General features: G+C 36.4%; 2 protein-coding genes and 4 long non-coding RNA genes across 7 annotated transcripts in view; 2 read left to right on the top strand and 4 right to left on the bottom strand.

Annotated features, from left to right (window-relative positions):
- The window catches only part of hoatz (HOATZ cilia and flagella associated protein), a 12,717-nt gene extending 3,076 nt beyond the window's left edge, over positions 1–9,641 (bottom strand). For both annotated transcript variants that reach the window (XM_053485917.1, XM_053485918.1), the window contains exons 1-3: positions 9,413–9,641; positions 6,448–6,483; positions 6,300–6,370 (exon numbers count right to left, since the gene is read on the bottom strand). In XM_053485917.1, the coding sequence (XP_053341892.1) occupies positions 6,300–6,370; positions 6,448–6,483; positions 9,413–9,620 (315 nt within the window). In that variant the 5' untranslated portion in view covers positions 9,621–9,641. The remainder of the gene's footprint in view (positions 1–6,299; positions 6,371–6,447; positions 6,484–9,412) is intronic.
- Positions 9,642–23,239: 13,598 nt separating this feature from the next.
- btg4 (B-cell translocation gene 4) lies at positions 23,240–24,924 on the top strand. The gene is made up of 4 exons (XM_053485791.1): positions 23,240–23,528; positions 23,609–23,746; positions 23,912–24,161; positions 24,525–24,924. Exons 1-4 carry the CDS (start codon positions 23,356–23,358, stop codon positions 24,723–24,725), a joined length of 762 nt encoding a protein of 253 aa, XP_053341766.1. The 5' UTR covers positions 23,240–23,355; the 3' UTR covers positions 24,726–24,924.
- A 637-nt stretch (positions 24,925–25,561) lies between these two features.
- Positions 25,562–31,920, top strand: LOC128511794 (uncharacterized). The gene is made up of 2 exons (XR_008356210.1): positions 25,562–26,177; positions 31,306–31,920. It is a non-coding gene; the product is annotated as an uncharacterized LOC128511794 (long non-coding RNA).
- A 15,797-nt stretch (positions 31,921–47,717) lies between these two features.
- LOC128511815 (uncharacterized) lies at positions 47,718–48,361 on the bottom strand. The gene is made up of 2 exons (XR_008356213.1): positions 48,098–48,361; positions 47,718–47,958 (listed from the first exon to the last, which is right to left on the bottom strand). It is a non-coding gene; the product is annotated as an uncharacterized LOC128511815 (long non-coding RNA).
- A 2,994-nt stretch (positions 48,362–51,355) lies between these two features.
- On the bottom strand, positions 51,356–52,111 carry LOC128511816 (uncharacterized). Its single transcript, XR_008356214.1, has 2 exons — positions 51,914–52,111; positions 51,356–51,815 (listed from the first exon to the last, which is right to left on the bottom strand). It is a non-coding gene; the product is annotated as an uncharacterized LOC128511816 (long non-coding RNA).
- An 8,971-nt stretch (positions 52,112–61,082) lies between these two features.
- Positions 61,083–62,042, bottom strand: LOC128512526 (uncharacterized). Its single transcript, XR_008356298.1, has 2 exons — positions 61,638–62,042; positions 61,083–61,522 (listed from the first exon to the last, which is right to left on the bottom strand). It is a non-coding gene; the product is annotated as an uncharacterized LOC128512526 (long non-coding RNA).
- Between the last annotated feature and the right edge of the window lie 10,047 nt (positions 62,043–72,089).

The raw sequence follows: 72,089 nt of genomic DNA, 5'->3' as shown, positions 1-72,089 counted from the left end.
AAGCAGACATCATTCGAGAGCAGGTTAATCAGTTACAGTAATGTAATGGAATATGATTATTATCATTAGCTGTGAACATTAACCAGGCCTGCAAGTACTGCAGAAGCACTCAAAGTGAAATCAAATGCGGCTTCTTTTATAAAATATGCCCATTCATGTGGACAGAATAAATCTTTTTATTTATGTAAAAACTTTAGTTTCAAAGTGAAAAAGGCAAGTACTGTTTGAAATATAATGTTTTTTTCCCCTCATAAAATCAGCCATCTCTCTTCAGTCATCATTTTTTGGTGGAAAAAAAAAACATTTTTCTCAGGAAGAAAAGCCAGTTAATAAATAGCGATTATATGAAAAGGATCTGGGCTCTGGAGGACTATACATCTTAGAACTTTCAGGTCGATTGCTCTCAGTGGGCCTGTGGAGAAATAAGAGGGATATGGAGCCGAGTGGGTTGTAACTGCGCTGGAAAATAGCTTGGTGAATGAGCAATATATTTATTAATTACTTGCGAATAATGGCTAAGAAGTGCATGAGATTATGTAATTTGTTCGGTGGCATTTATTGACTTTTTAGGTTGAACCAAAAATTTGATTAAAGAAAACCATCACTGATAATACAATTTTGTTTAAACTTATGGCAGTGCTTAAATGTGGGCAGACACACAATTTTAAATTTCGATAGCCCCTCAGGGGTATGGATCTCTTTTAATAATAATGAAAGCTTAAACTTGATCTGAGTAAATTGGATATAAGTAGAAAAAAATATGCTTGAAATTCCACTTGACTCAGCCAGAATCTTCTTATGGCCAATGAGATCATTATGACATCACACCAGGTGTTCCCCATGCCCCGGGGTCAAATCAATCTTAGAAACCTATGCTCACTAACTGGTCAATATTAACGCTTACCCATTCGCCCAGGGCAATTAAGCTCTGCGTTCTGTCGAATGTCTCATGCTGTTGTCTGATCAAGCAAGTGAAAAATAAATGGAACGCGTTTATCCATGGTTCCACTTTGCCACTAGCTGATATCGTGCTGAGTCTATCGACCAATCAAAAGCCTGTGTTCCTGACTTGTTGACCACTAGGACTAATAAGCTGTGTGTCTGATTGAGCTCAAGTGATTTTGGCCTAAAATGTTCCTTCATCCACCTAAAATCGGCCAGGTGACAGGCAAAAAACGGGAAATGCAATGAAACAAAAACAAACTGATGATGAATAAATTGTGCCGTTGCAGAACTACAAAGTGAAACGGTAAAGGAAGTCTCCCTTAGAGTTTGTCTGAAAGGTTTTCTTGGATCTACCATGAACAGGAGAAAGATTCATGTTTTTATTCACCTGCAAAGAGTTCCTTTACGATGAAACATAATTAAATAAGAATTAAGTTATTTGGGTGAGTTGAATGATGATGGTGAACACTAGGATATGGTAGCATTATAGTTATAAAACATTTTAGAGCAGAAAAAAAAGTATTTAATCTAATTTTTCTTATATGTCAACTTCATAATTACTGTCTCACATCTTCACATGAAATATGGAGCTGCTCCTCTTCCTCGTCCTTTTTTGACATATCCACACCTTTCTAACTTTGTCGTGTTCATTAAGGTCCCATGTAGTGCTCTGGTACACAGCTTTTTAATCCATTATGTGTGTGCGTTTGTGTTTATTTGTTTAAGTCACCCCTTAATATAAATGTAACCATTGTCATAGCAATGCATGTGGAAAAGTAGTAAGTGATGTCATCTCTGCTGGGTGAACAGGGTACAAGTCCCGGCCAAGTCATGATGTCACTTTGGATGAAAGTGGAAAGCAGAGCATCCCCTATTGCACAATCACACGCCACATTTTCTTACGGAAATGCATCTCTAGTTAATGTCTTGCTGTCTAATAAGCATGGTGCATAATGTTAAAAATAGATATTTCATTAGGTTTAAAATAAGAAGTCCTCTCCATGTAGCTGGCATCTGTAACAGTGGTCTTTACAATGTCTGTAATAAAATAATTATTTGTGATGTTCACAAATGTCACATTCCTCACAATTTATCACTCTTGTCAGCCTAGTTAGTTTCCCCAAACCAAAGCAGTTACATGACATAGTAAAATGATGGAAGCAGATTGTTGAAACCTGAAACTACCTAGACTAACAGTAACAGTAGTAGAACTAACAGTACTGTTAATAATGTTTAAAGTCATACGCATCTGCCCAGGGTGGATCATTTAGTATATACAGTATAACACAGCATGCATTATACTTTTAGCGGGTACGTAAACACCCAAACATACATACATTACACCAAGTGTCTGAGAGGAGGAAGGTGAAGAAACTTCTTAGTATCATGGATGATACATCACATCCCCTACATAAGTCACTGATGTCATACAGAAGCACGTTCAGCCACAGACTAAGACTACCAAAGTCTAAAACTGAACGCCACAGGACATCATTTATACCAGAGGCAATGAAACTCTATATCTCTTCCCCCTTCATTAGGGAGCTGTCAAGACAGAATAATCAATAGAACTTTATCATGCCCTGATACATTTTGCATTATTATTATTACAATAACAATATCACATGCAAACCACTAATTATGCAATATTATGAAAATCATGTGCAATATTTGTATGTCTGGTGTGGTATATCATTACTTCTCTATATGCAATATCAAATATTATGTGCAAAATAAATCACATACATGTACATTACACAAAAAAGACAATTCTGCACCTTTCTGTACAGTCTGTAGTTTTTTCCTCACTCACTCACTCACTCATTTTCTATACGGCTTTATCCTGTATTTAGGGTCACGGGGACCTGGAGCCTATTCCAGGAGACCTAGGGCACGAGGCGGGGTACACCCTGGACAGGGTGCCAATCCATCGCAGGGCACTGTATTTTTTTTGTTTTTTTTAATATATATTTTTTATTCTATTTATATTTCTTTATATTGTATTTTATTTCTCTCTCTCTCTCTCTCTCTCTTATGTTTTTCTTATCCTATTGTATTTGTATCTTTTAAATATGCAGCCACTGGAGAAAACAATTTCCTTCAGGATTAATAAAGGGTTATCTTATCTTATCTTATCCTATTGAGATGTATCTGCTACTTCTACTTCTGCAGCAGAGGTAAGTTTTGGTCTTGCTTTCATAGGAAGGTCTGCAGCTGACTTTTGTGTCTTAAAATAACAACTTACTGTTGTTGTTTTTGTTGTTGCTTAATTACATAATTTCATAGTTTTTAAATCTCCAGTATTGTTCTAGTATGTAAAAAATACATCCAAACCTGTGTCCAAACCTTTGACTGGTACTGTATATATTTCCTGGCATGTCCAACATGTTTATTTTCTTTACCATTCATTTTTTTTGCTTTCTCCCTACTTTTAAGACTTTTAAAATTCAAATTAGTTAAAATGTACAAAATATGACTAAAACACATGGCTAACTACACCCCTGTTCTGTATATGTTCCAACTATATCCAATAACTCTGATTCATATCAGGCTACATGATGCCACCTGGCATTAATGAAATCTACTTAAGGAACTGTGCCATTGTGATTGCCATTGATGAGCCTTTGAAAAACCCAACTTATTCTACTGTGGGCATCAGCTGTTCTTTGAACTTGGGTCAAATGCATACTAAATGTCAGGGATAACAAGGATAACGATCTTCTATTGGCCAAATTGACTTTCAAATTAGGAATAGCTGTGCTGGTAAGAGCTCTTCATCCAAGGAACCTTCTTTCTATAAGCTGCATCTCATGACTCCCACTGAGACTGAATGATATGCACCTCTTTACTTAAGCAGAATACTCTGCAAGAAAAAAAAAAACAGAATCGATGTTCTCTGAAGCCTCTTTCTGATGAATTGATCTGCCACTAGGCTGCACACCGCAAACCATGGGGTCCTGTAATCCGATTAGCAGCCACCCTCAGCGGGCTGCAGCAAGCGCTAGAAGCTCCGCAGATGCATCCATCATGGCAGAAATACAAAGATCTTAAAACAGTTGGTGTAATAAATTGCTGATATTGCTCATTTGTAGCCCATGCCAGGGTCTTGTCACCAAATCTCATATTCCTGTTAGGGATTTCGAACATTGATTGTGTCATTAAAACTGCCACAATTAAGGACCAATCTAGCTGGAGGTGGTGTGGGATTGCAGCACATGCCTGATTCACTTTATGTCTTAAGTGCAACGTTATGCAAGTGGTCGCTTCATTTCCTTAATGTAGCCTGCTGAGGCTTCTTTTTTTTTTTTGCTTAAAGACAGATTCTGGCTGCCAGATCCTCACGCTGCAAAAACTCATCTGGTCTCGATTCATTGCTCATTAAGTCTATGTATACTCTCTCTTACAGACTGGCTCCAGCAAGAGAAGACAATAGAAACAGCACCAATATATCATAGCTATTACTTGCAGTTAAAGATATGGAATAAAATAATCAGAGGTATTTTTGATCATAATTCAACTTAATTCAATTTGATCTGTATGGCATTTTTTAACAATCTTCTTAACATCTTTACAGAATCAAAGAATAGTAATCAAAATTACATCACCCTTTGCAGGTTTAAAATCTTATACTTAATATTTTAATTATAGTAACACCTTAGACCAGCAGATGGCAGTATACTTAAACATTATCTTACCAGGGGAAGTGAGAAGTGCTGTGCAGAAGTCGTCACAGGCGTGCTGATATCCAGCACAACAGCATGACCTCGAGTGTGATATTCGACTGTTGTGTGGAAAACAACAGTTCCACAAACACCATTTATAATAAAAAGATTATGATTTGTAGTTTTACTTGACCGGTTATTTTGCTCCACAAACCCACATCACTTTGTGATTGGATGAACTGACTAACCGCGACTAGCAGAGCTGGCGACTGACAGATGGCGACCAACCAGTACTATGTGGCCAAAATGTGAATAGAATAAGTAATTTTCTCTTTATATTTCCACTGATTTTACTTTAGAATATCAGAGCCGTTCATTTCCGGGTTTACGGGTTAAATCCCAAATAGTGTCAAATGGAAAGATCCTAGTGCGCTAGGGTTTACAATTACTTGTTTAACACACCAAGTAGTGCGTTACAGAGAGATTTAAGATTTAGCCTTGTGTTAGAAGCTTGTTGTGGGTGTAGACAATTTAAAAGGAGTTAGAAGCAATTACTAATATGACAAAGTGTTGTTTAAAATGACATACACATTTACATTCACTCACTCATCGTCTCTAACGCTTTATCTTGTATTCAGAGTCGCGGGGGATTGGAGCTTATCCCAGGAGACTTAGGGCACGAGGCGGGGTACACCCTGGACATGGTGTCACTCCATCGCAAGACACACACACATACATACACACACTTACACACTCATTTACACACTACAGAAACGCCAGTTAGCCTAATCTGCAGGTCTTTGGACTGTGGGAGGAAACCGGAGTACATGAAGGGAAACTAGTTACATTCAGTATATATATATATATATATACTGTATATATATATATATATATATATATATATATATATATTATAATGACATAATGGTGGAGTGTACCAACCTATTTTAACAACTGGGACGTGGTTTGAGACAAAAAAGTCTCTGTACTGTTACTGTACCATCCATTATCACAACTCCTGGAAAACCTCCTGTCTAATCAGGCCGTAACTAACTGTAGTACATTATATCCCTGAGCATCGTTATTGAGGTAAATCACTAGTGAGCAGAAAGACTGTACATCATTCACTCAAGCCTGCATTCCGAGCGAATGACTTAAAGGGATAGGTTGGGTTTTTTCAAGTCTGTCTTAAATTCCGGGGCATATTAAGTAAGTTCGTTACAGTAGGTCCCAAGGTAAGACCTCCTGTAATGTACTTATATGCACGTCAGATTTGATACAAGACATTAAAAAAAAACCTGAACTATCCCTTTAACTGCCTACTAAAAGTTTAGTAAATCACCCGCACCTCCCGGTTTTCCAGGTTTTTTTAATTGTTTCATGTGTCTCATTTCCAGCTGGTTTTCAACACAAGCACCGAGTCTAAAATAGAAAGTACCTAGTACTAGTATAGAAAACGCAGTGCATTTTACACAGCCTGGAAAAGAGCAGCGTCATAGATCACAGAGCACTCGAGAACAGAACCGAGCCGTTCTGAAGAGATGAGCTGTCTTCGCAATCTATAGATACTTAGGAAGCAAAGACTGTGTGGGACATTTCCTCTGGCATTTTCCCCACAGTCTACATTTATACAGTATGCAGGCTTTCATGACAAAAAATTGTGTAGGTATAATGACGGTAACTGTTACTCACCATTTTCAGATATCTCTGCTTTTCATCTTGCATCTGTAGCTGGTAAGCCTTCTGAAGGATCCCGTTGCTGTCTGTAGTAAGATCATGTTGTCAGTTTGGAGGAACTTTGAAGTTAAATTATTATTAAAATGAATGAAAAAGTACTTACTGAACCATGGTGGCTGTTTGGGCAGATTATTGCTGGCTATGAGGACAGATGAAACAAAATTATTAAGACCATTTTTGTTTTATACATACAGTATATAGATAAAAAGTAAAGGCCACGATATTTTATTTCACCTGCTTGTGATCAGGAAAGTTTGTTCTGGATAAAATTTTCATTTATTGACGAATGACACCTTCTAATCCGTTAATGCTTTTGCAGCAACAGTTTCCACAGGTATCGTTCAGGACATTTTAAAATAAGTTAAACTGTTCATGAGCCAAAGTGTTTGTGTGAAGAAACGTTCATTTAGCATTCATTGAAGGAGTCTCCAGTATCAACAGTTTGTAACAGTCAGAGGTGTATCTTTCTACATTAACAAAGTTTTCAGGGTAAATGGATTTGTGATTTCTCTGTAACATTACAAGCTGCATTGCTTTCTTGTACTATTGTAACTAAATAATAAAAAACTTTCTTTTATTAATAAATAAATAAATAAATAAATAAATAAATAAATAAAGCAAATAAAATGTTAGTGTGATGCAGGGGCATTTCTAGAGTCAGACATTTAGATCCGCTAATCATAGGCCTAATGTAACGTATATATTACATTGGTATTGATAGTAATTATTTTTGTAATATTAACATTATTAAAATATTTTATTTCATAAATATTAAACACTAATATTAGTATCACTAGTAAGTAACGAAAACGAAAGCACTCAACCATTTTATTGTTGTTTTATTGCTGAGCATAATAATAATAATAATAATAATTATTATTATTATTATAGTTCAGAATGATCAATCACTCTGTGCTCTAATCACACTCTGCACAACATATCCCACCATCTATTCAGTTTAATTAATTTTTATTAGTGTAGCACTTTTAACAATGGTCATTGTTGCAAAGCAACTTTACAGAATGGAAAGAAAATTATAAAAACGTGTATGAAATGTGAAAGAATATGTATGAATTAAAATGATCGGATTGTCCCTCACGAGCAAGCCAGGGGCGCCAGTGGTCAGGAAAACTTTGTGAGATGGCAAAAGGAATAAAACTTGAGAGTAACCTGACCCAACAGAGAACCCATCCTCATTTGGGTGATAACGGACAGCAGGAATTAATATGGAGTCCAGTTCGTTATTGTAGACTCAGGTACAAAACTGTAGTAAATTCCGTAGGGAAATCCCTGTAGCACATTCCTTACTGTACGTTACTGTTTTTCTGCACTAATCAAACATCTTAACAAACACATTAACATGCTTCTTACCAACCTCCTACCCCTAACTGTACATTATTGTTTTCTGCCTTAATCAAACATCTGGTACTGTATTTCATGTAAAAGCACCAACATGCTTTTTAAAAAAAACTTTCTTAAATCCTAATATCTCAACGAACATCTTAACATGCTTCGTACCAACTTCTTACACCCTACTGTAAATTACTGTTTTTTTGCATTAATCAAACATCTGGCACTGTATATTTATATTTAGGCATTTGGCAGACGCTCTTATCCAGAGCGACTTACATTTCTATCTCATTACACATCTGAGCAGTTGAGGGTTAAGGGCCTTGCTCAAGGGCCCAACAGTGGCAACTTGGTGGTTGTGGGGTTTGAACCTGGGACCTTCCGAACCGTAGTCCAATGCCTTAATCACTGAGCTACCACTTTATTGTGTAAAAGCACCAACATGCTTCTTACTAACTTCTTACATCCCACTGTACAGCATATTACTGTTTTTTTGCACTAATCAAACATCTTAACAAACATGTTAACATGCTTCTTTCCAACTTCTTACACCCTACAGTACTTTATTGTTTTGTTGCATACTTCTACAGTACATGTGATACACTTGCACTACTTTGGGCACTTAGTATATATTTGAAGAATAAAACCCAATTGTGATTCTGATTAAACTTAGCGCCCCCTAAAAGCGTCTAAACAGCATAAGATCTCTCTCACACACACATACTCTTTCTATCTCTCTCTTACACACACACTCTCTCTCTCTCTTACACACACACACTCTCTCTATCTCTCTCTCACACACACACTCTCTCTCTCTCTTACACACACACTCTCTCTCTCTCTTACACACACACACTCTCTCTCTCTCTTACACACACACACTCTCTCTCTCTCACACACACACACACACACACACTCTCTCTCTCTCTCTCTCTCTCTCTCTCTCTCTCTCTCTCACACACACACTCTCTCTCTCTCTCACACACACACACACACACACACTCTCTCTCTCTATCTCTCTCTCTCTCACACTCTCTCTCTCTCTCTCTCTCTCTCTCTCTCACACACACACACACTCTCTCTCTCTCTCTCTCACACACTCTCTTTATCTCTCTCTCTCACACACACACTCTCTCTCTCTCACACTCTCTCTCTCTCTCACACACACACACACACACTCTCTCTCTCTCTCTCTCACACACACACACACACACACACACACACACACACTCTATCTCACTCTCTCTCTCTCTTACACACACACACACACACACACACACACACACACTCTATCTCACTTTCTCTCTCTCTCTCTCTCTCTCACACACACACACACACACACTCTATCTCACTCTCTCTCTCTCTTACACACACACACACACACACTCTATCTCACTTTCTCTCTCTCTCTCTCTCTCTTACACACACACACACACACACTCTATCTCACTCTCTCTCTCTCTCACACACACACACACACACACTCTATCTCACTCTCTCTCTCTCTTACACACACACACACACACACTCTATCTCACTTTCTCTCTCTCACACACACACACACTCCCTATCTCTCTCTCACACTCTCTCTCTCTCTCTCTCTCTCTCTCTCTCACACACACACACACACACACACACACACACACACACACACACACACACACACACACACACACTCTATCTCACTTTCTCTCTCTCACACACACACACACACTCACGCTTGCATTGCGGGTCCTTGGCTACCTTCAGACGCTGAGACACGTCCACGGACACTAAGCTGGACTCGATGGGTGGCTGTAAATACAGGGAGCTCCAGAACACCTTGGCGTGAGCGACATCCTCCTGCGAGGAGCCTTCAAACACCGTGTAACACACATCCACATCTGACGGCGTTTCCACAGAGTCCGTGTCCCGATCCTCGCTCATAGCGACACTTCTGCTGCTGCGCTGTAGCCAAGGCCCGAGTGTGTTTACCGGTTGCCATGGAGATAGGCGCTCTAAGCGCGCGACTAAAAAGAATACTCTCCCCCCCCCACACACACAATTAATTAAAAAAAAAAAATGAAAATGACCTTTAATGAAATAAAGTCTTTTTATTGAAAATTTAAACAAGATACATATACACACATGGTACACTATTATTTTTCTCCCTATATTATTCCCCTCTTCTCTCTTCTCAATAACAGAAAAACAACAGACAGGCAGTAAAAACTAATAAAACATCACACAAAAGAATAATAAAATTTAAATCATACAAATAAAAAAATTATTTTTTAATAATAAAAATATTATAATAATTATATTATAATTATATATTTTTTCCATCAAAGTACATTTATAAAAAATCAGAAATGTTTAATTACAGATCCAAACTATCTATCTACATATTTTCAAAATGGCTCAAGAATGGTTGCCAGACATCATACAATTCCTGAGTAGACCCCTTTATGGAGTAGCTAATCGTTTCTATCGTCGTAGTCATTGTCTATACCGTTTTATATCCTGTGTCCAGGATCGCAGAGGGCCCGGAACCTGTCCCAGGAGACTTGGAGGCGGGATTTACCCTGGTCAGGGTGCCAATCCATCTCAGGGCACACACACATACACACACTCAAACTCATTCACATACTACAGAAAATTTGGAAATGCTAATCAACCTAACCTGCATGTTTTTGGACTGTGGGAGGAAACCCACCAAGCATGGGGAGAACATGCAAACTCCATGCATGCAGACACTGAGGCAGGAATCGAACCCAGAACCTCAAAGGTGGGTAGTAACAAGTTACATTTACTCCGTTACATTTACTTGAGTAACTTAAAAAAAAAAAAAAAAAAACTTTCATGGGTAGTTTTACTGCACCATACTTTTTACTTTTACTTGAGTAGTTTTGTAAAGAAGAAACGCTACTCTTACTCCGCTACATTCGGCTACACTCGGCTACACTCGGCTACACTCGACTTGTTACTTTTCTAACCATTTATTCTACACATGCAGCCGTTAGATCTACCAGATGACTGTGTTTTACCAATTAGATGCAAGAACAATAATCAGATGACTCCGTTTGACCAATCAGCCGCAATAACAATAAAAAAAAAAAACATTACCAGTATGGTAGTCACATGACCACACTCAAACGAGCGGCATAGCCAGAAAGAAATCTTCAGCTGGCATCCCTGTCATCATATAAAAATAATGTTTTGCAAAAGAACAGCTTCATACTGCAGTGTCTTCTCTATCTGCCAGAACAGACACACACACACATAAGCATATAAAAACTCGATTTTAACCCGAGGAAACCTGTCTCGGTAAGTTATTTAATTGAATGTTGCAATGTTGGCATATAAAATTATTATAATTATACTATAATAATATAAGATATATATAGCTAATATAAAAAGTATTAAAAATTAATCAAACATTATGATTGAAACAGTTACTCAGTACTCACTCAGTGAGCAAGAGTGAGTCTTTTCACCGAATACTTTTTTACTTTTACTTGAGTAATATTTTGGATGACTACTTTTTACTTCCACTAGAGTAATATTATTTTGAAGTACAGCTACTCTTACTCAAGTACATTTTTTTGGCTACTCTACCCACCTCTGCAGAACCTGGAGATGCAAGGCGACAGTGCTAACCGCTACGCCACTGTGCCGCCACTAATATTTTCTAGATCAATAAAATACAATCCAATGAGTACCCACTGGTAGAAATGGCTCCATCAATTCATTCTCGCAAAGCAGCTTTACACAAAAAGGTTTTTTTTTTCTACTGAGAAGAGAGCTAAAGGCTATCATATTGGCATAAAAGTCATTTTGGCGAGTGAGTATAGTTTAATAAATTACAAAGCGGCAATATCTTTCTCTACTAATGTGTACATTGCAATTTCTACTGACTGTTTTTCTTTATACATAGCTGATAACTATACATTTAATCAATGTCTTAAACCAGGAAATGTTAGGACCTAACAGTCCTCATATGAGGATGGTACAGGGATATATGTATAGAAACAATGAAGTTGGGAGAAAATGACATGTCCTCATATGAGGATGTTCGGGTCTCAGGAGGCCATACAGGAAAATATGCTCCTGAACTAGCACACTGACCCTAGCTAACCGTTAGACTGCTTCCTACAATGTTATTGGGATGTTTAGTTTTGGTTTTGGAAACATCTGAAACTGGAGATCATGTAGTAACCCGCTAAGATAACCTTCTCTAAACCATCACTACACTGTTAATATAGTGATGTTAAACTAGCTGTTAGTCATGAGGCTCCTGTAACATCTGTATATAAAACAAATAAAACCACTTACCACAAAAACCATAACCACTATCATCATCATCATTATCATTATCATCATACTCCATGTTTCACTCATACTGCTGCTCAGACCTACATGCCACATCTTTTTCCTCTTATACCCATTTTATATATCTCTAGTTGAACTTTTATTTCATTGTAACTGAAAATGTTTTCTATTATTACAGGGAAATCTATCTTTTTACTTTCTTATTCCATCTCATCTTTCCTTTTTAAGATCACGAACAGCTGTTTAAGCATTTCACTGCTTATCATACTGTGTATAGTTGTGTAAATGACAAATACAATTTTAATCATCATCATCTCTTTGGTCTTTATTTTCTTCTTCTTAATGTCAGCTTTAAATTTTTGAAATCTAGAATTTGAAAATCAACTTTAGGATTAAATCCTCAGAATTGTGGATCCAATCAGCATGAATTAATGAGTTGCTATTTGTGAGAAATAGATTGTACATACATTAATAACACAGATCAAACTAATAAATAACAACAATGATATGATGATGATGACGACAGTGATAATTATGACTATTATTATTGCTGCTGCTGCAATCAGCCATTACCATTTGCTTTTTGTCATGTCTTGGCCAATCAGGATTGTAAGAAAAAATGCTTTTAACTTGAGTATGATTTATAACTTTAAATATTAGCTCTTTACCTACTGTAAGGATATGAACGTGTCTAAATAAAAACAAAACTACAAAAATAAAACCACACAGTAGAAGCAGCAAATGTAAAAACACTTAAGAATTAGACTGATGATATAGGGCTAGTTAGACTAATTTGTGAAAACTGATTTGTAAACCTGGAGCATGCAGTAATTGAGTAAAGATTAGGCTAAATGAATGACAATTCCTTTCAGACAGACACTTAGACAGTTAGATTCATTTTCCTTTTTAATATTATTTTTTATGAAGATGTATTACATTGCAAGCATTTTCAAGAACCAAGACAATATAAAGACGTGCTGGTTTTGAGCTGTTGTTCAGCTGGTAGTGAGGTTAGTGATTACTAGGTCCAAATTGTAATCAGCTAACAACACTGCCAAATAACCAAACAGCACTTGTTCCCAAGGAGACTTCCAGAACAACCGTGGCACAAACATATAATAAAGCACGTTTCACAGATGAGTAACATGAAGTAAGAAACTGAGTAACAAACTGACTATTCTGATTCATACACATTCACATTTCATACAAACTTAAATAATTATTTTGATTGTGTAAAGCTGCTTTGCGACAATGACAATTGCTAAAAGCGCTATACAAATAAAATTGAATTGAATATAAAGTATCAGCGGCAACTTCTCCGACCCTCGTTTTGATTGCAAAGCAACTTCCCATATAATATATAACCACATATAATACTTGAAATAAACACACAGTGATATGTGCTTGACTGTAGGCTGTTGTGTTGGCAGTATGGTTAGTGATTGTAATCTGTGTAAAACAATCAGCTAACAACACTGCCTACAAACCAACCCCAACAGGATAACAGGACTGAAGATGGCTGTAATCTTAATGTGAAGTTTTCTTTCACCTCTCAGACAAATATATACAGACAATACATGAAGAGTTTGACAAATAACATTTTAATCGGGGCTGGGTCAAGGAATTAAAAATTAGAAGGAAAAAAATCTAAAGGAAAAGAACAAAAAGTAGCTACATTATCTAAATAAAATTACGATTCACATATACAGTACATCATAATAAATATCATAGATGTTGATACAAGCAATATCATTTATTACAAGAAAAACAAGCCTAAATGAATAAAGTATCAACACTCACCTGTAGAGGACTTGTTTAAAACACAACCTTGCTTAGTTCTGTTCAGTCCTGTCTGAAGGAATGCTACTTCTCTTCTATCAGATCTATCTCTTCTTTTCTGTGTACGGTAGCCTGTACCTGTTGTTGCCATGCATCTTATGACATCAGACCTGTTGGGTCAGAAGTTGATGTATCAGTTGCTCAGGTGCATTTGATTTGTTGTTTGTAGAAAAAAAGCAGCCACATACAGTACAGTAATTGCACTAGATTCATGACACTTCTGTAGATTCTGACACACAAAGAATTTAATAAAAAAAAATTAATCATCATGAAATTCTACACGAATTACTGATACACTGTTAGGGATTTCATATAATTTATTAGACCTGTTTGTTAATTATTCTGGTTGCACTGCCATTTCCTCGAACATTTAGGCCTACTTTAAATGGCCAAAACATGGTATCGGTGCTAAAAAGTGTCTCACCTAGGTGAAAAAGTGAATTTTTAGATAGGATTATATAACACTATTTTTTATAATACTTAATGCCTTTTATCTCCCAATCCACGCTTAATTTTTTTTTTTGTAAATATGCATACACAATTAAATCTTTAGATTGAATAAAAGGAAACACTTTTGCTAAATACAATTTCATGCCCTTTCATATAGTGTCTCTCTCAACTTCTATATGGCTTTAACCTTTATATACAGGGTCGCAGGGGGCATGGAATGTATCCCAGGGGACCTAGGTCAAAAAGCGAGGTATGCTCTGGACAAGGTGCAAGTCTTTGGATGCGGGAGGAAACCTACCAAGCATGGGGAGAACATAAAACTCCATGCACACAGAGGCAGGAAATAAACCAGGCACCTGCCTGGGAATTGAACCTGGACCCTGCAGGTGCAAGGCGACAGTGCTACTCACTAAGCCACCATGCCCATTTTATGTAGTGTCTGTAGCTTGAATACAAATCTTTTAATGATCTTAATTGTCATTCAGATGAAACCAGCCAATTTAGATTTCACATAAAAAGACATAAACCTAAAAAAGTGTAGTATTCTAAAAGTTCTCCAAAGTTAATAGGGCATTGCAACATAAATTTGACATTTGACACGGTTAAAAACACCACAGATGTTTTGTCTATTATACACAATGCTTTCTCAGTTTTTACAAAGTTTGAGCTATTCTAAACAAATAAAAAAATGTGTGATTAATAAAGTGGAATTTGGTGTCCCTCAAAATGACAAGACTACTTACCTGAGGAAAGTTTCACCTGAAGAATTCGGTTAAGTGTTTCTCAGTGGCTCTGAGCTCTCACACTCTCTCTCACACTCTCGCAGGCTTTATAATAAGAGCCACCGCGGCGCGTTTAAACCGAGCGGCGCGAGAGGCGCGAGCGGCTCGGAGCGGGAAATGAGGGCGCTAAAGAGCGCGCGCTGGCCTGACGTCACCTCACAGCTGCAGCGCGTGAAGGAGCAAAGAAGGCACACGCGCGCATAAAGGCATTTGAATTGTTGACGTCATCATTAAAAATGCAGTAAATACTTTAAAAATGTCTTTGTTTTACACGAACTTGTTGTTCTAAAAACTGCATGTTGTACATTTTTTTTAGCAAAATCTCAATTTGTCCTATGGTGTGACTTTCCCCAATTAGAGTTAAATAAATTTTAAAACCAAAACCACAAATGTTGGGTTTAAATAAATACCCCAGGCATCATTTTAGAAGGGTCTATTTTAGTAAATTACATTCATATAATCATTTTAGTAGAGTTTGCTATTGATGGTCTGCACAAAAAGACTATGCGCTTGCACTTGGTCAAGGACAGACACAGTTGTTCATCACCTTTTTCGGTCGTGGAGATGACGGCCTCGTCCACTATGAAAACTGTTGCTTTATCTCAGGGTCGTACCCATACACCCAAGTTTCGTCACTATAATGATGCTCGTCATTTATGACACGCTGACAGAGTTCTATGCGATGGCAGCCTTCTATGCGATGTTCTGTCTGCTCCTGTGTCAGCATCCTTGGGACAAATTTGGTAGTAACACGGCACATGTTCCAATCACACGTGAGGATTGCCTGGACTGTTCCCTCTGATACACTGACAATGACAGCAAGGTTGTGGATTATTCTCTGACTATTATCCTGTACAAGCTGCCAAATGGTTTTGACATTTTCAGGGGTTTAGCTTGTTGAAGGTCTTCCTGATCTTATGTTGTCTTCCAGTGATGTTCCTCCACTCCTGAAAGATGACTCATTGCAGCATCGCTGTAAACTTGCAGAATCCTGTCAAACATCTCTGTGACAGATTTCCCCAGTTTCATGCAGAATTTTATGTTCTAACATGCTGTTCATGATGCAATAGCAATGGTAAGGCATATGGTCAGTATAGCACCAAATTCACAGCTCTCCATATAAGAGGATGATGTCTTTTGGCACACTGACTAATGAAGGTTGGTGGTCCCTGTGACTGTGCATGCAGCCACCTGTTGCTGTGTTTAAAACCAGTTAAAAAAATGATTTATACCACCTTGTACTTCTAAAAAGCAGAAACTTAATAAAATTTACTGAAAATCATGTCCTCAGGTTTGACATTACACTGTGTTCCAAATTATTATGCAAATTGGATGTAAGTGTCATAAACGTTAAATGTTTAGTTTTTAAATTAAACTCATGGATGATGTTGTGTCTCTGGGCTCTTTGGATCACTGAAATGAATCTCAGACACGTGTGATAATTAGTTTGCCAGATAAACCCAATCAAAGGAAAAGTACTGAAGAAGGTTGTTCCACATTATTAAGCAGGCCACAGGTTTCAAGCAATATGGAAAAGAAAAAGGATCTCTCTGCTGCCGAAAAGCGTCAAATAGTGCAATACCTTGGACAGAAAACATTATATATTTTAAAGAAAACTTAAGCGTGATCATCATACTGTGAAGACATTTGTGGCTGATTCAGTGTACAGACAGGTTCGTGCAGATAAAGGCAGAATGAGGAAGGTTTCTGCCAGAAAAATTCATCGGATTAAGAGAGCAGCTGCTAAAATGCCATTACAAAGCATTAAACAGGTATTTGAAGCTACTGGTGCCTCTGGAGTCCCACGAAACTCAAGGTGTAGGATCCTTCAGAAGCTTGCAGTTGTGCATAAACCTATTCAGCCATCCCTAACCAATGCTCACAAGCAGAAACAGTTGCAGTGGGCCCAGGCATACATGAAGACTAATTTTTAAACAGTCTTGATGAGTGTCGTGCAACCCTGTATGGTCCAGATGGATGGAGTAGTGGATGGTTGATGGCCGGCCACCATGTCCCAACAAGGCTGCGACTTCAGCAAGGAGGTGCCAGAGTCATGTTTTGGGCCGGAATCATGGGGAGAGAGCTGGTAGGCCCCTGTAGGGTCCCTGAAGGTGTGAAAATGACCTCTGCAAAGTGTATTGACTGACCACTTTCTTCCATGGTAATAAAAGAAGAACCGTGCCTTCCGTAACAAAATCATCTTCATGCACGACAATGCACCATCTAATGCTGCTGCTATGGGCATAAAAGATCATGGTGTGGCCACCATCCTCCCCTGACCTCAAACCCAAAACCTTTGGAGCATCCTCAAGCAAAAGATCTATGAGGGTGGGAGGCAGTTTGCATCTAAACAGCAGCTCTGGGAGGCTATTCTGACATCCTGCAAAGAAATTCAAGCAGAAACTGTGCAAAAACTCACAAGTTCAATGGATGCAAGAATTGTGAAGGTGATATTAAAGAAGGGGTCCTATGTCAAGATGCAACATATTCTGTTAGGATGTTTTTGATTAAAATAGCTTTTAATTTCAGTAAATATGACCCCCTAAAGCTGCAAATTCAACAAAAGCCCATTTTCAGTTCTGTACAGCCTATAAAATGTTTTAACTCTGTTGTGCATAATAATTTGGAACAGTGCATTTTCATTTCAGCTTTTTATTTTTAAAATAAATATTGTTATTAATAGGACGTTTGTTCAATAAAATTCAAATTATACACTTATGGTTGATAACTAGAAAATTATACTGACTGTCATTTGCATTGACTAATTATGAAAATCAGAGAAAGATATAATTTGGGTAATAATTTGGAACGTAGTGTATGTCATTCCTTAAAATCACAAAAAATCCATGGGCAACATTATTTAGTTAAAGGATCCGATTCAAGGCTGTTGCTGCATATGAAGCACAGGGCATGTACACATTGTAAATGATAGTGAAATAAAAAATAAAAAACATTTTTTAGACCAATTAATATGTCAAGTATTGTTAATCATTGGTGTAACACCCCTCATTTATTTATTTTTTAATAAAAAATTGTATGCTAAATTATATAATTCTGGAAAATTATGTAAATGTGTTTTGCTATCTGCTAAAGGTAAGCTAATTGGCACAAAAGGCTGAAACATCCATTGCCTACCTGTACTGTCATACCAGAAGAAAAAGACGTCACCCAAATAGACAAGCTTCTTCTTAAGAAGCATTTTAAATAAAAATATTTGCTTTTTTTTTTGCTATTTGTATTAAATGCAATTATTTCTTAAATTGCAATATTGTTTTTTTCTTCAATATTGTAAAGTTTCAGGAGAATAAATATAAAATGTAAAATTATTTTTTTTCGAAAGACAAATAATGGAGGGACAGAAATGAGTTAAAGAGCAAAGACACAAAGGTATTGGGAGAAAATTAACACTGAATGGATGAGAACTGAAACGTATAGAGATTAAATGGGGGCCAGGGGTAGCTCAGTGGTTAAGGCATAGGACTATGGTTCGGAAGATCCCAGGTTCAAACCCCACAGCCACCAAGTGGCCACTGTTGGGCCCTTGAGCAAGGCCCTTAACCCTCAACTGCTCAGATGTATAATGAGATAAAAATGTAAGTTGCTCTGGATAAAAGCGTCTGCCAAATGCCTAAATCTAAATAAAATATTTAAATTGAATGTCATGAAAACTGACACACTAACATGTTTTTTGAATACTTATACACAATTCAATTTCAAATGATTGAAACTGTGAAAGTATTTGCACTGTTAATCAAAAGAATTTTGTCTGTAAAAAAAAAAAACAATTATAATGTAATTGTTAATTAAATTAAATGTTTTTTTAAAAACATTTTTGAAGTTTTAAGATGTTAAACAAAGAAAAAAGGGCACATATTTGCAGAAAGACATTTAAGAATGACAGTGCATTTTAAAAGATTTAAAAATAATTAGATTTGTTTTGTTATTTTTAGACAATTATATATTACATTTAATGTAATTTAATGCTCTGAATTTCTGTTTTAAACATTATAAAAAATATATGTTATCCATATAATCAAAAACCCTAGAAAAAAGGTTTATCTCTAACTTAATAAAACTAACTTGATTAACCATTTGAACCCAGAAGACTAAGATCTAAGGCTAATTAATTTCTAGTGCTTCTAAACATCTTATCATAACCATATTACTGTTAATGTTGGTGGTAATGGTTATGATATTATCAGTTGCTACAGTCATGTAACCAAAGCAAGATTACATTTCATGAACCTGGAAGTTACTTCAAATCTATGGAATCAGAGGTTGCAATTATGGCTTTAATTGTATAAAATATAGAAAGTAACTTGAGAAAGGTGTCTGTCAGATTAAAATAGTTACTGGGGACAGGATCATGGGCACCCAAGACACACCCATGCCTGTGGGGACCAAATGTGCACCTTGATAGGAAGGCAGCAGAACACTCAGAGCACCACAGCCCAACTGCACACGTGGCCAAACAGGCAAAGAGTCCAAGGTCGCTGACCCGGACTCTAAAATCCCCACATCTTAATCTGACCAAACATTCAAGGGATGCACCACTGTGTGCAAAAAATCCACCGCTATCAAAGATCCAGATACCACAGCATAACCTGAAAGGCTCTGTGAAGCCACACCTAGAGGGGCCAGAGCTGCCCTGGAGGCAAACGAGGAACCCAAAACCTAGATGGTTTTACTGGTATGATCTGTGTATATATACAGTTAAAGTTGTAAGTTTACATACATTTAGGTTGAGGTCATTAAAACTGATTATTTTAACCACTCCACAGATTTCATGTTAAAAAACTGTAGCTTTACCAAATAATTTGGAACATCTACTTCATGCATGACACAAGTAAATGTTTATGGATGGTTTATTTTACTTATAAAATAATATATTAGTTTTACTTATGTTGAAAAGTACCAGGAAATTATGTCATGGTTATGTTATGTCTTTTGATGGACATCATTTGAGTCAATTGCAGGTGTACAGTACATGTGAATATATTTTAAGGCCTATCTTCGAACCCAGTGCCCCTTTGTTTTACATCATAAAAATAAATCAGCCAAGACCTCAGAGTCTTGTTCATCGTGGCAACAATTTCCAAATGCCTAAAGGTACCATGTTCAAGGACATTGTGAAGGCACTGAAGGAAACAGGTGCAAAAGCATCTATTTCCACAGTAATTAAGTAATTGTATTGACAAAGCCTGACATGCTGCTTAGTAAGGAAAAAGCTCCTGCTCCAAAACTTAAAAAAAAAAAAAAAAAAAGTCAGACTATGGTGTGCAGCTGCACATGGGGACAGAAATATTTTTGTTAAAAAATGTAAACTTTGTTTGGCCATAATGACCATTGGTGGCCAGGAAAAAATGAGATGCTTGCAAGCTGAAACCAAACTCATCCCAACCATAAAGCACAGTGGTGGCAGCATTATCCATTATGGGATACCTAAAAATTCAAGTAAGGTTATTTGGATTTATTGAGGCAACATCATATTGTGACATCATCTAGGAAATTAAATATTAGTCTCAAATGGTTTTACCAAATGTACAATGAGCCCAAACATACTTTCGATTGTAGAAGAATGGTTTAGGACAATAAAGTTGAGGAATTAGACTGGCCCTGACCTCAGTCCAATAGAAAATACAGTATGTGGGAAGATCTGAAAAAGAATGTGATAAAAAAAGGTCTACAAACTTAACTTAGTTCTTGTAAAAAGCTTGTGGAAGGCTACTTGAAATGTTCAACCCAAGTTAAGTAATTTAAAGGTGGTATTACCAAATTTCTGACTTCTGACCCACCGGGAATTTTTTTTTTAAAACTAAAATAAATCTTTCTCTCTAGAATTATTCTGACATTTAACATTAAAAAAATATATATAAAGTGGTGATCCTAACTGACATGGGGCAGGGAATGTTTATTAGAATAAAATGGTAGGAATTGTGAAAAAACTGAGTTTAAATGTATTTGGCTAAGGTATATGTAAATTTCCATCTTCAACTGCGCGCACACACATACACACACACACACACATTATTTTTTTCTGTGAATTTTTGTATTCAAAAGCTGTTTAGCATTACTATGCAATTTCGATTCCATGCTCTAGTTACCTTGTGACTCTGATGGTGTATTAAATTGTCCCCTTACCTGCGACACACAGACGCCCTATGCTTGGAGGATCAAAGTAACCGCCGTTTACATGACAGCTATTAAACGCAGCCCACTGCTGTAGTTCTAAGGTGAGAAACAAAAACAAAAAGGTGATTGACTCCTTAGCTACAAATCAACCCATGCACTAATGTTTCACTGAGTTGGGATTGTTTTCCAGTTGGTAGGGGAAGCGTTATAACCCACGCATTGTGATAATAGTGGACAATAGCTACTCGGGGTTACCACAGAAACTATTTAGTGAACATTTCCTTTCTTGCCCAAAAACAGGTCCAGGCTTGTCTCTAGGGGTAAAACATCTAAAATCCAATTCGCTGCTGGTTGCTCTGTAAACATAACAGCTAAACTGACACGAAAAATCTAGTTTTTCACCACGTAATATACATATTTTAAAACCTTGTTTCATTTGCAAAAAAATCAAAGTGTATTTAAAAAGCCATAAGTTCTTCATAATTAAAAAAAAAATTAAATAACTACAAACAATCGCTTTAAAATTAAATCATTTATTAGCACTCATTAAACAAAAACTAATTTTAAGAAAACGTCTGCATAGTCTAATCATTGTCATCCATGACACACAATATTTGGAATCTGGTATTTCATCTGGATTTTTTCCCCCGAGATGAATAAAGTATATAGAGTACAGTATCTATCTATCTATCTATCTATCTATCTATCTATCTATCTATCTATCTATCTATCTATCTGGTTTTAATATTTTTATTTGATTTTCTTCATATTTCTACTGTGAACTGAATGGAGTATCTATTGCACATGTCCTGAATGATATCCAGGTCATATACAGTACCACCAAACTGCATGCTGAAATTGTGTCTTTATTGAACTGAGAGTAGGACCCACAAAAACTTGGAGGAAAGGAACACTGATATGCATGTGGATTGATACTTCCTGAACTCCTCTTAGTTTCCAAAAACATGACCGCAGATGGACTGGCTATTCTCTTGTCCCATGTGTGTAAACCTACAGTATATGTGATGACTTTCTCTCAAACAAAATGAAGAAAACAGATTTAAAGAGTTAAAATGACTTCATCAAAAAAATTACACTGTAAACATTCCCTGATTTATCTCACTTTAATACTCTACTGTATGTATGCATTATTTTATTTATAATTGGAAATGTGTGTACAGCACTGAAGCAGTAAATAGGCTAAAAAAAACAACACACACACAAACACGTGAATGCCAATTAGTCTAACCTGCATATCTTTGGACTGTGGAAGGAGACCGGAAAAACCCACACGGGAAGAACATGCAACCTCCATGCACACAGACAGGATTCAAGCCTGGCCAGGAATCGAACCCAGACCCTAGAGGTGCAAGGTGACAGTGCTAACCACTACGCCACCATGCTGCCTTGACCTGAAGGTAATCTTTGTGGTATTGTAAAGAGGAAGATGAGGAACTCCTTACCCAACAATACAGTTGAGCTAAAGGCTGTTATCGAAACAGCCTGTTCTTCATTAACGCCTCAGCAGTGCCAAAGGTTGACGACCTCCATTCCATGCCACATTGATGCAGTAATTTGTGCCAATGGAGCACTGAAAAAGCATTTAGTGCATAAATTAACCTATGGTTTCAGAATTTCTATATCGTAAATCATTTTACTTGAGATTAGAAAACATTCTAATATATTGAGATACTAGATTTTTGATTTTCATGAGCTGTAAGCCTTAATACTCGGATTGAAATATTTCACTTTACATGTAGTTAATCCAGAAAATATAGGCATTTCACAATATGCTTTAAATTCAACATTTCAACCAAAATGACTTTTGTGTTAACAGACAGAGTCAAATATATGCACAAGCCCTGAAAACCTGTAATGCCACCTAGTGGTCACCATCAGCAAGAACACATGATAGTCAATTGGAATAGTCAATTCCCTAATATGAAACACCTGTTAAGACATCTAATTGGGCACTAATGTGACCTTTAAAAAGCATCAATTCCTCCCATCTTGCTGTGATTGAAATTCTCAGTAAGTGCTTGCCTTTTTTTGTTTTTAACAGCAGCAATTTGGGTGCTCGTTTGGCTTGGTTTTAGAACAATTTTAATTAAGAATTTTAACTCAAAAGAGACTTGTGTCTAAAGAAAATGAAGGAGGAGATTGCTGCAACAGTTTTCTTTATAGCAAGACTGGCAAAGAAACATGGCAAGCTGGATCGCTCATTCCGGGAGAGGTTTGCGGTGACTCTTACGTCTGTCCTTTTTGAGACCTATAAAAGTCACTGGTACCCAGAGAAGCCATGCAAAGGACAGGCTTTCCGGTGAGGGCCTTGTGGTGTAAGAGCATGAAAGGGGGGAAATCATTGCTGACACTGATTTATGCAATGAGTTTGCTTTTCAGGTGTCTGAGGATGAACAAGGCCCAGCCGAGGGACCCTATAATCGAGTGTGCTTGCAAACAGAGTGACATTGACTATGAAGACCTGGGTTTGCCTAAAGAGATCACCATTTGGGTAGACCCTGGAGAGGTGTCATGCCGGTAAAGATCTTAAGATGCTATCTTTTACTATTTCCAGTAGTATGGCTTCTAGCAGATTGATTTGATTGAAGTTAATTGCACAAATGTATGCTGGTAATGTTGGTCCAGAAAATTCTGGCATTAAGTATTGGCACACCTGAATTGGCAGTTGTTAATCTTTTGCAGGTATGGTGAGAAAAACACACCATTTTGTGTGACCCTTTTGGAGGGGCAAAAAGGAGACAGTGAGTTCTCGCGCAGAATTAACAATGCTGTGGAGCGAGCGTCTTCAGACTACCACTCGGGTACCTCTTCAGATGAAGAAAGCTCCAACAGTAGCATGAGCAGTAGTAGCATGAGCAGTAGCAGCAGTGCACGTTCTGCTCCAGAGCCCAAGTGCATTCCCACTGTGTCCAATCCCAACAGTGTTTATCAGGTATTTTATAAAACAAGTTCCCAACTTTGGTGTTTCCTTCATTGTCTTGGGTGTGTTGCACACGAGTTCCATTATGTGGTTGCAGAAACTGTGTCTTGAGGTTGATGGTATTCATTAACCCAGGGGTCCCTAATCTTAGTGTGGCTGAAGATTTTTCATTCCAACCAAGGGCCTTCATTTTAGTTAGCCTCCCAATTGGAAAGTGACTCCAGGTTATTAAAGCCTGCTTGTGGAGAAGTTATTACCCCATTGGATCTTGAGCAGTCAAGCCAACCCTTTAAAGTTATAAGTTACCATTCCATGTATGTGGTCCTGAATTTGGTTTATTCTTGTCAATAACTCATTTTTTTATTTCTTTTGCAGTTCAGTGAATTTGGCCCACCACCATCCATGCAGACCTGGTCTGCTTATCCCAAAAGGAAGCCCTATGCTGGTGAAGGCTACCAGCAGCATGCAAATGGTCAATACCCTACACACAATGGCTTCAAAAACTACAGACCATCTTATGCCTTCTCTGGTCCGCGGGTAGACAAATACCATTGGGTTAGCAAGATGCGCTCTTAAGAACTGGGCTTGTGTGCAGTTCTAGTGTCTTGCTGTTTTGAGTTGTGCAGCCTTGATGGCTGATTTAAATGTTAATACTTGAAAGTAATTATTTATGGGAATTTAATGCTAATTGCCATTAATGGCAGGTTTTAAATTCTGTTTTAATAAATTATGTTGTGCACTAAGTCGAGAAAATAAAATCTTATTTTTAATCCTGGCTTTTGTCTGACTATGAAATTGTACTAACTTGCACTAGATGGCAGCATGAGCCTTGTCTACAATCCTCCCTCAGAATGGGTGTTGCAACCAGACAATTTATCAGACTCATGTCTTAATATGGTCTTGGGTGTAGAAAGCAGCTTAATAAATTGCATGCAAAGGATAAACGTTTACTTCTGAGTGTGCATACTGCGAAACCGTCTTGCACATTTAAAGGCGGAGTACTTGCATTTCTTCCACTAGGGATTAGAAGAGTTAAGGTGGCTTTAAATAACCACTGCTATGGCTCAACCCATGGGTGTTTTTGTACAAAGCTGAACAGTGCCTTGAGTGAGTACTGCATTTGGATCTATTGAACACAAAAGTACTCTACACAACCTCTTTCCAAAATTACTTGGCTGTTCCTGTCCTGCTCAAGAAACCTATATAAAATCAACCCATACCATGGTTTAAGAAAAGCTGTGCACTTAGTAAGCTGGCATGAAAATTCAATGTAATGAAATTGTTTATGCCCCACCCCCAAGCAAAAAATATTGTTGTGGACAGAAAAGAGACAAGTACTTGTCCTTCTAAGGACGGGTTTGTTTTTAGCTCAAGCTGAAGGCGTTACTTTGTGCTGGAGCACCTTTTGGTTTGACGACTTTAACTTTGCTAACCTCTTACCTGGCAGAAATGTAGTTGTATTTCCTGAATGTCAGTGTTGTGCTTTAGTAGTTACTTGTTTTCTACAAGGTGGCTGAAAGTATGCATTAAAAATGGGTGAAAGTCCATATTTCTAATACGTTTACTGAAACAAATTGTACATGTACTTTACATAAGAAAATGAAATCAAGTCTTTATATTTCAACATGGGCACCAGTAGCGTCAACCAATTTCCTCAAATGGGCAGGATTGGAATGCAGGAAGTTGTTTAGGATAATGTTCAACCTCCTGAAGCCATGCCTCCAAGTCCTCAAGTGTGTCCTTCAGCATTTTCCTAAGATGTTGGCAGGGACAATGCAGACCTCATGAAAGCTTTGCACATCTTGTACAGGTTGCAGGAAGCTTAGAGCATGAACTTGGGCATGGGCATACACCCAGAATGGGGTGCCAATCTATTGCAGGATGCAAACAAACACACCAACACACAATATGACAATTTGGAAATACCAATTAGCCTAATCTACGTACATGACTTTGGATTGTGGAGAACACTGGAAGACCCTAAGGAGACCTAACCATCACGGGGAAAACACATGCACACCAGAGGTGGTTAGTAATGAGTTACATTTACTCCTTACATTTACTTTTTGGACAAAAAAAAAAAATCTATAAGTAGTTTTGATGCAGCATACTTTTTACTTTTACTTGAGTAGATTTACGAAGAAGAAACGCTACTCTTACTTCGCTACATTTGGCTAGACTCAACTCGTTACTTTTCTAACCATTTATTTTACACATTAGATATTCTTTCTTTTTTATATTTGCCAGAGGAATGCAGCCGGTGGATCTACTGTACCACATGACTCTGTTATGTTGTGAAAAAAGTAAGATTAGGAAATTTGTATGTCTTGTTCCTTAATTTGCAATTTTGTAAAGATTATTATTATTATTATTATTATTATTATTATTATTTCATTATATGTACTTTTTATCATTTTGTCTGGCTGCTTACATAATTTCTAAAATAAATTTATCGGACATTACAATGAAACCGTTACTCAGTACTTGAGTAGTCTTTTCAACGAAAATACTTTTCTACTCTTACTTGAGTAATATTTTGGATGACTAATTTTTACTTCTACTTGATTAGTATAGCTACTCTTACTTGAGTACAATTTTTGGATACTTAACCCATCCATAATGTACACAGACCCGAAGGCAAGAGTTGCCTCTTCAACCCAGGAGGTGCAAGACTACAGTATTAACCACTATGCCACCATGCTGCCGTGTAATTGTAAGTTTCCAGAAAACAAGGAAAAATTTCCAGCATTTTCCAAAAGTATTGGAAAGATTTTAATTAAATATTGGCTCTGCATGTACTTTTTGCAACTTACAATATAAAAAAACATTGATTGTGATTATTCCAATGCTTTTTGGAAAGATATCCAAATCTTTATAAATTTTAAAACTGGTATAAATTTAATTGATGCATGTTGTGTTTAACTGGTTTAATTAATGTGTGCCAGTGATGTGAAATGCCACTATGAGATCAAACGAATTGTTGGAAAAACATATCCGCAGCAGTCTGAGGTGAGGGCGCGTAAAATACCGGAACTGAGAGTGTTATGTGGTCAAATCAAAATGTTGAGTAAAAATTATGTTATGAACGGTTATGTGCCAGATGTAATAATCTACTTTAAACATGGGAGTGTATTTGGCTGACAACAAAAGAAGAACAACTTAGCACAAACAAGGTGTAAAATACTCAACCTTACAACCTTTAACCTTTTACGGGTACTAACGCTATTGTGCTGTATAATTTAACACCTTGGTAAGTTCCACTAATCAGAATGGTCTACTGTAGCTCTAAACCCTGTTTTCATCCATCTGCTGTCAATTTGAAACAATGTGGCATCTTAAATGAATGTTATTATTTTTGTAAAAAAAACAAAAAACAAAAACACTTTAAAAATTCGTTTAAAAGTAAAAAAAAAAAGCAGATTTTATTTAAACCATTTGTGTTCATTTGGGCTCTAAAAGTGGACGAATGAATGAAGGCCTATAGCATATATACATGTATACATATATCTATGTATACTCTTTTTTTTTGTAAATAAAGAAAATAAAGGTATTTACTCACAAGACAAAACGAATTGGCCTACACACAAAAATAAAATTGTCGAGATCAAAATATAGTCTGCAAAATTACAAGTAGTTTACAAATCTCTTAAATGAAATCTATTATGTATTCACAGAAAGTCAGGGCACCATTTTCATTCTCCATGAGTTTAAGCTGCAAAGTGGAAAAACAAAATAGATGCTCCCATGTTTGTTTACTGGGCCTGAGTAATTAAGCTCAATACAGCTGGATTCATTTGAGAACCTTTTAGTTTAGCATTTACACACACACACACACACACACACACACACACACAGAGTCAAATTAGTATTTATGAAAATGCTGTGATTTCCAGAAAACATTCTCAATCTGGTGGCATGGTGGCTTAGTGGTTGGCACTGTCACTTCATGCCTCCAAGATTGAGGATTCAAGGTGGTTTCCTCCAGTTTCCTCCCACAGTCTAAAGGCATGTGTTGTAGGCTGACTGATGTTACCCAATACCTAGTAGTGCTTGATTACCCACTGTGTATCATGCCTTGTCCATGCACACAGACCCGAAGGCGGAACATGATCCCACGATCCTTGATGTCTGATGCCACAGTGCTGACCTCAATAATTGGTAGTGTGGGGTAAAAAAAAAAGGGGTCAAGTATGTTTTCATTTTTTAGACGCTGTAGCACTTTCCTTGCAATGTAAACTTCGTTACTGTGTAAAGTCGTTACTGTGTGTGCATTTGTGAAATCTTGCTTCCGATAGTGCTGGAAGAAAAAAAAAAGGGGGGAATTTTATCTACTAAAGAAAATACAAGCTTATTAATAAATTTCAAGTGAGTTTATTTGCCTAATTTAAATGTTACATAAAAATATCCCACATGAGGAATTCAGGAACAAATCACAGTGTATGTCATAATATACGCATGTAATAATAGCTGATCTAGTTTATATAAAAAAAAAGAGAGAGAATACACGAAACTATTATAGAGTTCTCACTTCCTTTCTGGACTTTTGTAAGACATTTTCAGTGATGATTGAGCTGCTACACTATGAGAGACTGGTTATTGCACAATACTCTAATATTTCCTCCCCATACTTTGAAAATGTGTCACCTTCTACATCTGTCCTTCGCGTTTCATACATGTATTTACCCTGACTGCTGGTATGTTCTATTCTTCTCCTGGGCCCCTGAAATCTGACTCAACAGATGTGCATGGCTATGGCTATAGACCGCCCCATAGTAAAAAAAAAAAACTTCACAGTGGAAAAAGACTATTCTTAACAATTATGGCATCAATTATAAAATGAGAGAGGGTTCTTTCAAGATTTTATCTCAGATTTACACTCTTAAGGCAAATAACATTGTTGCGCCTAGGCTTCCCTAACTAAAGCAACCTCGGATCATAACACTACCTCCGGAAGCTTGTTCAGTGGCCTCCATGCATGATGGATCTTCACTTCCCCTTCTTACCCTGAGGCCCCAACGCTCTGGAATAGAGCCAATCTGGGCTCATTTAACCACATGACCATTTTTCATTGCTCAACAGTCCAATATTCATTCTCTCTAGCAAACTGGGCTTTAAAAAAACAAAAAAACAAAAAAAAATTCTTTAACAAGTCTTATGGCCACACAGCTGTTTAGTACCAATCTTGTAAGTTCTCATCTCATTGTGCAGTGATACAGGCCAGGAATGTGATACTTTTGAAACAGAAGAAACGGCGTACATCTCTTAACACGGTTGTTGTAGAAGCTAAACATATACTGACAAGTTTAAATGCCTTGTGTATTTTTAGTTACACACAAATCTAATGAAACTTTTATAAAGCATAATAGTTTCATATTAATGATATTAGTTGAATTATTTTTAAAGCCCAGTTTGCTAGAGAGAATGAATATTGGACTGTTGAGCAATGAAAAATGGTCATGTGGTTGAATCGTCATGTGGTTAAATGAGCCCAGATTGGCTCTATTCCAGAGCGTTGGGGCCTCAGGGTAAGAAGGGGAAGTGAAGATCCATCATGCATGGAGGCCACTGAACAAGCTCCCAGAGGTAGTGTTATGATCTGAGGTTCCTTTAGTTAGGGAAGCCTAGGCACAACAATGTTATGTGCCTTAAGAGTGTAAATCTGAGATAAAATCTTCAAAGAACCCTCTCTCATTTTATAATTGATGCAGTAACTGTTAAGAATAGTCTTTTTCCACTGTGAAGTTTTTTTTTTACTATGGGGCGGTCTATAGCCATAGCCATGCACATCTGTTGAGTCAGATTTCAGGGGCCCAGGAGAAGAATAGAACATACCAGCAGTCAGGGTAAATAAATGTATGAAAAGCAAAGAACAGATGCAGAAGGTGACACATTTGTGTGTTAGATGGCAGGCACTTCAGCTATAACAGTTGAAACTCATAGTGCCTGTCCCAATTCAAAGGAAATGGCCATGTTTTTTTTTTTTTTTTTTTTTTTAGCCGGGGTCATCACATTTATCATGAGTTAGCTGGAGCTTGGAGAAAGTTTATAAGTGTGATTGCCCTTGTGTAATAGGGGTCCCACTCTGGTTATCTGTTTCCTTTTCCCCTGTATCCTGTATCTAGTACTGTATTACTCAGAGGAACAGCCTGTGGTTGGGTGTGGTACAGGCAGTGTCAGGCTCTAGGTTACATTCTTCTCATGGCTGGAATGCGCCTGTCCTATGTAAAAGCTCATGTTTCCTATTTAAGCGTCAATGGCACAAAAAACACTAACGTATGGAGCACCATGAACAGAATGCCATGTGTTTGCCCTTGAGACCCCTCCTTCAGCTCTTAGCTTGTCCTTCAAAAGTTAGGTGCTCTATTAAAATGTTCTGCCTGTCATTCACCACAAAGCATATTAAACAGTCAGAAAGGATACATAGTGCAAATATAAATATTGTGTTTAAGTTCAATTTTGGAGCACTGACTATACTTTTCCCCTTAAGGAAATGCAGCACTTTTATATAGATTTTAAATACAACTGACATGTATTAATAATTTTCTTTTTAAACAAGATATGATAGAAAAACTAGTTTATGCTTTTATCACCTCTAGGTTGGACTATTGTAATGCCTTACTATTTATTATTACTAAAACTACAGCTGCGGCAGAGCTTTTTCTTACAAAATTATGGAATAGTCTTCCAAATAATGTTCGAGACTCAGACACAATCTCAGTGTTTAAGTCCAGGCTAAAAACCTATTTATTTAATCAAGCATCTTTATACATAGATTAGCCTTAGGTAAAGGAGCAGATCTGGGGGACTCATGGACGTAGAGTATTATGGTGAACTGGTATGTTTGGATGCTGTCTTCCTCACTCTCATTGATCACTCAGGTTTGTTGACGGTGAGGTGATTGGTTGCTTTACATCTCAGGAAGCCCTCATGTTTGTGTTTCCCTCTGGCTCTCCCTTTTAGTTATGCTGTTATAGTTAGTCCTGCCGGAGTCTCTGCTTGCACTCTGCACTATATATACACATTCACCTTATACATTATGTGACTGCGACCATACCTAACTGTTATCTCTCCTCTTTTGCTCTCCCCTCTTCTGTTTTTTCTCCCCCTCTCTCTCTCCCCCTATCTCCCCTTCTGTTTCTTCCCTTTCTCTGTCAAGCTACACATGTCGTTCCTGAGCTGCCAGTGATCCAGACTCCCTCTGCCCTCAGGACCTATCTGACCCATCTTGGTACCCCGTTTCTAGTTGGAGATCTCGTCACATGGATGCCCTGTGTGTTTCTCTGGGATGCGTCTGGTGTCTGGGGACGGTTTCACTCTACCATAAAGACAGTTCTGGCCTCAACTGGTGTTGACAGCTGTTTCTCTGAGGACTTGACTTGGCTGTGGTTGCTCAATAGTTCAAGATTGCAATTGTCTCCAATAACTACCTGGACTCCATATTTACATCAATTAACATCAACTATTATAGCTGAACTGGCTGCCATCTAACACACTGTATAAATGCAGATCAATTTCTTCTCTCTGTTCACCTAAATGAGGATGGGTTCCCTGTTGAGTCTGGTTCCTCTCAAGGTTTCTTCCTATTACCATCTCGGAGTTTTTCCTTGCCACTGTCGCCCTCGGCTTGCTCACCAGGGACGATCTGATAATTTTGATTCATACACACTTACATTCCATACAGACTTAAATAATAATTTTGATTGTGTTAAGCTGCATTGCTACAATGACAATTGTTAAAAGCAATATACAAATAAAATTTTATTAAATTGAATATGCACATTTGGTAGAGTTTTTTGCAGTGTGCAATGTTGTGGAGGAGATACCTTTGGGAGTCGTCTTTTTGTATATGATGAAAAACATATTACAATAAGAATATGATGGAAACAGCATTTGAGCTTATGTTTATGATAATTTTTTTTTTACTACAAAATGAACATATTACTGTATTACACTTAGTGGCAAATAATAACACAGAAAATAGTCTTTAACGTAAAAGATGTGAAACCAACCTTTAGGCAACATGACTTTACAAGTTAAATTCTTTTGTCAAAAGAGTCTTTTAAGTGAACATGGGCCTGTGCATGTATCTACCACTGCGCTGCTGAATTCTCAATTCAGGCAGCAATGGATTACACTGTACACATGAAGACCAAAGGTACAGTAACACCACAGTTTTTGTACCTTCAGCCCTAGACTTAGTATGTCATGAAGCATGCCCTCTATAGTCTCCGAAACAAAAATACAGTTTTGTATTAATGAAGGTACAAACCATTGTCACTGGGGCAGTACCTTACAAGGGCACAGAACTGTACCTTAATATAGAGAAACAAATTTGTACCAATTCTGTTTGTACCATCAAGAACATTATTTGTACCATGGGCAACCAAAATGTACCTTTTGATTTATAAACTTGCTGGTACAGAGGTGTACTTTAATTAAGGGTACAAATCTTGTCTTTGAAGGTACCACCCCAGTGACAAGCCCTTTTGTACCTTAATGGTGTCTAATGTGTTTTTTTTGGAACTATGAAAAAGTAAAAAGTAATTTTCTTATTGAAGAAAAATTACAATTAATTTATTATGAGCAAATATGAATTATGTTTAAACACTGCCTTAGATGACAGTATAAAAATTCTGTAAAAATACATTTTTCTGGTTTACAATAAACAAATATTTCAACTAAATAAAACACTTCTCTCAGCTGAAAAAAACCCTTCAAAAAATACAATCATTTAAAAATGGTACAGTCTAAAAAATACAACATTCTGTCTACAATATAACTTTTTACAAATGGTTCACAGTACAATTGCAACTTTAAAATGAATTTTTACCCACTTTTCACAAAATAAAGTCGCATTTACCCAACATTCTTTTAGAGCAGAAAAATCTGGAAACCTCTTAAACAACCACAGCAACTTCTTCAAATCACTTCCTTAAATCACAGCTGTTGCTATCTCCGGCTGTAGTGGATAGTAACCGCTACATGCACAATTAGAGGTGGGTAGAGTGGACAAAAATGTACTCAAGTAAGTGTAGCTGTACTTCAAAAAAATATTACTTAAGTAAAAAGTAGTCATCCGACATATTATTTAGAAATAAGTATTCAGTGAAAAGATACTCCAGTACTAAGTAACTGTTTTATCATAATATCTGATTTATTTTTATTATTATTATTTTTTTAGAAATTATGTAAGCAGCCAGACAAAATTATGAAATAATGTACAAATTCTGACATTTCAAAATCAAAAAATAAATATATTTTTTTAATAATAATAATTAAAACGGTATTATTAATTGAAATAAATACAATTAAATAACTGAATAAAAACAAATATCTTTACAAAATAGCAAATTAAGAAACAAGAAACACAAATGTCCTAATCTCACTTTTTCACAACACAAAGCTTTTGAAACAAACACCTACTGTAGGTAACATATGTACTGTATGTATGAACAGTGTAAACTATTTCCAGCGTGAGATATACTGTATATTCAGTTTCCCTCCAAATGGCTCAGCAGATAGAAAATAACATTAGAACATGAGTACAAGAGTCTCACTTTACCATAAACACATTTTTTATCCTTTAGGTTATTTGCTAATTATATACTGTATGCTATATAATAACATTGCAACATTAAATAAAACAGCAAAACTAACTGCGACATGTTTCCGCAGGTTAGAAGTTGAGATTTAATATGCTGTAGTGTGTGTCTGTTCTGGCAGACAGAGAAGACACAGCAGTATGAAGCTGTTCAGTTGTACTGTCTGTAAGCCAAACATGCTTTGTATATGAAGCCGGGGTGTTCATCCTCTTCTGTTGTACTGTAGCATTGGAGACATATGGCTTCGTCGAGGCATTTATGTTTACCCCCTGTCTACCACGGTGGAATTTTCCTGCTATGCAGCCACATGTGGGTACATTCGGATGACTACATAATTAAAAAAAAAAAATAATAAAAATAAATCAGATATTATGATAGAACAGTTACTTAGTACTGGAGTATCTTTTCACTGAATACTTATTTCTAAATAATATGTCGGATGACTACTTTTTACTTAAGTAATATTTTTTTGAAGTACAGCTACACTTACTTAAATACATTTTTGTCCACTCTACCCACCTCTAATTGTGCATGTAGTGGCTGGTTGGTCAAACAGAGTCATGTGATTATTGTTGCTATGTTTGATTGGTGAAACACAATCAACTGGTAGATCCACCTGCTGCATTTCTCTGGCAAAAAGAAAGAATATCTAATGTGTAGAATAAATGGGTAAAAAAGTGAAGAGTTGAGTGTAGCCGAATGTAGCGGAGTAAGAGTAACGTTTCTTCTTCGCAAATCTACTCAAGTAAAAGTAAAAAGTATGGTGCAGTAAAACGACTCATAGAAGTAAGTTTTTAGAAAAAGGTTAAATGTAATGGAGTAAATGTAACTTGTTACTTTCCACCTCTGTGCACAATATACTTAATATTATAATCATTAATTGCAAGACAAAGACAAAGACCCAGCCTCTGCCTCCTTAAGATACCGACGGGAGTGAAAGAGATAAAGAGAAAGCGTCATGCATCCGTGTAGCGTGCGCTCTCAGGTTAAGTATAAAGTTACACAAAAAACCCCACAAATTTTCTCCTATAACACCTCGGTATGGGCATAGGCCCCGAGAGGATACAAGTTTTATTTTTAGTTACCAGAGCTCTGTCCGGTCTTGCACTGATGGTGGAGCTCTGTATATTTTTTTTCACTTTCCTTTCATTTTAAGTTTCTTATTAATAATTCCATGTTATCTCCAAACGGAAAGGTCTTGCGTATCACAAGCATTCTCTCAAACCTCTTTTTCTCCCCTGATTTTCTCCCTAATTTAGTCGTGGCCAATTTCTCCCCGTCACTAGGGGGCTCCCACATTAACACTACTACTACCATTCAGCCGGGAGGGCCGAAGACTATCACGTGTTTCCTCCGAACCACGTGACTCCAGTCGACCGCATCTTTTCAAACTGCTTGCTCATGCACCGTTAGGGGTGGAGTAACACACTCACAGACGCCCCTGATTGGCTGTAAAGCCGTGATTAATGTGGGAGCACTGAGTACCTCTCATCCCTCCACTCTGAGAGAGCTTGGCCAATCAGCTCTCTCTAGACCTCCGGCTGTGAGAGGCAACAGCATCACCCGGGGATTAAACCAGCATTCTCCGGATGAAAGGGCGAGCACCTGCACCACTCGGAGGCCAACCTCTATTTCATTGACCCCCTAAAGATCTGCGTTAGGGCTTTTATAATATCGAAACATCTCATGGTACGGCTCTCTATACTGCATAATGTAACAGAAACACCATATGTGAGAAGATGTGATCATGAATAATGCTGTAATTCACACCAGAAAAGACAAAGACCCACACAATAAGCTACATAATGAGCGTTTTAGTCACCTAATTTAGTCAAGCTCACTCTTACACCCTAGACATATACAATACGAATTTTTCAGTCCCGCTCCCACAAGATTCTGTCCCGCTCCCGCAAAAAAAGATATTATTTTCTCCCGCTCCTGCCCACAGTATTAAAGTTTTGTCCCGCTCCCGCCCGCAAAATCCCGCAGGTAAACATATAAGTAGTTTTATTTTTACTGCTTCTTCCCGCCACTCTGTCATATGTTTTAATTGCTTCCCTTTTGAGTATATATATAAAAAGAAACGGAAAATAAATGTTTAGTTTTATTTGAGTTTGATTAAATGGAATGATTAACATGGACACGAACAAGGAGCTTTTCAGAACATAGAAATACACTCAGAACTGTTAGAAATAGGCTAATAATTTTTGCAATGTAACAAAATAATATTAAGCGTTGATTTCTTAAGTGGTCAAACAGAAAAGCATTTGGCTTACTACCCCTTAAGAACGTTAGGCATTTTTGCCTTCAGCAATGTCCAAACATTGAACAGAAGTTATCCTTATTTCTCAATTCATAAAAATAGGCCAATTTTCAATATTTAGCTAAATAAATAACAAATAAACTGAATTTACAAAAAAAATGTAGGCCTACTTAATGTGTCCATGCAGGAATAGCATGTCATTCACTGATGAGGGCTTCAGATGAATGCGTCTCTGCTCAAGTATGCCACCGCTAACACTGAAAGATCTCTCTGATGGTGCACTGGAAGCTGGAATACAAAGTACATGGCGTGTTAATTTGCTCAATCTCAGAAATTCTTGACATCGTCTTTTTTTCACCACTGGAAGACATCCTTGGGCCCGTGTGCTTCTGATCCATCCAACTTGACCTTTAAATATCCCGCTATTTCGGAATCGATCGACACGTCGCTGTCCATGGTATCATCTGCATCCTTCCATTCCGCAAAATCATGAAAAGCTGACTTTTTAGCTGGTGGTGGTAGGTTTTCTTCTCTGTTTTCATCAAACCCCAACTCACCAACTGGCGCTTAGATTGCATAAATCACAGCTTGTCTTTCATTATCATCCATCATCTTTAACTGACGCAGTTTGGGCATGAGGAATGTCGCTATTTTGTAAAGTATGTGAATTCCATTTGGTGCCAAACTTTTCGGCGACATTAGTTCGTCCAGACGTTGCACACAAGGTGATGCAATTTCAGCGAGAATGCAGTCAGTCATTGCTTCCTCGCAGTGGTTTCTTAGTTTTACGGACCACGGCAAAACTAGACTCCAAGTTGTCTGACTCCAAGTCATTGTTTGCGTCTTTGAATGGCTTCAAAAACGTCACCAGGGTTTTAAGATTATTTTTTCTGATGCACGCTACTTTGTCAAATTGTTTATTTTCCAACAGGATTGTTGCAATGTCATCATACTGTTGAAACACGGAATCTAACATTTCGAAATATGAATTCCATCTTGTTTCCACTGACTGCTTTAGAGACTTACTTAGCTTCACCTGCAGGCCAGAATGTTTAAAGTAGGTGACCACACTCAAAAAAATTAACATGGCTACCTATTACATGTACTAAAATGTAATATGTGTTTTGTACATAATTTCATGTTTCCAAGATGAACATAAATAAATTATGTTGTATTTACATGAAATTCAACAACTTAACATGTATTAGATTTAATTATGTTGAGATAAACCAAAGAGATCTTGTCACTATGAAAACCGGAAATATCGCGAGAAGAGAACACAGCGTGCTGAGAAGACAAACGTTTGGCGGGCGTGTGGAAAAGGTAAGCAGGAATTAATTCCCGTCTTTCTAAATAGAAACCAAATACTAAACATAAATGTCACCTGCTGTTTAGCGATGTTTAGTCACGTTATTTTGGTTTAAGGTATTTCTTGTATTTTTAATCACACTTAAAATACCGACGGTTATATGCGCGTGATTAATCTGCGGTTCGGTTCTGGTTTCGGTCTGTTCTCATGAGCGAGAGGAAGAAAGTATAAATATTGTTCATTTGATAAATTAAGTATCATGAATTTTAATTGAATCTATTTCTGTATTTTTTCACAGGAGTTTGTGAGTGGAAAGTGTCCTGTCTGCATCTGACTTCAGGAGTTTCCTGACCAACCGTCTCTAACGGTCATATTTAAAAGTCATAACGAACAGTTATAAAGTACAAAACTTTCTGTTGGTGTTAAATTTTTTTCTATGATTAATACTTATTTGTGGTGTTTTATATTTTGTACATCTTTTCAAATTGAGACTTCATTTGTAAGTTGCTGCTGGTGTAAAATAAAAATCTCCGTTTTATCCCGTTTGTCTTATGCTTCTTTCCTTCACAGAATTCTGTTGACCAGGGCTTGAAATTTAAATTTACTTGAGTTAGATCAACTTAATTTACAACTGAAAAATGTGTTGTACCAACGCTATTCATTTATGTTAACAGTATTAAATTATGTTGGACACAGCTAGTAAATAAGTTAAATGAACCTAATAAAATTTATTTGACTGAACCTAAGAACATTAAGTTGGGCCAACAAAATTGCTTAACGCTGAAAGAAAGCCATTAAATCAGGTGGAAATTCTTTCCATAATTTAATTACGTTCATTCAACAAGTTATTTTTTTGAGTGCAGTTTTTTCACGTCTTTTAGAAGGTGGCCAACTTCGGGTGTTTTGTCCATCACAGCGGACAAGAATGCATGTGAAAAAATGGTGTTGAGTATGTGAGCGCTACAGTTCAGTCTAGTGAAACCGCTTAGAGCTGCGATCATGTTCACTCCTCTGTCAGTGACAAAGTCAAGTTTCTTTGCTTGTGAGCTATCTATTCCAAATACTCTGAGATTTTGAAATAGTAAAGCTTGAATGTTTTCGCTGGTTTTTGAAATGCCCGCATCGAATAGTGCTGCAAAAAGCACCTTTGACACCAAGTCGTAATTTGCATCTATGTAATGTATTGTGGCTGATAGGAAAGAGGTTTTTTGATAGTTTTCAGTCCAGATGTCAGTTGTCACTGCGCAACCGTATTTCACAATTGTATCGGTCATGTCAGTGACTACAGCTCTTCTTAGTGTTAGTCCCCTTTCACTCACATTTTGTGACAATGTCGTTAAGATGTGGCAAAATTTCCTTTACATTGAATTTTCCAATCTTGGCTGCTGTGACAACGAGGTGCTGCGCTACTTTAAAGAAACCCCGGCCAGAGACGGTGTCATAAGGTCTTAGGTCGGCACAAACAAAGTCAACGCATTTTTCTGTTGTTTCATCTTTTAGTGCACTTGACACTTTCGACTTACTTGCTGTAAACGACAGGGAAGTTTGGCCTTTCAAAACTGTGCATACATGACGCTTCAGACCTGAAGTTCCAGACTTGTGCCCGCTGTATGTCAGTATTTTGCTGCATTTGTCGCAGCTTGCAAAAGGAAGGTTCTTTCCATCCCTGTTGCATACTATCGAAAAATATCAGATTTTCCTTTGTTTGGCTTTTGTATGTGGCTTTCTTTAATAATGAACTAATATCTGTAACACTAAGTGTTCCACCTGCATCATGCTCTTCAGACATTTTGCCTTGATGTGGACCTATAGCCTATAGTACTGCACATGAACCACGCGAGAATTGCGCCTGTAATTTGTTTTTATTTTAATTTAGTCGTTCTTGTTGCTTTTGTGCAGTAGATAAATAATATAGTATTTGTTTTCAATAAATTAAATTTAAGATAATTCCATTTTGCGGGAGTCCCGTGATTAATTTTATTCTCCGGCAACCTACACATACATGGACCTTACCGCCCGCACCCGCATTCACCCATCAAATCTTGTCCCGCGCCACACTCCGTGCCCTGGGACCCGCGGGAGTGCAGGTCTCTACCCTACAGTACTCACTCAAAATGAAAATGTCCAGGATTGAGGGGAGAGGGACACAGATGATCTTTTACACAAAAGGCACATTAATGGCATAAATATAGCCATACAAAAACACATTCAGGGTAAAACACAGTGAAAAACAGAAACAGTGCACGATGAAAAATGGGTGTTAGGTTTGTAAAGCCCACTCTTACACCCTGTACAGTCAATGTGCAGACACAGGTGCAGACACATACTCATTGTGTGTCCATCCACTTTTGAAATACGAGAGATCTACCCCGAATCCAGACCCCAGTTGTGGTCCAGGTTCCCATGTGGACAGGAATAACAGAGTGACATCATACTTGCCTGCTTGGGTTTTTCATTAAACAGTGATGGGCTGTCTGCATCTTGCCTGCTTGTTTGCATTTGCACTGTTACAACTGTTTAGAAAAAAAGAAAAAAAATTAGCATGATAACACAATTAAATATAATCATCATTACATTTTCATTTCATTTAGCAGACACTCTTATCCAGAGCGACTTACATTTTTTTTTTAAATCTCATTATACATCTGAGCAGATGAGGGTTAAGGGCCTTGCTCAAGGGACCAACAGTGGCAACTTGGTGGTTGAACCTGGGATCTTCCGAACTGTAGGCCAATGCCTTAACTACTGAGCTACCCCTGGCCATTAATCTCTAATGACCATGCCTAAATACAACATAAGCTTTTGTAATGCCATACAACGACTTATACTAAAAAAATAAAAAAATCTTTGAGCTACGGTACACAAAGCAGTATTTTAGCCATGTGGAGCTAGTATAGATAGCAGTATCATAAGCTAACCAAAAACCGAAACAAAAAGCTACCGTAAACTACAGCTATCCAAAAGTGAGAAATGCATTAAAACATTCACACCACAGCTGATGTTCATGGACATCTGTTATCTACATAAGGCATCAGCTTAGCCACCATGAGCTAACATGTTTTTGCTAAGCTACACAAGGCAGCACATTAGCATGATTAGCATGATGTGGATGTTTCAAATTGCAATATTTTATTCAGAATACAACAAACAAATGTTTAAACTGAGAAAATGTATCATTTTAAGGGAAAAATAAGTTGATATTAAATTTCATGTTTTCAACACATCTCAAAAAAGTTTACCACTTTAAGGCCATCAAGGCCATGTTTACCACTGTGTGGAATCCCCTTTTCTTTTTTATAACAGTCTGCAAACATCTGGGGACTGAGGAGATAAGTTGCTCAAGTTATAAATAGGAATGTTGTCCCATTCATGTCTAATACAGGCTTCTAGTTGTTCAACTGTCTTAGGTCTTTTTTGTCGCATCTTCCTCTTTATGATGCGCCAAATGTTCTCTATGGGTGAAAGATCTGGACTGCAGGCTGGCCATTTCAGTATCCGGACCCTTCTCCTACGCAGCCATGATGTTGTAATTGATGCAGTATGTGGTCTGGCATTGTCATGTTGGAAATGTCTTCCCTGAAAGAGACGATGCCTGGATGGGAGCATATGTTGTTCTAGAACTTGGATATCCCTTTCAGCATTGATGGTGCTTTTTCAGATGTGTAAGATGCCCATCCCACACGCACCCATACCATCAGAGATGCAGACTTGTGAACTGAGCACTAATAACAACTTGAGCTGTCCTTGTCCTCTTTAGTCCAGATGACATGGTGTCCCAGTTTCCCAAAATGAACTTGATTCGTCTGACCACAGAACAGTTTTCCACTTTGCCACAGTCCATTTTAAATGGCCCAGAGAAAACGCCTGAGCTTCTGGATCATGTTTAGATATGGCTTCTTTTTTGACCTATGTAGAGTTTTAGCTGGCAACGGCGAATGGCACTGTAGATTGTGTTCACCGACAATGTTTTCTGGAAGTATTCCTGAGCCCATGTTGTGATTTCCATTACAGTAGCATTCCTGTATGTGATGCAGTGCCGCCTAAGGACCAGCAGATCATGGGCATCCAGTATTAGAGGCACAGAGATTGTTCCAGATTCTCTGAATCTTTGAATTATATTATGCACTGTAGATGATGATAACTTCAAACTCTTAGCAATCTTTCTCTGAGAAACTCCTTTCTGATATTGCGCCAATATTTTTCGCCGCAGCATTGGGGGAATTGATGATCCTCTGCCCATCTTGACTTCTGAGAGACACTCCCACTCTGAGAGGCTCTTTTTATACCCAATCATGGTGCCAATTGACCTAATAAGTTGCAAGTTGCAATAAAAGAAAATAACATCCGTTATAAAATCCGTCATAAAAGACTCAATAACTCACCCATGTAACTGCTAGTTCTGAGGAAAAGCTCCTTCCACATGTTTTGGTACGTCTAAAACATCCTGTACCCTTTGTGCATTAAAAAAAAAAAATACAATAAAAGATTGTATCATCAGAGGTCTGCAGGGTTTACACATTTTGAAAGAGTACAAGCAGGGTTCCTGGGAAATTTAAACCAAAAAAAAAGAAAAGAAAAATGCATTCATGACATTGTGTGGATCAATTAATCTTGTTGGTGGCAGGGTGTGTAGGGATGGTCTCTTATTCAGAAGTACAAAATGGAGAAGGAGGTGATGAGGTGGATATCAGGTCAGGTCTCCCCATTGGAACCCTGACTGCAGGGGAGGGCACGGTAAATCAACGCAATTAGCGAAATCGCTTACCCTATATGAGATGCTACTAAATAAACCACAAATCATTCATAATACTTTGAATATATACTCTACTTTTGAAGGCATATTTAATACTTGGGATGCCTTTGGCACTCAGGGGTTGCACTTGCCTATATCTGCATCATACCCATGCTGATATTCAGTACAACATCACTATCTTTAGTATGATATTGCTTAAACTAACCCCCAATATGAAATGGTTTAATTTGTCATGATTTTGGGGTGTGTATTGTTCTTTCAAGTTTAGAAAGAAAGAGGAAAGAAAAGGACAAATGTGCAATAAGAAATGTATGCAGCTATATCTGCATCCTTTTGTGTGTCATATACACTTACTGTATGTATATTAACGTGTTGCTACTGTATGCTGCTAGTTTATATAACATTGGGATCTTTTATATAATTATAAACATTATGGTTGTGTATTTGTGTTGTTCCAAATGTCTGTAGAGTAAGATTAAGGCAAAGTAAAGGGTTTAAGTTTATTATTATTATTATTATTATTATTATTATTATTATTATTTTTTTTTTTTTTTTGGGTTGCTTAATTTTAGTTAACTTGGAGTGCTGGAATTGACTCTGTTTTTAAGATGACACACCCTAAAACCTTTGTTAAATGGCTTTTTCCCCTCCTTTGATAATAGCTTTCTTCTTGCTTTTCTATTAAAAACCACTTTGTGGAGAGTTTAGGTATGATGATCTTGTAAACAACTTCCAGCATCTGAGCTGTGAATCTCTGCAGTCCTTTTAAAGTTATCCTTCACTTTATGGTTGTGTCTCAGCCTGATGTTGCTGTTATTTAGTCACTGACTTTGTAAAAGGAGTCATGGCTGTACGTATTTAAATTCCAATTAAATTGTATTCGTCACATAAACAGTCATACACAGTACGATATGCAGTAAATACTTATACGACCGCTCGTGGCCTTTAAAATCTAAATTATCAATAGAAGTAGGAAATTTAAATAAAGAATAAAATAATGAAATATATAGACCTTCTTTCTAAAATATAGAAAAGCTGCAGATAAGAAGAACGGAATATAAAATATAAAATATGGAATACAGAAGAAATATATATAAAAAAAACTAGCTATACAAAGTCTACACAGTAATGACTGTACAAATATGCATAATAAAAAATGAAGTGTGCAGAATGAAATTCTATTAATAATTATATAATTATTTAATGGTGTAATATTTTGGATATTATTTTTATTTGGTTCTTTTAATAACCAAACTCTGATGGATATTTTTTGGAGCTTTGTGCCAAAGTTGGTTTGATGTCTCATTTGGTTCTTCATGATGTTTCAATGTGTATTTACCAACATCTGGGGCATTCCAGGAACAGATGTATTTATATTGAGATCAGAGTACACGTTAATTGCATACAGATGGGCTTCATTTTACATGTGATGGCTAGGGGTTGGACCAGAGTTTCAGGTTTCAGAAAGTATTTCAGTGAATACTTACAATCACAACTAAATAAGTTTTCTGAACCCCCTCCCCCCGTTAAAACAACAACAACTATGGGCTCTTTTAAAAATATGTAGGAAATAATCCTGATGTACATTTCAGTTCCATATTGTAATGAAACAACTACGGAATATGTCATAGGGTTAAACCTTTGTAAACATCTGTTACCCATTACTATGCTTGTGGCTACAATGAAGCAGATAATGCCAGTGGTGCCAGTTGTGTTGATGTGTAGATGCCAAGAACTGTTTCTAACAAAGTCATACTGTTGGAAAACAATGTCTTAAACAGAGTCCTTTCGGTATTGAAAACAGTACAGATACAGATACAGTACAGTTGAGTGCAAAAGTTTTAACCCATGCATTTTGAATAGTGGGGTACAAGGAGTGAAATCCTCATGTATATGGAAAAGCCATTATAAAGGCGATCATGAGAACCATTATAAGAAAACATTTATGCATCCCATCGAAGGAGAATCACATGCCTTTTTTTTTTCTATTTACAAACTAAACTCTGTGTGCAGAGAAAAAGACATATTAGCTTTCACATCATGATTTTTTAAACCAAAAAACTAGGCAAGCATGGATTTTTGAATACAACAACAGTGCATGAATGTAAAACAAAATGGGGCTTGCACTAACTAACGCAGCAACACAAAGTGATCCTTTCCTAAAACTTTTTTCATCTTTTTGTTGTAACTTTATTCAAACTTTTGGTCTTCACAAAATGGATTACTTACTGTAGATTACACCAAAATAATTGACATGGCTCAGTTGAACATTGCAAACAGTGCAACACTTAAACATACAGTACTGCATTCTTGTGTGCGAGTGTTTCCTCACTCGCTTTGGCTCGCTTAAAAACAATGCTTCTGATTGGCTGTGGGTAAATGGGTGGATTCTATGGGATACTTGGGGCACCTTGCTTCAGTTAATAAAACTTGAAACAGGCTCCATCTGGAAGAGATTGTTATTTTCTTTCCAGAGCAGCAAAAAGAAAGAAAAAAAAAGAACCACCAAAGCCTGGGAGAAACTTTGAGAAGAAATTCCACTGTCCACTTGACTCCCTTTCTTCCTTTTTCAGGCACAACAATAAACAAAGGAAGAGCCTTGTTTACAGAATAGAGTCAAGACTTACAGAAAAACACTTAGATAATTAATTTATTCATTGTTTTTTTTCACATTAACCAGATTAAAACATAAAAGAAGGTTTTTATGGTTTTTTATGCCGTCTAGAGCATTGTTGCTTCTGGTAAATGATCGACCTTCTAAAATCATCAAATAAATGTGTTGTTATATAACAAAGATATGGAATCGTTGATATGGTGTTTTCTGTAAAAGTTTAACATTTATGGAAGGAGTCTCCAATGTCAGCAGTTTCTTTCAGCCTGTTTTAGTGGTAATTGCTTCCTATTTCGTCTTATTATCTACAAAAAGAAAGGCTGGTAAAGAAAAGCCATATTTGTACCTGCTTTAGCATAAATATACTACGGAACTAATTGTTTCACAGATGTTCCAACATTTGAACTATCTAACTACAGTTTAACAATTAATCAATTAGCAGAATAATTGGGCCATTTTTGCCACTTTTAATAATCGGCTGATGCCTGAGCATATTATTGTGCCGATCAACAGGCAGACGCATTTAGCTGTTGTTATTTATATTTAATGAACATTAATCTAAAAGTGAAAGGGAATTCTTCACATCACATAATATCACAATACTTTTGTTAAAGTTGTTTAGTTTGTTTGTTTTTCTTGTAACATAAAACTGTATGATTTTGATTGCGCTAGCCTGTTTGGGATTTGTCTTATGTTAGCGCTGTCCAAATTTCTACCAATTATGCGCAAACCATTTGCTTATGTTACAGGTATGTGCTAGTAAATGTTAAATCACCTCTTAGCTTATATTTTTCAGTTGCAACAGATTTTTTATGTTGCTTAGGACCGTACTTATTTCAATAAAAATAGGAAAAATCAGAAACAGAAACAAGAATAGTATTAGATTGTAATCTATGGAATAATTAAATTATGGAATAAATAATGCAAAAAAAATTTCAAATAAATAAATGTTGATTTAAGTTTAAGAATTTTGTGCATCATTTGCTATTATTAAACTGTTGCATTTTATAATTGGAGGAAAAAAAATACCGGCCAAACATATAAGTGAAAAATACTGGCATAGTATATTGACCATTGGCTGCCCTAATTTCTAAAGATCGGCCTTGGCATCGGTCGTAGAAAAACCCATATCAGTCAATCTATATATCTAACTGTTTAAAATGACAATAATTACATGAATAAAAAAATAAATATAAGCAGACTAGAACCCATTTGGTACTGTATTATTATAAGACAATAATTAAGGATGGTAGGAGTAGCATCGTAGTGGTTAGCACTGTCGCCTTGCACCTACAAGGTCCGGGTTCGATTCCCTGCCAGGCATGATTCCCGTCTCTGTGTGCATGTTCTCCCCGTGCTTGGTGGGTTTCCTCCGGGTATTCCGGAGATACGCAGGTTAGGCTTATTAGCGTTCCCAAATTGCCCGTAGTGTGTGAATGGGTGTGTGGGTGTGTATTTGTGTGTGCCCTGCGATGGAATGGTACCCTGTCCAGGGTGTACCCTGCCCCGTGCTCTAAGCCTGCTGGGATATGCTCCAGGTCGCGGGGATATACAGTATACAGGATAAAGCGGTATAGAAGATGAGTGAGTGAGTCAGGAGTAGCATCACACCATACAGCCTGACTTACTTTCCTTACACATTCCTCTACACCCTATACTGTATCTTTGGAAGCCATAAGAAACTTAATTGAACAGTTTTTTTTATTTTGGCTTTATTTTTGTTGAATAAATAGTGGTATGGAAGGTTTTTGTTCGACAGCTAAAGCTTAGTTGAAATTGGGCCATGCAACAGGAAAATCATCTGAAGTCTACCTCAGAATGGCAGAAAAACTAAATAAAAGAGGGGCCCTCTTCTGCGCACATTTTTTCAGTCGGTAATTTGTAACAGATTTCTTAGTGGAAAAAAAAAACTGTTCATAATGGAAGATCTAAAGTTTTGCATCTTGACTTTTCCCTTTAACTGTCAGTAGATTTAAAAGTTTATCTGGCATTTTTCTGCTCAACTGTGTCATTGTACTTGTGCGTAGTGGGGTTGAGGTCAGTGCTCTGTTCAGGACACTGGAGTTCTTTTACTCCACACTTGGCAAACCATAGAGCTTGTTTTGTGCAGAGGGAAATTGTAATGCTGGGACAGGTTTGGGTTGATGAAGGGAATTTGTAATGCTGCAGCACGTCATGTTTAATTGCACTTACTGTACAACCTTGTTTGAACAGTTTGGAGATAACACACTTGTGCCTGTAATGGTCAGTTTATTTTTTGTCTATATTGTTTACATAGAGTTCGGCTGACTGATAATTGCAATCAATTTAATTTTACAATTTGCAATTTGCTTATTCTTGGAATTAAAGGTGTAAACCTGGCTGGTTCTTACACAAAAAAGTGTTTTCTTAATTAGCACATAGGAAAGCAAAAGCCTAAAACAGTTTTTTTCTATTGTCTATAGGATGTTCGATGTGATGTTCCAAAACAACACTATTCTTATATCCAGAAAAAAAAAAAAAGGATTTAGGAGCCTCTGGAAAGTCCAGAGTTGCATCCCCACCCTTTAACATTGTTTATACAAAACCCCAACAATGCATGAAGACACACCCCCAGTCATGCACATACATGCACGCACGCACTAACACACATTTACACGCACTCACACACAAAGAACCAATCAATCAACATACTTTTCTGTACTAATATAGTTACTACAAGGTCCATTTTACCCCTTTTTCCATAGTCAGTGGAGGGAGAAAAGGAAAAAAAGAGGAAAAAGAAAGAAGGACAAAGAACTATGAAGTCTTACAGATTTTATTTGGATTTCATACATTCATGTTTAAAATTAAAAATGATAAAAAAAAAGTGAATAACAAAATATTTGTGTATAAAAAATAATGTAGTGTTGGTTAAGACACAGTTAAGCCACAGACAAACTCACAGATTGTTTGGTCACAAAAGGATTAGAAGAATATTATACACTTTTGTAAATACAATACATAATACATTGTATCTTATGTCTGTATCAAGAATTGAATTTCTTTAAAAAAAAAAAAAAAAAACAAAGATACAGAGTGTTTTCCTTATGTAACCATAATGAAAGGGTGTGAGTCAGCTCCACTGCCTTGCACTGTGCTGTTACTAATGTCCTTGTGATATCACACCAATGATGATAAAAATTATGAGAAAAACGATTCCAATGACCAGTGCGGCAATATTCAGTTTCTTGGCCATCCTGGAATGCGCATTAGCTCTCGTGGTATCACCAACAACATTGGCTGTGTCCGTCTATAATAAAAAATAAATAAATAAATAAATGAATAATAACAATGATAATAATATATATAGTATATATTTTTTTATTATTTTCATTTTTACAATAATTATCAAAAGAGATAAAGAAAAAAAATTTAGTTTAGTTACTTACCTTGCAGGAGAAAACAATTGCAACAATTCCAATGGGAGTACAGCAGCACAGTGTGTTAATAATGGACCAGGCCAAGTATGTGGGTACATTGGATCCACGAGTTGACACAGTGGCTTTTCCTTCCATTTTTCAGTTGTTTTCTCTGAGTCTTCTTTTGTGCGTGCACTGGATGTGTGAGGAAAGCTACAGCAGGAATGTGGCATGGGTGGTAGCAACACTTTTAGATATTCAGTGGGATGTGGCTTGATGGAGTGGGATGGCTAGCTAAGGAGAAAAGGGTCTAATTTCAACCTATAGTCCTATGACTCAAAACAGAAACAAAATGAACACATTTTTCACCTTGGAAACATTACTAAAACTTTGGAAATGACTAAAATGACACACATCCACACTAATGAATAACATAATCCCACCACCCTCAAGTAGAAACACTTATGATTAAATAATTGAATACATTATACCAAATATAATGTGCAATATAAATTGTATAAAAAAGTAAAAAATAAAAAAGTGTGTGGGGCGAACAAGATAAAGTATTGCACTGTGCTAAAGTAAGATGTAAAGAGAGCAGGAGGAAACTGGGAATGAAATTCAACCCCGGGCTTACACACTGTCCGGGCCCCAGACAAGTCAATTATTTCAATGTGTACAGTATGTGTGTGTGCATGGGGATATACTGTTTCAATGAAAAAATGTATACACTGCAACTCTGTCCTGCACAAAAAAGGGAATGTTTATCAGATGTTATCTTGTGTTTGCATTATAGTACAACGTTTAGTTCCAAACGAGCGATCTGATTGGACGAAGGCTTCCTGCGAGTAGTTATAATAGATGGTAACAGATGGAATCTTTAACTATACAGTATGTATACCTCAATAACAGCTGTGAGTCTCAGTATCGGTGAAAGTAGGTCAGTATGGTAGGGTGCAGTACTGCCTGCTAAAACCCACATTCAAAACCAGTCACAGGAGCACCTTCTGCAAGAAAATACACCCCAGGGGGGTTTTGCCATCTTAAAGGAACACATTGTCTGATTAATTATTGCTTCCAAGTAATTGCTTCTGTATTGTCTCAGGACTATTTGCATTGTTTTATTTTATGCTCTAAGTGAGCTACTAAGCTAACAAGACAAGGCCTAAACAAGGCAGTAGCTCTCTGGTTTCTCTCTGTCTAACCCTTAATCACTTGCACGACTCATTGTGTGGAACAAGTGATCATACACCTTAGTGCACTAGCTCTCCTTTTTAGCCCTGTTAATGAAACGGAGTGTCGGCACCTAACTGTCAGTCATGGAAGGATGCAGTGTTGGCAGTGCGAATTAACTGGATAAAAAAAGAAACCAATAATAATCCTTTGATAATGATGGTGTTTGTGGTATATACAGTAGTGTTGTATAAAAGCGATATTACACTCAAGGTTCTGGATATCAGCATGGCTCTGATGCCTTCCGTCACATCCTTGTGTCAAGGACTACATATCTACCACAACAGCACTTCCTCTTGTGTGATATTGCTTAAGTAACACATCTGTCCAGCAGTGCAGTTGTTTTGTAACCATTATGATGTTCTCCTTGAAAACATTGCTGACCACTTTAAGGATGTTGATTGCACAAGCAATAGTTTTTATTCATTTATTTTATGTTTAATTTGGAAGTCTGTGCTTGTTATGCCTGCTTCTGTTCTTCCCCTTTGGTTTTTCAATCTTCCTTTATTTTTTATTCTTCATTTATTTCTCCATTAACCATCTCTCTGCAGCACACTAATGTACATTTAGCCTTGATTACTCAAGAATGTCAATAAAATAAACATTAACACATATTAGTGTGTGAGTGTCCACTGTCCCCTTTACCAGAACACACACTCAAGATGCTCTTCTTTGCAGCTGGCGTGACGAGCTGGTAATGACGTTAGGGATTTAAAAAAAATTTATTGAGATGATTTTGCCTTTGATCTATTAGTACACCACTTAAACAAGTAATGAGAGAAAGGTTGAGAGTAAACACTCCAAGAGTGGTTTATAAAAAAAGGCAAACACTTTTCAAAAACAAAGGTTTGTTTTGTCCAGCTTGTATTTTATGCTATTTTTCTTGTATTGTTTGGACAGGTTTTCTTTTTTTTCGTTTTGTTTTATTTATTTTTGTTTGGTCTTACACGGCTTATATATTTCGTATATATTTCGTTTTGTGTTTTGTTCGTTTTCTTTGTCAACATTCTTAATATTGAGAATCTAATATGAGTTTTAGTGTACATTTATAGTACATAAAGTATTTTATACTTTATTATAATATGAACTATAATATTATATTATCAAAATATAAAGACATGCACATAAAAAATTGCTTTGACTTTGATTTGTATAATATTAGCATAATTTTTTTTTCTTTTAACGGCTGAATCTCAAATGACATTTCTAGTAGCCGAATAGTACTATAGTTATATCATAACCTGTAAAGTGGGAAAGATGAGGAGGAAATCAAAAAAATTTTGGTATTGACAACTTAGGACCTTTGCCACTAGGTTCTGTCACTTTTTAGACCCGATTAGTTATTTTGATTAAAATGACATAAAAAACAACATTTCATATTTGGCAAATCAGGTGCCATTGACTGTCCAGCATTTGAGAATTCTCCAGGTGCAATCACAGCTGCTGTTTATGTAAGCTGAAAAAGCAGGCTCGGTCAGTGCATCACTAGTCCTATTGTATTGGATCTACTTAACCAACACAAATTTTGTCTGCAATCTTGATAAAAATGAAAAATATACATTTCAATAATAAATATTTCAAATTATTACAGCTCTAATCTGAGGTGCTGTTTGTTAGTTGGTGGTTTCTGAGGCTGGTGACTCTAAATGAACTTCTCCTCTGCAGCAGAGGTAAGTTTTGGTTTTGCTTTCCTGGGAAGGTCTTCATGAGAGCCAGTTTCATTATGGTGCTTGATGGGTTTCGCCAATGCACTTGACAATACTGTTCTTGCACGAAATATTCAAGAAAGCTGACTGTTGCTGGCTGCTGCAGAAAATAAACCCAAACTTATACTGTATTGTTTTGTGACCAAATAGCAGATAAATTATTATCTGATTTAATAATCTGAAATTGCTATTATGTCCATATTTTGTAAGTTATTACACATATTTTAATAAAATATTTCAAAACTAAGTGCAACCCAAGTAATCTGTAAACTAGACCTAGACTTCAGACTATTAGCTAAAAAATAGCTTTAAAAGAAAACACACATCAAAATTACGACAAACTCACATATTTTGACTTAATTTTAGACATTTTATTGCATTGGGGGAAAAAAAGGAGGCCAAGAAAAAGAAAGTAGCATAAATTCGGACAATTTTATTTAGATATTTCTAAGATGCCTCCATACATCATAAACAAAGGATACATTCATATATGAAAAATAACAATAACGGTGCAAGTGGTTTATACAATGTAATACAATACAAGAGAAATTAAAAAGCAGACGTTTAAGCCAAATGCAAATACTTTCAATTACTTTCAATGTTGTATGCAGAAAACAGGATGTGATGTGGTTTGACTCTTCTACATTGTATTTTGCATTTTAGATTCTTTGAAGCAGGATTGCGTAAACAACAGCACAGATGATGAGAACAATGACTCCAGTCAACAGTGCGGCAACATTCAGTTTCTTGGCCAGCCTGGAATGTGCATTAGCTCTTGTAGCATCACCAATCATATTAGCTGTATCAGTCTATATATGAAAAAAAAAAATATATATATACATATGTTCATATCCATCTTCATTTTTTATTACCAATAAAAAATAAACTATGATGTTAAATTACTAACCCGTAAGGAGAGCACAAGTGCGACGATTCCAATAGGAGTACAGCAGCATATGGTGTTGAAGATGGACCAACCCAGGTATGTGTCTGCTTTGGGTCCCTCATCAAAAACTGTGCCTTTTTCTTCCATCTTTCAATTGTTTTCTCACTCTGTATGCACTGGGTGCGGCGAGAAAGGCTTCGGGATGAATGTGGTGTGGGTGTTTACAGCAGTTTTAGATTTTTAAAGTGGGATGTGGCCCATGGCGGGGGGGAGGGGTGGGGGTGCTGGGGGGGGGGGGGGGGTGGGATGACTCTAAAGCTTTGGATCTAAGAATTTCTGCGCTGCACATAGGTCTCCAATGTTTTGACTTGACCCCCACATTTCACATAAATGCCGTTCTTGGGAAATACTTTTGCAAATAGTTTTGTATCTTTTTAAAGACTTAATTTGCTTTCTGGGGAAGAAATTCGCTTGATTATTTATATTTCCAAAACAACTTTTTTTTGTTCTCCAAGCCTCAAAATATATTTTGTAAAGGGATATGAGCTTTGTTACCTTACAACTTCAAGGTTGGAATTTCAAATCTCACTTCTGTATTTTGTTCATGGAGTTCGCATGTTCCCCCTTCCTTTCCTCCAGGTACTCCAGTTCCCCCTCTTAAATATTAAGCACTGGTTAATCAACACTATTATGTTGAATATGTTTGATGGGTCAGACAGAAAACCAAGAAAGGAAACGAGCTTTTCTTACAACCATATGCATATGTACTGTAGGAGCATGTGTTCAGGGAAGCTGAAACCAAAGGTGACTTTGCTAACCTGGAAGAGTACACAACATCATCGACTAGCTACTGTACATCAGCAAGTGCATTGATGACTTCACTGTCTCCAAGACCATTACAACTTGCTCTAAATATAAACCTTGGCTGACAGCAGAATTTTTTACCCTACCAAAGACTAGGCCTTCAAAAGAACTTGACAGGCAGTCCTGAAAACGATAAGGGCCAACATGTTCTGCGCCACATACACAGGAAATCCACAGCTACTTCCAGGGTATGACTGCATGTGGCAGGGCATCCAGGTCATCACCAACATCAGTCTGTGATAGTGATGGCTACCTTCCATATCTGCTGAACAACCTCCTGTTGGCTCCTTCCTCCCACTGACCAGGTACTGTATCTTACCATGCCTAAAACTCATGAAACTGGATTCTAAGCTTCCTGACTAGAAGACCACAGTCCTGGATAGGAAACAACATTTCCAAGACCACCTGAATGAGCAGTGGAGCGCCAAGACTGTGTGCCCAGTCCACTGTTGTTCACTTTGCTAATTCATGACTGTGCAGCAATGATGAGCAAGCTGAGGGGACAGTGGCAAGGAAAAACTCCCTGAAATGAAAATAGGAAGAAACCTTGAGAGGAACCAGACTTAACAGGAAACCCATCCTCATTTGGGTGAAACAGATAGCAGGGATTTACTTGTGGTCATACTGATGTGTTTAAGTTAATATGGAGTCCAATTTCATTATTGGAGGCTCGGGTTTGTGTAAATGTCAGTGCTAAACTATTACGTGACTGCAGTCACAAGCCATCACAGGACACCTGCTTACATCAATTGGGACCAAGACCATCATATTAACAAGTGGAACTATCCCAATTTATCACATGTATCCCAAGCAGACTTCTACATCCTTCCTAAAAGTTGGGACAGGGCACATTTAAGACTAACAACAATCTGTCAAGTAGACATACTGTAACAACATGTTGAGAAACAAGTGCTGTTTAAAAGACGAACCAATTAAAGATGAACTATATAGTATACAACAAGTTTAAAAAAATAGGCCTAGTCCATCTAGCTTGAGGATGGGGTGAGGCTTATTGATTCTATCCAATACTTTTAGGATAACACTCATATAGGACAAGTTTAGTACACAATATCATAAAAAAAAATTAGAAAAACCAATCAAATCTCAATGTGTAAAGAACAAAACTGGAGAGTGAGTGATCTCCGATCTCTCAGATAGAGCCCAGAGAAGTCTTTGATGCCTCTGCAAAGTATCAATGTATGGCTTTTTTATGCCTTACTGTACAGTAAGTGAATTGTTTTCGAGCTCACTCCATGATACTCATACAGTACATTGATACTTTGCAAAGGCATCAAAGGCTTCTCTGGGCTCTATCTTACAGTACATGAGATGGACAGTGGCACACTGAAAACATGTTTTGTGGTCCAATGAGTCAACTTTTCAAATATTTATTTTTGGAAACACCAGCTGGGTTATCAGTGTCAGGTCCAAAGCCATCATCAGGTTCAGTTGAGCATAAGTGGTTTTGCCAGAGCCTGTGACATGGTTAAATTGCATATCTATATTTTTTTTATCAGAGATATCGCTGTATTTTTTCAGCAAAACAGGACCAAATCCCATTCATCTCAGATTATACATGCATGGCTGCTTAACACAGTAAGCGAGGTGTGACATCGCAGAACCTGTACTATCCATACTTTCCATACTGTCCCAACATGAAATTGAGGTTGTAGAAATTTACACTACATACTGACTGCAAAGACACTGGCATTTTGGATAAACTCACAAACCCTTTACACAAACCAAACCTTCCAACTTCCTGTTTCGCAATATGTAAACTATGGACTGACATCACCAAAACATACACACACACACACACACACACCTACACACACACACACACACTCATGATCAACTGCTGCTATGTTTGCACACATTTGTACGTTGTAGTCCTCTTTTGTAGTTCATTCTAGTTATGTGTATTATGTGTATCCTTGTGTAGTTTTAGGTTGTTTTATACTGTAGAGCACCATGATCCTTTGGGAATGTTACTGTATTTCATTGAATAGACCTGGGGCAGCTCAGGAAGAAAAGGAAATTTAATTTTGGACTGCAGACTACAGATAAAAATACATGCAAGACACACACACACACACACACACACACACACACACACACACACACACAGATCTAAACAGTAAAATATTCTTGTTTTAATGTTGAGTTTTTTTTAATTCGTAAAATATTTTAAAAAATTCAAATAAAAAAGTATACTACAATTAAGCAGGTTACTGTATAAGTTGTTACTGCTCAATCCTAAACAAACATCTTTAACATTCTGAACACAGTGGGTACAAAACCCAGGCTATTAAAAATAAATGACTTACAGGGCTACTGTTTCCAAAATTCTTGAATACTTTTCATTTAAACAACACATAAAAATACCCCAGCATATTTTACAGATATTTATCTCTTGTTTTTACAACTTTTAAACACAACATTGAGCAGTGATGGCTCAAACGGTCAAGGCTGTAGGTTACTGGGTTTCTGATCGGAGTTGAACATCTGAGTTCAAGCCCCAGCACTGTCAAGTTGCCACAGTTGAGTGCTTCAGCAAGACTATTTGCTATTTGCCCCAGGGGGCACTGTATCCTGACTGTCCCTGTGATCTGATCCTAGCTTCCTAACTGGGATATGTGAATTTTCATTTTGGATAAATAAAAATACTCATTATCTTTATTACAGTGATTTGATGCACTGAAATAACTGCACTATATTAAATATCGGAAAAAAATCAACCTCAGTGCAAGATAAAAGTTATATGGTATGGATTTTCTTTCATCCTGACAACAGCAAAACCCTTGAAAAAGACAGCAAACAAAGCCACAAGAAACCTGAGCCGTGTTAGTGCACTTTTACTTATTGCCTGAGGAATGCAGTCTAATGGAGGATTACCTAGGGGATATAACACTATCCAATTTTATATACCAGAAATCTAAATGTCCAATTTCTGACAATGTAAAAGCGAGATTAAAAACATGAACACATTCGATGTGCGATGCATTGAAGACTTTTTATGCTTTATCAGCCAAGTTGATTTATAATTTCTGCTGTACTGTATGTCACGACATGTCTTTTTTAGCGCAAAGAAGTTATGGAATGTGCACTGTGAACTTGTTTACTTAAAACAAGTGGAACTTTAATGACAAAAGCATCAACAGGGAAGACAAGAAGTGTAGTCCTTCTCGTAGTCCTAGAGTAGGACATAAAATGTGCTTACGCTTGATACCCCTAACGAGTTAAAACATCTAGTGCTCTCATACATTTAGGTGGAGTTAGTGATTTCCTATTTTAAGAATGTTGATAAATAGCCCTTTCTCCTACTTTTAAACATAGGACCAACATTGCATCCCTCTGAGAATTTTTGGCCACTTCCAGTAGGAACATTTTCCTACTTTGAGACTCAAAGTAAATATGGACCAAGCCTCCTGTGACCCTGTACACATGATAAGTAGTATAGAAGATGAATGAATGTAATAAAAGTTTTTATGTACTATTTAATGTAATATTTTATGTACACAGTGTTATTATCACAAACAGCAACAGATAAGGATTTGGCTGAGGTTACTTGCAAAGTGTTGCGTTAAAGTATTGTACCAGATTTTATTCGTACTGATTAATATTATGCTACTAATTAACATTATGATATATTAGTCTTATTTTTCATTTTGTACATACATACTTATTCTTTGGTCTTTTTTTTTATTTGTTCAGTCTGGAGTTTGTTGCAACTGCATTTCACTACTGTACTTGTATAACCAAATAAAATTCTTGAATCTTAAATCTTATAAGCTACTACTATATATAGTTCATCTCAAAATGTTTCTATATTGTGGAAAAGTGTTGTTTTTGCCCTTTTAGAATTTACTTTGAAAACTGAAATTCTCATATATTTAAATTTAAACTTCATTTATTACATATACAATCATACCATACGTAGGGTTGCTTTGGGGAAGCAAACAAGTAAAAGTCTGATGGAACGAGATCAGGACTATAGGGAGGATGCCTAAACATCTCAAATTGTGTGAAAAGAAGTGTGCGGACATGCATCGTCATGCAAGATTGCAATGCCCTTGGCTACCAGTCCTCTGCGTTTAACCCGAAGTTTGTGCAAATAACAAGTGGGGCATCTATTTTTGCACACACCGCAGTTACAAATAAACTGACAGTGACTGGGGAGCCCTGATAAAACCATTGGTTCCATTGTCCAAAGCCCTGATAAAACATTAGTACACGCAACCACAATCATGGAGAAGACTGCCAAGTTGACAATCATCAACATCCTCCATGAGACATAAAAGGTCAACACTGAAAGGGATGACTGTTTGCAGAGTTCTGTATCAAAGAATTTGCAGAAAAAGCTGACTGGAAGGGAAAAATATGGTAGAAAAAAGTGCACAAGTGACGAGGATGACAGCAACCTTAGTGAGATTGTCGATCAAAGCCAAAGAGTGGAGTGAGGCTGGAGTCAGTGCATCAAGAGTCACCTCTTTGGGAAATGGGCTATGATGGTTGCACTCCTAGTATTAAGTACTATTCCTGAATCTGAGACAACCTAAGAAGCATCTTACCTGGGCTAGTGAGAAAAAGACCAGGACAGTTACCCAGTGGTCCAAAATCCTCTTTTCAAATGAAAGTATATTTTACATTTCAACTGGGAAATCAAAGCCATACTGTAGAGTCCAGAACAAAAGAGATGCACAGAATCCAATCTGCTTAAAGTCCATGTGAAGTTTCCATAGTTGGTGATGATTTAGGATCCCATGTCATCTGCTGGTGTTGGCAGTGTGTTTTATCAAGTCCACAATTGAGGATGAGACCATTTCACTTGCATAGGAAGGAGGAACTGAGAGGAAATAATTTAAGCTAAATTCTGCCCTACCCTTACGTCTAGATAGATGTGTGGTTGCATAAATTTTGAGAGTAGAAATTTAGTCACTTTGTTTTTTGTTTGTTTGACTAAGTAAGTGATTGATTGTTTAAGCATTACATTAAGTAATTAAGTGTACTATGCACCAGTCTTAGAATTGGTAAGTCTCATTATGACCTACTTTACTCTTGGCAAAGATCACTAATTTTATACTGTAAAATTGAATAAAAGTTGAAAAAAAGAATTAACACAAAAGTGGTTTATAAAAGTCAATAAGATTTGATGGTTGATGGATGTATAACACATACTGATTTTAGTAAATGAAGGATGAAGTAAATATTGCATAACACAAATTATAATCTCAGTCTTTCCAGGTAAAAACTGTGTTCATACAGTATGTTTGTGAAGTTTTTTATCTGCAGTGTCAATTTAAGTTATTTGCACAAACATGTTAGCTCACTGTGGCTAAGCTACTGCTTTATGTACATAGGTTATAGATGTTCGTCAGTATCAGCTGTGGTGTAAATGTTTTTTATGTATTTTGAAAGTATCTTGCCCAGTTTAGCATGGCTTAAATTTATAGTATCTAACATATTGGTTATTTTATGAGACTGCTATCTGTATTTTTGCATAACTGTTATTTTCTCCAAAATACAAACTTTTACATGCATGCATAGATATTACTGTAGGTAAGTTTGTGTTAAATACATTGTAATTTGACTTTAGTCATTCTTTAACACTAGAAGCGTCCATGTTCTTGGTGTCATGCCACTTCCCTAGCTCCTGGTTTGTGTTGTTCTTGGTTTAGTTTTGTTTATGTACTGTCATGTTTTGTTCCTAGTTTATGTTATCTCCTAGCCTGTGCTTAGCCTAGCCGGTGCTTAGCCTAGCCTGTGCTTAGCCTAGCCTGTGTTGTGTCTTAGTTTTGTTTATCCCCTAGCCTTGTGTAGTGTTTAGCTTGATTAGCCCTTGTTTAGATTAGCTTGATTAGCCCTTGGTTATGTCTTAGTGTAACCCCTTGGTTTAGTGTAACCCCTTGGCTTAGTGTCGCTTAGGTTTAGCCTAGCTCTTTGAGTTTTGTTATTGTATCGTTTAGATCCTGTTTCGCTTAGCCTTTGATTTCTCCTATGCCCTGTGTTGCTGTTTCTTAGTTCCCTTATGTAGATGTCGGTTTATGTTCGGTTTCCTTTATTAAAAGACTTTCCCCCATGATCACCTCTGCTTATACACCTTCCTTAAAACCCACACACAGCACCAGTTACACATTGATTGATATTATTGATATTTTATAAGGAGATTTAGGGATTTAGCTCTACTAAATTTTATAACGTTTTGGGAAAATTCATTAGTTCGTTTATTCTATTTAAAGCTTCTGAACTGTCGGATGTTTTTTTTTAGTGTGACAGTGCTTTAGATGGAGCAGATTTATGCTAAAACAATGTAATGACCCCTCCTGAGGAAATAAATCTTTGTTATTGGGTTTGAATAAATCAGATTTACCAGAGCAGATAATAAACTATGCTATGTCATAACCGAAGCAAACACCACGATTATGCCTCGTTTCGCTCGGTGTTGCTAGGCAACGGACAACACACCTATTCGGGAATGTGGAAATGTGGAAGTGATGTGTGGCCACTCAATGAGAACTAAACCAAAAATTTCGGTAATTACACTGGGCGTAACATCTGCATAGTGACACTAAACAGCTTAACAACTTCACTTTTCCGTTTACCTCTGAGAAAAAAAAGCTGTATTTTGTTTTTTTTTATAACAGTACAAGAGGATAACAGTTTGGTCTGTGCAGTTAGTGCCCTTGTAGAGAATAAATAAATGAATAACACATTCCAATCCCCTTTAAATTGGCTAAAATTAATTATTATGATATATATATATATATGCATGTTTGTGTGTCTTAATAGTCGGAGTATTGTTAGGCCAACCTGTTTTTATAGAAAAACACTCACTTTAACATACTACATTGATGGGAGACAACATACCTTTTTGAATGGATGAAAAGCTGGACCAAGCTAACTCTAAAGAAATATATTTAATTGAGCCAACAAACAATACTACTTGAGCTGACTTAAATATTTGAGTTACAAGTTGAGTTACCCTAATATTTTGTACTGGGTACATGTGTTAACTAAACAGCAATGTGAAATATTTAATTTGGCCAACAAATTTCTCAAAAGAAAATGAGTAAACTTAATAAAGCTGTGCAACTTGTTACTAAACATTTTTATATTGAGTCGGCCTGTTTTTTTTTTGTTTTTTTACTACAGTGTGTGGTGTAAATGTTCAGAATGTATTTCTCCCAGTTTAGCACACTGTAGCTTAAGCTTATGGTAGCTAACATATTGGTTGTCTTATGACACTGCTATCTATATTGTATTGTACTGTTTTTGCATTATTTTGCCACAAATGCACCTTCTGTATCACATTTACATTTACATTTAGGCATTTGGCAGATGCTCTTATCCAGAGCGACTTACAAAAAGTGCTTTAATGTTTACGTCATTGGATACATACTTACACTGGGTTACCACCACATGTTTCATGTGTAAATTCCTAAACAGGTCATGTTCGTCCCTCTCCCCTTAATCCTGAAACTTTTTCTGCACTATGTGAGCAAGTAGTTTATGTATACGTAGGTTGTAACGGTGAGCTTTTCTGAATGTGGTTTTGGCTTATTCCAGTTACCTATTTTTTTCAAAACCATGCATAACTGTTATTTTCTGCCAAAATACAAACTTGTACATGCATGCTGCTCAGATATTACTGTAGCCTAGTTTGTGTTGAATACAGTGTAATAACTCTTTAGTCATTCATATTTTTATAAATAACTATAAATAACTAAAAAATGTATAAACAGAAGTATAACTAAGCATGCTACTGCTGCAATAAGAATATATTAATAGTATATTCTTAGTGTATTTGTGACACAATATCTAAACTTTCTAAAATTATAAATATAAAACTTTTTAAAATTTATATACTTAAATTTCACTTAAATTTCACACTACATATACATCCATATACTTTAAGCGTACAAAGTATACTTGAAGTTTTTTAACTTCAGCAAATAAAAGTACACTTAATACACTTAGAATTCTACTTTTGTATAGTGTAAATACAACTATACATGTTAATTAAGTTGTTCCATATGCCTAACATTTTTTTTTTTACCTAGAAGGGCAAACGGACAGACTGATGGGGAAATCTAGAGATGCCTGGTTATCACAATAAGTGATAAGCAGCAGGTGAATGCGCAATAGCAACCACTCTGAAAAGCCAGGAACACAGAGTGCAAAGAACTGACAGTCATTATCCAGGAAATCAGACTGTTGAAAAAAATAAAATAAATATATAAATAAAAAATTAAATGTAAAAGGAAAACTAGACCTAGGCTAGCTCAGCACGCACACACACACACACACACACACACGCAAACAATCATAGATTTTAGATTTTATTTTAAAAATGACATCTTGAAAATATTGTAACATAACAGTGTAATTTTACAGACTTTCCATAGTTCTTTGATCATAAAAAGATTGCAGGATGACATGCAATACAAAGTTTATTTTAATCATAAATGAAATAAACAACAAACCTAAAAAAAAAGGAAAAAGGAAAAAAAATAAAATAAAACTTGACTCAAATGGAATGTGTATTGAACCACTGTAAGACATATGTAAAAATGACATTGTGACACATCTGTCCCCATTGCCTTTTATGTGTATTCATGGCTGCTGTTTACCAATTGTTGCAAAGTAAACAATATAGATAATGATGAAAACAATGCCGACGACCAGTGCAGCGATATTCAGGTTCTTGGCCATTCTGGAATGCGCATTAGCTGTGGCACTATCACCAATGGTGTTAGCCGTGTCAGCCTGCAATAAAAATCATCAATTCCTTCTTTTTGTTTAAATCTTATTTTACTATAGTATTTTATGATGTGGATTCAGTGATGAGTCAAAGTGCTGGTGAAAAATGTATATTACTTACCCGGCACGAGAACACAATTGCAGCAATTCCAATTGGTAGACAGCAGAATAATGTGTTAAAGATGGACCAACCCAAGTATGTGGGTGCACCAGGAGTCCCAGACATATTTCGTTCAGTCTTACACTCTTGGCTGCGTGAGCAAGACTTCAGGAGAAATGAGGGGTATGTGTTAGCAGCACAAAGATATTGATGCTGAGGTGTGGCCTGATGGAGGTGGGTTTTGGGGTTGGTCAACAAATCAACAAATGCCTTCTTTAAAAAAACAGAAGTAAAGTTGTGTGGATAATAAACATTTGAGAGCTAACTAAAAAAAATTACACAGAAGCACATTTGATATTTTATATTTTAAATTAAATTGTAAGAACAATAAGCATTAGCATAAATTTTACAGACTTACAGACTGTACAGAAAGAAATGATAAACTCTGAGAGTGCAGTTGGTCCTCACTTATGTAAAAAAAAATGATGGCCTCGCTTTAGCATCATTTGTCCTACATGAGTCCACTATTAACTCCCTTGTCTGGTGATGTTCAGGAGAAGGTTGTTCCTCTGGCACCAGTTCTCCAGGTATTCCAAGTAGGTCTTCTAATTGTTGTCCAAGATCAGGTGTCCACCACAACGATTGCATCAGCAAACTTGATGATGGTTATGGATTTGCTAGTGGCCAAGCAGTCGAACATATACAGTACATTGAGTACAGCAGGGGACTTATAACACAACCCTGAGGGGCTCCAGTGCTGTGGTAAGGGAGGCTGAGACATATCTGCCCATCTGTACTGCCTGTAGTCTGCCAGTCAGGAAGTAGAAGTAGGCTAAGATAGAAGTGGGCTAAGTGGTAAAGTATAGTATAATATGTATAATATGGTGAGACTCTTAGCTACAGAAAAACATTTAAATTAGTCGTGTTTTACAAAAGGCTGCATGTCTGTAAATGATGATCCCCAGTGACAGAGCACCACTGCAAATTCACATTGAAAATATAGATAAAATTTCAGATACCTGAGAAAACATTTTACTTTGATCTTATGCAAGCATTAGCGAAACACTTGGCATAAGTGTAGCAGGATTATAAAGTGAAATAAAAAATCTTTAGCACACTTTTTTTTTTACTCTCATAACTGTCTTCTGTCATTCTGCACAGTCCCAAGTCCCAGTCTGAATTATTATTACTTAACAAGTAATAGTATAAGGCTTACATCATACAGGACACAAAACAGTAACAAAATCAATCTAATGCAATCAATTGAAAGTAAAACAGAATAAAATAATTATCTTTGGAATATGAATGAAATGGACAAATTTAGTGGGAAAACAAAATAAGCAGTTGCAAGAGCTGTGGCAATAGCCATGTTGAGACAGTCTGAAAATTCCTAGAGTGGTTTACAATGTACGGTGGAGAAAATGTGTTGCTCTAACAACCAATTAATTAATTAAACAAACCTTTTTTTACCCCCCAAAATACAAAGTCTTCCAGAGTTCTACAATTCACTCAACTGATTTAATTAAAATTCCGAGATTAGTACATTTCTTTAACATGTACTAATCAGTCAATAACTTGTAATCAATAACAATTACAAATGACTTATTTATTCATTTATTTATTTATTTATTTATTTACAAAGGTAAAACAATTAAAACAAAGTTTTTGGAGTAGGGTAAATAATAATATTTAAAATTAAATTTGCGTAAAAAGGAACTATTTTGAATGAATAATGAATTAATCCACCTTTTATTGACTAACTAATAAAAATATTGCTTTGTTTGTTTTTTCATCTCGAATTGGATGCTTATTACCTTCCTTCTTCCTTCCATAGGTATGCATAGTTTTTATTTCTGCAAAGCTGCTTCGTGACAATGTACATCCTTAGACTAGACATAGAATTGAGTAAAATCTCATTTTATTTACTTTTGTTAATTTTATACTTCCTTGCTTTAATCTTGTTTTAAGTGTGTTAAAGTTTTTCATTTTGTTTTATTTAGCATATTTTTAGTGTGCTTTCATTTGGACTCTATCTTTATTTTTATGCTTCTATAAATATTCTACTTCTACAGTATATATTCCATCAGGTAATTCTGTAAAACACAAAATACAATGTGTGAAAAAAAAAGGATGGATTACACAATAAAATGGAACTGAAAGAAAGAACAGAAAGGTTTCCCCAGCTTTCCTCATAACTTGTTTTTCAGAAGCGGTGTAACAGCACAGATCTTTCACAACCTCACTGCTCACTGCTTACACACACACACACACACACACACACACACACACACACACACACACACACACACAATACATCACTGTAACCCAAGATCATGCAGTATTTACTTAAAGCTCTGCAAATGCTGCATGATCCTGAGTTATTTTTAGTATAAATAAAAAAAAGGCAAATAATCTGTAAATAAATTGTGTTAATGCTTTGGCTAAATAACATTAAGAAATCAGTATTTAGTGGAATAACCACACGTTCGCAATCATGCGTTTTGGCATGCTCTCCACTAGTTTTTCCGCATTGCTGTTGGTTAACTTACCACTCCAACAGCAAACTTTAAAAAAAAAATGACTGTGCCATCTATCAGACGTATTTAAAATGTCTTTGGGGCCTCCATATGTGGCAGCAAGTTGAAAAAGACATACTTTCAAAATGCTACATGGCGATATGACAAGAACAAACCAATCAGCCGGTGAAATTCTCCACATTTTCTTTGTGGTTAAAGAGTGATTGAGAGCTTCATGGCCGACTCCAAAGCTTGCAAGGGTGTTGCAAAGCAATTTCTTTTTGTATAATATTTATCTAACTTAATAGTAATAAATTTGGATATTAAGTTTGAGAATATACCTCAGTTATCAGATGTGTACAAAGTTAATAGCCGTATTAGAGCTACAGTACCACAACTATGGAACAATCCATATTTTGGCTACGAACACTCAGTTAAGTAAAGAGAAAAAACATCATTAATTAAAAGAATTAAACAACAACATTCAATCCAAAAAAATCTATAAAAAAAATAACTTTGAATGCATGTACAAAGCAGCAGAGGAGACTGTATAAGTCAGGCCTTCATGGTCAAATTGCGGCAAAAAAAACCCCAAACAAACAAAAAACCTTTGGACGACAACAAGCAGGAGAGACCCCTGCTTGGGTCAAGAAACACAGAAATGGTCATTAGATTATTGGAAAACTGTCCTTTAGTCTGGGGAGTTCAAATTTAAGAATTTGGGTTTTAATCACAATGTCTATTTCCATGACACAATGGAAAACCATTCCACATGACTACCTCGGGAGGCTGACGGAGACAATGTCAAGAGTGTATAAAGCTGTTATTAAATCAAAAGGTGGCTACTTTGAAGAATAAAAGAAATATTAAAATATTCTTGGCTATTATACCTGTTCTTGTCGACTACATAATCCCATACTAGTTTTGTCATAATTTCTATGTCTTCAGTATTAATATACCATGTTGAAAACAATAAAAGAAAGACCACTGAATAAAAATATTTATGCAACCTTTTGATTCGTAATGTAGAGTATATATAAAATATACTTGTGGATGGGAAAAAGTAGTGTTTACTACTGCACGAGTGAAAGTTACCAAAAAGGAAAAAGATAACTAGAATATGGTTTGAATGTGGTTCTTTGACTGGAAAGTCCCCATCTTTGATGAGCTTTAACAAGCTGTCGTTTCAGACTGAAGTGAAAACCTTGCCTAGGGTACCAAATGGAGTGGGCATGTTAATCAGTTCTCATCTCACAGGACTAATCTGACATGATGAAGGTTTTATTTTTATATTTTTGTTTTGTTTTGGTGAACATTGTTGTGTTATTCATTGTTGTGTTGTAATATTCTGTAATATTCTTTGATAATTTATTTTAAGATTCACATTAGTAATAACAACATCGGAAAAAAGCATGAGGATGATGGATATTTCAAATTGGGTAAATAATAAATAACTTTTCCTTGATACCATTAGGCAATAATCTTAGAATAAATGTAATTATTTAGTACTTACAAGCAGCACAAACCTGAACATGCAGATTAAATGTGTGAATAATTCTAAAAGACATTGTGGCTGTGCACAAAGTATATCAGAATTGTTGATTTAAAATCATAAAGGAATCATAAAAGGAAATGTGATGAAATCACAAAGACATGCCTAAAAATAACCCCCAAGCAACAATCTGCTTATTCCGAACATTTACTTCCCTCTGTTTCCTTGACTTCTCTATATCTGTGAATTATAATGATTCATAATTTCCTCCCTAGTATCCTCCCTACCTTTTGTCATACAGAAGAATGCATGTTCCCTTGTATTGTTCATTTCATGCGTGTTGTTTTCATTTTGTCTCATGTGAGATTTTTCTCACCACCATCAAACCTGGCTTGCTCATTATGGAACTAAACTCTACCTACAGATTTCTGCAAATCTTGTTTGTCCCAGTGTCTTTTGTTAAAATACAAAAATTTGTGGTAACCACATACTGCTCCGTCTCACAGATGCATGCGGCCATCTCCCCTATAAAAAAATATAAAGTTAGCAGGATCAAGCAAGTAATTACAAATGAAAGGATAAAATAGTTTTTAATGCTCTAGTAATAGTTTTTTTAATAACATTTTTGTCTGTTAAAAATATAGGCAAAAAAATAAATAAAAAAACATAAAATAAAAACTAAATAAATCATCAACCTGTAACTACTTGTTAAGTAGTAAAATTCCTAAGAATACTAAGATACTTAAAATACTAAGACCAAAAAAAAACCTTGTATAGAGGCGCGGTGTGGGGAAGTGCAACCCTACAGATGGAACACGGCAAATCTACATTAACACCACACAGGGGAAAAAAAGCATGTTTACAAAAAAAAAAAAAGAGACCCACACAAACACTACCAACTGGAATCCAGCCGACTAATGTACATAAAACAAATTTATAACAAACAATATAGTTGATTTTAGCCTCCAATAAAACAAGATGAAGCAATATGGTTTCAAACTAGACACAAAACAGCAGATCCCACAAAATACTCTAAATATAAAATAAACACACTCAGATTACTTTTACTTCAGAAGGCAATTTCCTTTTTACAGTTCCCAGTGCTTTTTACCTCCTTAACAGTTTTGACCAGTTTTGGTCAAAGCCCCCCCGGGACAGGAGTTGTTAACTTATTAAACTTAAATTTATTTGAACATTGTTAAACTTTAATATAAAGAGGCAATGAAGCCTACCTTACAACACAGTGGTACACCCTAAAAAATGCTGGGTTAAAAACAACCCAATCTGGGTTGTTTTTAACCCAGCTGCTGGGTAACTATTGGACTAACTAAATGCTGGGTTAATTTAACCCAGCAAAATGGGTTATTTTTTTAACCCAGCAAAAATGGGTTAAATATTCAACCCAAATGCTGGGTCATATTTAACTATAATGCTGGGTTAATTCTACCACATAAATTGGTTAAATGTTCTACCAAGATGTTGGTTCATTTTAACTGGAATGTTGAGTTAATTCTACTTCACAAATAGGTTATTATTATTTTCATGTTTTACAGTGAATCTGTAAAAAAAAAAAAAAAACAAACTACCCACGTCTATTAAACAGTTAAATTACTTTGATATACTAGTTTATTACAAAAAAAAACTTAAAAGTTTTGCAAACCATACATATATGCAATAAACAACATCCTATTAAATGTTCATAGAAAAAACATTTATTTTTTAAAAGCACAAGAACAGATAATCAACAGTGACATCATTACTATACTATTACTCATAAGGGCAGAATGGAGTAATAACACAAATAGGCTGAGGCAGCTTCTACAGAGCAGGATCTCTCTGTGACATTAGATATCTTTTCTGCAGAACAAAACTATCCAGCCCTGGTTCCGGTTTAACATACAAACACTGTCTATGACTTTTCAAGTAGGCCTCGCTATTTCATAGCAAAATTACAAAAAGTCCTATACAAGTGCACACTACTTTAAATAGTTAATGTCAAAAATATAAAATGCCTTGAAGCACACATCAACCGCCCCAAGTAGTGTGCATTGCTCCAGAGCCTGTCCCACCAGAATGATGAATGCCTGAGAGCAGCGCTGGTCATCATCTCCCAGCGTCAGGATGTACAGTAGGGGTACGGCCTTGACCCTTCAGCCTGCTGGAGGTATTCCACCATGTTGGTGCCAACCTTAGAAATAAATGAAAGAAAGTTAAAAATTTGTTGAATAACAAAGATTAAACTGAATAAGACTATCAATTTAATGTGTAATAGGATTTATACTAAATAAAAAAATTACAAAGCTAGGGTATAGGTAACCTGAAACAAAAACATGGAGACAGCTACTACCAAAAATAAAATAAGCAAAATAAGCATGGCTTTTGGGATAAAGCTCATATATATATATATATGAGCTTTATCAGACTAGTTGGTCTTGTGGTCTGCGTTGATTTTAAGCTAATTACCGAGGAGATGCATTGTCATATCTGGTGTCATACTGGCACATTACAATCACCCAAATATTAATACTTCCATCTAGTAGTTATCTGTACAGCTGACTGATAGTTAATTAAAGCTGATAGTCACAAGCAACTCTGGTTAAAGAGGGCTACCTGGTTATCTTAGATGCAGCAGTCATATTTGCATACTACTTGCCAAAGAGGGAAAGGTATAAAATATTGTTATAACTCGGGAGAAACGCGGCGACTTTTGACCGCGGAGTAAATTACTAGCTAGTGAAAAACGGGAGGGTTAGCAGGTGTGTATATTTGTGAAAGGGGTCAGTGTTTTTTAACACACCAGCATTTTATTGTCTCAAACAGTGAGATTAATAAAGTTCTAATGCTAATGTGGTTGCTAACGCTAGCAACCTAACTAAATGCTAGCGTCATGCTAATACTACAGTTAACAGCGTTTTCACCTTGCAAACATTCTACAGAGAAAGATAAAAAGCTCAGACATCTTATCCGTTTCTTTCACACACAGGTGGGGTTCTTTGGCTAATTATAGCAGCTACTGTCAGCTAAATTATCTTACCTCAGACCAGCCTGAAAGTATAAGTGTAACCTTAACACGGTAACAGTAATAAATCTCACATATAGTAATAATATATTTAGTCATATGTGACTTAGGTGAGTGAACATGTGTATACAGACCTTGTATTTAACGTCATTTTCCCTTAAATGAACCGTCATCAGCGGTGTGGGGGCCCAAGAGAGACACGAAGCTCTGACTGACAGCCGCTGAATCCACCGGTGAACTTTGGGGGAGGAGCCAACAAACTTCAACCCAGCAGCTGGGTTACACAAAAACTACCCAACTCTCTGTAAATAACCCAGAAAAATGACCCAACAGAGGCAACCCAGCGCTTGGGTAGAAAAAACAACCCAGCGTTTTTTAGAGTGTAAAAGGATGAACAAAATGATCCAAAATGCTTCCAAAAAACAGTATCTATACTCTGAAAACAGCATGTTTTCAAATAACTCTCCAAAAAAACAAATAAAAAAAAATCACTATATTACTTAACATATTTTTTGGAATCAACATTGAAGTTTACATGCACTTGGCTCACACCAAACACCAACCAGACCTTTTAGCTTCAAATAAATAGACTGTTGTCTGCCACACCGGTCTTAAAATCTCTGGCTAACTCACACTCCTGCGTACCAATGGGTAGATAAGTGGTGCCTAAATGCAAAGGTACCACCCACAACATATCTAAAGGTTATAGTGTTAACTAGCTGAAGTAACCGTTGTTGATAAAAAGAGTTTGTAGAAATAGTTGCAAGCTAAAAATAATCTGATCAGCTTTAATGTAATCAGTGATACAGAGACTTCAGGCAAATATACACTGTACATACTGGTAAAGTTTCATTGAATTCTGTCCAGCCAGTTTTGTGTGATGCTGTAACAATCTGGCTGGGCAGACATACAGACATACAGACAAAAACTTTTTGGAGACTTAAAACGTAAAGATATAATTGAAAAAGCGAGTTCTGGCCAATGTACAAACAAAACCTTTATTATAGTATTGTAAATGAGTAAAAAATAACTATTATTATATAAGTATAATAAATTAGTATTTTTTATAATTAAAGATATAAAAATTAATTATAGATATAAAAAATATATATATATATATATATATATATATATATATATATATATATATATATATATAATAAAGTATTCTGCATATCTCTGATAATATTTGCAGGAGTTCTTCGGTATATATTTTTTCAAGAAATCGTGCATAGCACTATGGCATCCTGGTGGAAGGAAACACCCTATCCTGAGGAACCAAAACAGAAGTAAACCCTGACCTAGTGTCACAATTCCATTGGTCAATCTCTTTTATTTTATTTTATTTATTTTATTTTGTTTATTTATTTAAAAACTTTATCCATTTCAAATGCCAACTGTGGTTGCCAGTTTGTAACATAACAGGATGCCTGTATTTGTTTTATGATTTGTCCTTATGCATTTTTGGCTCTGGGTCCTTTCCAGTGCTTATGTTTCTGCCTATCTTTCATTTTGAGGATTTAAAGACTTTTTATATTTGGTAATTGTAAATTGTAATTTTACTATTAACTGACTTCTTAACCATTTGGACGATGCCTATACTATACTGACTTTTGTTATTATTACCAAATGAAATGAAAAATTAAAAAAAAAAAAAGTAAACAATTTCTTAATGAGGAATGTTAAAGGCTTGGAAGAAAGTTGCAAATTTCATGGGAATAAAAGTTTTCCTTGTTTTTCTTTGTTTTTCTTTGACTGACAAGGTCACTGGTAAATATCTCTATTAAATATATTGCTGGTGTCACAGGGTAGAGATTGAATGTATTCTACAATACTTTTGAGGCGATGTTTTCCTGTGGCTAAGGAAAACGTAATGTTTTCCTGTGACTGAGTAAGTGGGGGAGGGCTGTAGGTCTGTGAGTCGGCAACATAACTAGGGGCACGCAAGAGGGGGAGCTCAGTGAGCATTGGCATTAAAGTAGTACTGAGGATGGGAGACGCTTGTCATCACCCGTAGAGAGGTGAGGACCCGGCTGTAGCAGCCTGGAAGTAGACGCTGTGGTGGAACGTCGGATCAAGTCAAAAGTCACATCTGTAAACTTGTGACCAACGACAGGGATCTGGACAGTTGTGTCAGTGTGTGTGGGTGTGGTCTATGACTGCTAGCCAAATGATATTGATTTCCTGTGTCTCCCTGTGCCAAAGTTGCTGTAATGCGATGTTTCCCAAGAGCTGCACCTCTCAAAGTGGAGTGGAAGACACATTTTTTTCATTTCTTTTTTTTTACCCTTTCCCTAGTGTATTATCTTGCGGTTGGACTTTTATCTAGTGACTTTTATAATTATGTTTATTTGTGTCCAGACATCCATTTGAATCTTTTACCTCCAGATAAAGGATTAATAATTAATAGTGTCTCATAGTCCTTTCTTTTAAGTCCTGCTATCAGTGTCCTTTGGACTCATTTTCTTCACAAATGCTTGACATTAAACAAAGACTGCCTTGTTCCATTGCTCATATGGCTGAAGGGTAGTCCTTGTAATTATAGCTGGATTGTCATTATTATTGTGACAGACATGTAAAATAAGGCAGTTTAAACATAATCAAATTGGGCTGCTTGACACTAAAGATTTTATAGCCAATATTTTATTATAATGTGCTACCGAGTGAACCTGTTGGAGTTGATCACGGGGCAAATATAGTTGATCCAAGTTCTCCAAATCCTAAAAATATATAGCAACAGTGTTTGGTTTAATACATGACATAATGAAGCAGGCTTCTATATTTGAATAAATAATTAATATCTCCCTGTCCACGACAAAGCTTTAGATTCACTTACCCTTGTCATTCACTTACACTTACTTTTAATTAATAAAACTTTTAATAAAGTAGATTAGAAGATCCACTTTACCTTGTTTAACCATTAAACGCCCTTGTAAAAAAAAAAAAGATGTTTGTCAGTTTGGCCTCATTGCCTGCCTTCTCTCACAAACAATCTAAGATGAAAAAATCTTGGACCTACAGTTTATCAGTTATAAGTAAAATATCACAGGAGTCCAGTTGTCTTTGATGTTTACAGTATGTAAAGCAGTACAGCATGCAGGAGGAGGGGCAGCTGGATTAAGATGCCCAAGCCTTCAGTCCATCATATTCTCTAGGCTGCGCTGAAAAAACAAAACGTTAGGTCACTCTATACTGCGCAATCCTGAGCCCTATATATGTCCTATTTATTTCCTCTGAAATAATTTTTATTGCTATGACTATGATCTGTGCTCTTCATTAGCAACTTTATTACCTGCAACAGGATTAATAAACAATAGGTCAAAGGCTAATTTGCCTCCTGTGAAATGTTAAGTTAGCTGAGAAACACTGATGTCCCAAGAAGTAGCTGCCTTTCCCTCATTGTGCAAGCACGGTTAGTACTACAGAAATAGTTTTATTGCAGCTTT

The sequence above is a fragment of the Clarias gariepinus genome, chromosome 24 (assembly GCF_024256425.1).
Source record: "Clarias gariepinus isolate MV-2021 ecotype Netherlands chromosome 24, CGAR_prim_01v2, whole genome shotgun sequence".
Taxonomy (NCBI): domain Eukaryota; kingdom Metazoa; phylum Chordata; class Actinopteri; order Siluriformes; family Clariidae; genus Clarias; species Clarias gariepinus.
This window is presented reverse-complemented; position numbering and strand designations above follow the sequence as displayed.

What these genes read in the sequence shown, in the direction of transcription:
- btg4 (XM_053485791.1), top strand. Translation starts at nt 23,356, where the DNA reads ATGAAGGAGGAGATTGCTGCAACAGTTTTCTTTATAGCAAGACTGGCA. An exon ending in TGCAAAGGACAGGCTTTCCG is followed by an intron (nt 23,529 to 23,608) that starts GTGAGGGCCTTG and finishes TTTGCTTTTCAG; the next exon opens with GTGTCTGAGGATGAACAAGG. An exon ending in ATCCCAACAGTGTTTATCAG is followed by an intron (nt 24,162 to 24,524) that starts GTATTTTATAAA and finishes TTTCTTTTGCAG; the next exon opens with TTCAGTGAATTTGGCCCACC.